Below are 72,089 nucleotides of genomic sequence, written 5' to 3' on the forward strand. Positions count from 1 at the left end.
CGCAGCCACTCTGGAGAAAGGAAGTCTCATGTCCACTGTTAAGGCATTAAAAGTTTAGTCCCCTGTATGCTGGACAGCTATATGAGATAGGTTGAAAAGTATATAGGCTAGTCAGTGCTGGCACTAATTCCTGAAAATGTCCTGGGATCCTTGAGCTGGATGGCCCACAGAGAATACGTTGCTTAACTTCCTATTCAATTTGGGAATCCTTAACACAGCATCCTTGAGATTCATTAAAGGTACAATGAGTACTCTCTGAAGGGGTGAGACCCTTGCTGGACAGCTCCAGTTGTTAGATGTCTGCAGCTATGAGCAGCTACATGTACCCCCTCAATCTGATCTGAAGTTTTATATTATTCCTACTCAGATACTGGGTTTATATGTTCCTGCCTTTTCAATTCTACAGTGTGAATTAATTCCTATTTACAGCGCTCAGTATTGTGATTTAACCTCTCCTAAAATGACTTCACTTAGTTAGATGCTTGATACTCATCCAAAATAGCAAAATCTGAAATTTGACACATGTTTTCATCATCTAAGATGGCATCTCATTATTGTACTTTGAACTTCAGTGGCACTTCTGGCTTTAAACGCCTATTGTTCTCTTAAGGACTCTGATGAACTTGGTCTCACTGTAGAATATGTGCCTTTTCCCTCCCATTTTTAGGTGTACCAATGAAGAGTTAAACAATATGCATCAGGCCACACGTACTGCTAGAGACCCAGCTGGGAAAATAGCTCAGGAAACTTGGCTCCCAGTCTGGTGTGCTTCTAACCACATGACTATCATTTCTGACAACTGTAAATTCATGTAGTACTCCTCCTGCTGAAACATGCAGGAGACAAGCACATCAGCAAACTGGACAAGTCAGCATATGTTAAGTCAGTTTCTAAGCTAAATGACATGTGTTTTCTAGGATTCCTGTTGCACTGACTGAACGGTCCACATTTTGTTAGTGATATCATGACACATGAAGGTTATAAGGGTCCGTTCATTACAGATTGTCCTTATACTCACAACCTTGGCTCTAGTCTGGCCAGACATGGCTGTTACTTCAATGCCATCTTTCTAAGAAGGCACTTCTGACTGTTAGCAGCTGGCTGTGCTGCTTCATGGCCTCTGTGCTCTGTCCTCCACCATGTTTCCTGAGAGTCTGAGCCACTCTCTGCTTAAAATTTCAACTATATGCTTCTAAACCTGAAACAGATGTTCCCTTGGCTGCTGTCATTTGTCATGAGTGTCTCTGTTTGCTTTAGAGACAAGGCAGGTAAAAGGCAGACAGTTTGCTGCCTCATTCTGCAGAGAAAGAAATAAGGGGAGGGAGGGTGAAATAAGAGAGAATAAATATATAAATTACAGGAATAAAGCCACATGGAGACACAGAGTACCACCACTTGAGCATCTATTATCCTAATGTAGTTTGGCTACTACTGATTTGCCTGGCATTCCTCTTGAATCACATTTGTGGCCACCCAGATTAATGATGTCAGCTGATCTGCTGTTTTAATATCAGCTTGTTCTTTTCAGCTCCCATGTCATTTACTGTCTTAAAAAAAAAAGTGTACTTGTTACTCAGCCTTCTGTTTTCAAGAACTCACAGTCCTTTTTTTTTTTTTTTCCTTTCTCCCTTTTGTATGGGAACCAGGAACTAGAAAGCATTAAATGAGGAAAATTAACCACTCACAGAAAAGGTGGAAGCCCAGAGAAAAAGGGGTTTGTCTTTTATGGTTTGTACTTTGCAAGCTGTGGGTGTGACTCAATTTCCTCACCACCCACATGAAAAGGTTGCCACCCAATCACTGGTTTTTCTATCCAAAACCCCTCCCCTTTGATTTTGGCTAGGAGAGACCCTAAGGAAGACTGCCCTTTCTGGACGTTACAGACTGTGACATATAAAAGCTGTTAGCTGCTGCTGTAGCCAGCAGCACTCAAACCTTGCAGAGTTTTGCTCTCTGAGAGTTTGTAATAAGACACAGTCCTCTTACAAGAGTTCATGCTACAACCTAGCAGAGAACTTTAAATTTTTGGAAGAATAATATATTCATATTGGCATTGTGCAGAGGTAAGCTATTTAGCTCAACAAGTTTATTTTGCATGCCTTGATTTTAAAGTAGCTCACATTTTCATTTACTATTTTTTTAGAAATGAGATTGGATGATGATAACTTCTTGGTATGTGTTCTGTCACTTGGTGTCCATATATGTCTGGGAGACATGATCAGCACGTGCTCTCTTGTTACCTGGGATGCATTTTTCCTCTTCACTCTCAAGATGAATTTCAATTCCTACAGATTTCCCTTTAGAAATATGCAGCAATGCACTATGTGGTTCAGGCATTTGGGGCAAATGGTTCCCATTCACTTTAGGGTTAGTAGTCATGCTGTTTATTTTCCTCTGGCTATAGGGGGTTTCTCTCAGGGGTGTGCCTCAGAGCACCAAGTAAAATGTATAGAGATGACAATAGGTTGTTTCCTCGGCCTGAGTTCAACATTTGCTTGGAATTTTTGGAGAAAATCTAATCAAGCAATGCTCCCAGATGATGACTTTGTAAATTCATACCCTCTGGCCCTATTGTTTTTCCTTTTATAGACCCTAACTCTCCTTTTCTGCTTCAAAGCAAAGTAAACTGGGTGGCCTCTCCTCCTCCAGCCCTCAGAATGATGGCAATCTCTGCAGCCAGCAGTGCCGTCCTGCTCTCCCTGCTCTGTGAAGCAAGTGCTGTCGTCTTACTCAATTCCACTGACTCATCCCCGCCAACCAATAATTTCACTGATATTGAAGCCGCTCTAAAAGCACAGCTCGAATCTGTGGATCTCCCCAAAGCCAGGCGGAAGCGCTACATTTCGCAGAATGATATGATCGCCATTCTTGATTATCATAATCAAGTTCGGGGTAAAGTCTTTCCACCCGCAGCAAACATGGAATATATGGTAAGAGGAATTTGTTTTCTTTGAGTACTGAGTGAGGACGCATTACTGAAATTGTATATTAGAAGATGTTAGAACCTAAGGAGTGTTTATATGTTAAGGAATGTGGGCTTTTTACACATTGTAACTTAGGAAAGGTTCTTATGTGCCTGGTTAGCTTAAGTACTGTATCACCATAGAATTCAAGTGTCGGGGGTGGGGGAGCACTAATTTTCTTCTGTGAGTTACATAACCACGGGTAAATAAGATCTTATATAAGAAACATAGGCAAAGAATGAAGTTTGTTGACTGATCACATTTGAAAGGTCCACTTTTTGAAAAAATTCACATGGAACTTTTCCTGTGTTTTGTTTATCTAGTAGTCCTATTTATCATTTCTTGAATGATATGTAAAACATTTCTTGAAAATATGTATTTTTTAATTACAGGTTTTGTGTGCATGATTTATTTTTTAGGTAGGTGTCCTTTCAATTCCTTGGATAAAGCTCTTCCTCGACATTAATCTATTTATATATCTCTGAGAACATGCTGACTTTTCCTCCTTGTGATTTAATGCTTTGTCGTTCAGATAACAGTGAAGCCAGCATACTTGCATACTGTCCCAACTTGCCATGAACACATTCTGTGCTCGTTCTTAAAAATAGGCTGTCTATGTTTAAACCATTTTACTTAGGAAGAAAAAGAAAACCCTTGAGTTGGTTTTCAAAGGATAGGCATCTTTTGAAATTTACTTTATTTTTGGTTTTGAATTTAAACAAGGTTATGGTTTAAAGTTCAGCACCTCCCCAACGCACAGCTTGGAGACTGTCTAAGGCAGTGAAGACCACCAATATGGCATTTCCAGACTGGAGTGGGGGGAGGGGAGGTACCACTAACAAGTACTTATAAGTGCTGACCTAAATTTTGGAATTTCTATCAAATTCTGAATTCACCTACTTTATTTAAATAAGCTTTTTAAGTTTGTCTAATTGCAGATGTCAGAGTCACAGGAATGATAAAGACTTGCTAAATACACACACACACACACACATCTATTATATATATATAGTTCATAGAGTACTATTTAGACACTATGTAAATGGATTTTATAGTGTTTTTTAAAGATGGAGGAAAAGAAGATGTAATCAGTCATGGTGTATGAGGGGCGATGTAGTGCCATGACTGATAAGATGGGTTCTAGAAACTAAATGCTTGGGTTCAAATCCAGATCCTGGAGTATAAATTCTGTGAATTCATTACCTCACCGTGTTTCATTCACATCATCTCTAATGTGCGGAAAAGGATAGTATCTGCCACATTGGGTTGTTATGAGGAACATATGAGTTGAGGGGTAGAACAATTAGATCAGAGCCTTCAGCAAAATAGATAGATGTTCAGTAAACACTAGCTTGTATGGGTTTCTGTGAATGTCTTGTGAGAAGTGCCCGGCAAAAACTCGTTTGAGATTGGAAGCAGTTACCCACACCTTTGATGTGCAGATGTAGAAAGAAGAGGAAAAAGTAAAATTTTTAAATTACTATAAATTATGAGAGAAATTCTCATGGAATTCTATGTGAGATCAGAAAGGTATACTCTCCAGGCTTCAGTTGTAGGGAACGCTTCCCACTGCTGATCACACAGCTGTGCAGACCGAGGGCAGGATCAAGACAACTGAATCGGCGTGGGAGGTGAGCTCGTTTGGGTTCAAATCCTGGCTCTGCTGCTTACTTTGTGGCCTTGTACAAGTTATTTAATGTGTGTAAGACCCTATTTCCTTATCCTTAAAATGGGAATAGTAATATACATAATAACCAATCAGTATACAATGCAATTCACTATTTTATTGGTATTGAGGGCAGAGAGGTCATCGTGAGTATAGGCAAAGGTGTAGTACAACACAGTAGAAATGTGCTGAAAAAGCTGAATTTTTTTAGTTATGTTTCTCCCACTGATCAAGAATTAATTTATTCCACATGGATTTATTTAATTTGTTCTATGTGCCAAGGACTTGGCTGATTGTTCCCATAGATTATCTCATTTGAGAGCTCACATTCTCCCTGTGAGGTAGAGATTGTGATGTTCATTTTGCCAGTGAAATTGCTGAGACCCAGAGAGGTTATCAAATAAGCCAAGGTGGTATGGATGATGAGTGCTATCACTGGAATAAGAATTTAGGGCTGTGCAATTTCAAAGCTCATGCCTATGTTAGGGAGCATCTTTTCACTTGCTAGACCTAACAAATGCTCCACTGGGGGAAACCCCAAGAGATATCAGGATATCTTGTTTCCTCCTTTAAAATGCTGGCTGAAATTCTGTAACATTCATATTCTATTCTATTCTTATTTGCATCTCAAATATAGGAGCTATTACATGTGATTTATTTTGTAAGAAGCAGATACAGTGCTGATCAGATAGCATATGCTTTTTAAATGCTCCTTAACTCAGTAAAGTTAATAAGAAACAATACTCAGAACAGTAAGTTCTGTAAAGTGTGACTATTTCAAGTTATCATGTAAACACTGCATATAGTTAATTTGCACATGTATTGATTCAGTTAGTATTTATTGAGCATTTACTCTATGTTAGGCACTCTTCTTAGCACTGGAGATACATTCATAAATAAAACATAATCCTTGGCCCCCCAGGTGAGGAGTCAGACAATAAATAAAATGAATAAATAAATTACATAGTAAGTTAGAAGGTGATGAGGGTATGGAGAAAAATAAAGCTGGTTGTAGTGAGGTTGTGAAATTGAATAAGGCTTCTAGGGAAGGCTCACTGAGTGTCCTGGAGGGAGGTGGGGGTGAGTCACTCTCTGGATGAAGGGAGACCATTGCAGAGGGAAAAGCAAGGACAGAGGCCCTGAGAAGGAAGGACAAAATTGATTAGTTTAGTTAGGAAAATGTGCTCAACTTAAGGAAATCCTATTAGAAGAACTCCTTGAATAAACTGACCAATTGCAATAATTCATCTCGATCCCTCATGAAGACTCAGACAAACTTTGGGGGAAGTACAACTGAATAAGTAGCTTGGCGGTTGAAGCAAGAACTGTGACTTTCTCCAGGCCAGGTGAAAAGTACAGATCTCAATTTAATGTTGTTTGCTTTATTTTAACTTGTTCAGCATTGATTTGGATTGTGAGCAATTTGAAAGTGAGCTTGGTTCCTAACCTCTACTATGTACCTCAGTAACAGACCATTAGCTCACTAGGGCCACCAACCCTGTGTTCAAAGTATCCTCATCGGTGGGTGATATCAGCCTCAGGAACCCTGTAGATGATCTTCAGCTCAGGGCTTTTTCTAATTGCACCAGCCTGATATGCAATCACTTTCATGCGCACCTTTTCTCTCTGAACCGGTTCCCATGCCATTTCCTCTCTTTCTAATGTGTCCTCTTTAACTTATTCCATTATTTACAATCCTACCCTTCACCTTTATATAAAAATGTTCTATCTTCCACTCATATTTCTTACATTCACAACCCCATTTGATTTCTCCTTCTTTTGAATATCTATAACCCTTTTTGTCTATCACACTGCTTTCATCAAAATTGAACTTGATTTACAGTTATTTGTATATTTCTTTCAAAAATTTTCTCAATTTTAAGCTTTCAGGGTGCTAAGTCTGTGTTTATTCAGCTTTGTATCTCTATTTTTGACAATTTCTTGCATATAGACAGTGATCAATTATTTGTTGAATTTTGTTGAATTACCTGTGAATTATTATATAAATAGCATTGATTTTGATATTATTATATATTTTAATATTTTCTCATCATTATAAATACTATTATCACATGAACCTAAAATTAAAAAAAGTTTTTCCTAAATTCTAAAAAGCCTTAAAATTAAATGATTTCATCTTCTTTAAATACTTGGTTATGTTAGTGTGTGCTTGGTTAAATAAAGTGGAAGCAATTTGAACTCCAGAGTGTTGATGTTCCTATTATAGTTGTATAATATTTTCTTTGGATATATTGTCCTTGATTTTAGTAAAAAAATTTTATTTGAATTATTTAATTTTCCAAACACAGTATCTTTTCAAAAAAAATAATAATATAGATAGGGCTTAAGATATGCAAGTCAAACTTGTTTTACTCTTGGCTTCTGTTCTACAATTAGTTTATTGACAAATTTCCAGAACTCCTTGGGCACCAGCTATTTTTCATTCTTCCTAAGGGTAGCTCAAACCATGACTTTAAACCACAAACCACACTAGTTTCTTAGAATAAGAATTATCCCCAAAAGAATCGAAGTGCAAGATTCACACATGGAGTAAAATTTGTAGGATATTCCCGAATTCAAGTCAATTGAATAAACTAATTTAAATTTCTTGAGGTCCCTCCATGAGAAGATGAGATCCACAGATAACTGAAATCTTTGTCCTTAAACTATAAATAAAATGGTAAAAAACAAAACAAATAGGGAAAAAAATACTAAACATATAATTCAGTATAATGCACTGCTTCATAAGATTGATGTAATAAAAGAGGTATGGATAAACACCATGGAGATGTCAAAGGAAGAAGTGATCATCTCTGTTGGCCAAATCATGAAAGGCTCCTTGGATAAGGGGCAAATGAAACAGATGCTCAGGAAGGGGCAGGTTTGGCTGTTGTAGTAGGTAAGGTGATGCATGAACAGAATGGCATAGTACATTAGCCATATTGTTGAGATGTTGGAGAAAAGATTATGCATCACTTAATACAAAAGCAACGAGTGAGAATGTAGAGGTTTTAAAGCAGGGTCAGAGGTGCCTTTTAGAAGATGGTCCTGGTGATTGATGGAATTTAGATTGGCAGTGAAGGTGATCAGAGAGTGGACAGCCACAGAGTCAGTGGTGCTGTTCCCTTAGGCAAAGGCAAGGAAATGCTGGACACCTACCCCTACACACAATGGCAGGTGTAATCGACTACCTGAAGTGTAATACATGAGACAGTAGTGTTCACAGAATAGAATGGTGTAAAGGCAGATGAGGGACAGCGTGAAGATAAAGATGGATAGGAAATGAATAACTTAAAATTTTTTTAAAAAAGTAATGTAATTTGAAGAATCCAAAATAGCTCTATTGATAATATGACCTGTTTCATTTGTTTCATACCTACAAATATTATTTGCAGAGCTAAGGGAACAAGGCTTCCTATACTTTTCTAGAAAGGAAAAAAACACTAGTTGCCAAGTGACAGAAGGTAGTAGTGTACAGAAAGCGTGACTCGAATGAGTGGAGAAGAGATTAATCCATCCTCAGAAACAGCCAATAAACCATATGCCTATAATAGTTTATGACCTGGGAATAATGAAAAATGCTGACTTCATTTATTTGAGCTATGTGTGGAGGATGTAAATAATATAAACTACTATTATCTTTATTCAATAGATGACTAAACACCTGTGATGTCTATCCTTATCATTTTTTTTTTTTAGTGAAAACTGTCCCAGATGGCACAGTTTCTCTAATTCAGGAAGGATAACTCAATTTTTTTGTTATAAACATGAGAAGTTTGATGTGTCTATCTTACATCTTAGCAATGAACACTTTTATGACCACTAGAAAGCCTCCAGAGACCCCTTGCCAGCCAGCAGTGAACTGAGCAAGATCGCTGCCAAGAAGGCATTTCTCCAGCACATTCAGGACTCCACATTCCTGCTCCCCTAGATGCAGAATGTGTTAAGAGTCTTGGCTGCAAATGGAGGCTGGGCACATTGTGCAGGAATTTTCTTCCAAGGTGTACGTTGCTTAGTGTTACTTAGTTTTATTTGTATATGAATTTTCAGCTCTCTATGTACAGAGTCAGCTAAAGGTTAAGAACATTTGTGATCATTTTGAATACAGGCTACAAGAAACACAAATGTAAAAATGTTAACACAAGATGACTCAGAATCTCACCATTAAGCGGTAAACAGACAAACTGTATCATACTCAGATCATATATATGGTGACTATATATCTTGGTTCTCACTACTGCTTCTTTGGTGGTAAATGATGCTTGATCACATACAATGGTAGAGATTAATACTTCTATTTTATTCCTATTGAGAATTTGGAAATCCTAGCATTATAGTTGCTACAAAGAGAACACTCAGTAAATATTCATGGAACAATTGAATGAATTTTTACCCAGTGTTTCTGGGCATCTGATGTAAAGAGTGTGTGGTTCTGGTATTCAGCTGGGTCATTTGGTATTCAATATTTTGTTCCACAACATTTATTCATGGGCCTACCACTGTGTTGGGAGATTCAATGGGGAGGGAAGGACCCTCTTTGGTAGGAAGTTCTGAGAATAGACAAGTATATGGCAAAGCAGTCAGTTGAGTGGAAAAGAAGAATAAATTCAGGGTGCTTTAGCATCACCTGGGGCATTCTTAGCCCAGATTTGGACTTGGGGTGGAGAGGCAGGGAAGGCTTCCAGAAGGAAATGATTTCAAACATTAAACATGAAAAATAAAGAAAAGTTATACGGGAGAGAGTTAAGGAGAGGGGGACTGGGTTGTAGGTGTGGGAGGATTCTAAGAAGGTCCATGGTATACTGAAGGCAAGGATAAAAACTCAATGTGGCTTGGATGTACCATATGAAGGAAAACGTGATATTCAATGAGCTGGGAACACATGCAGAATCTTGCCCAGGTTCATTCTCAGAACAAAGGGAGTTACTGGAGGTTTTCAGCAGGGAAACTGTATAATTCATTTGCATTTCCAAAAAGTCATTCTGGCTACAGGGTAAGGAGCGTTGGAGAGAGAAAGAAAGCAGGGTGCACTGTCCAGAGGCTGTTATAGCAGTCTGGGTGGGAGATAATTGAAGCCTCAATGAAGGTTAAGATTGTGGGGACATGACAAGGTGAATTTAGGGATGAAATCAGTAAGAGTAAGTGATTCATATAGTAAAGTGGAATGAGGATTTATATAAGGAAGTAGTCAAGGAGAATGCCTCCATTTTTGACCAGGACAACAGGATTTCTCCAAGCTGGAGAACACAAAATAGGGGTTTCAGGGTGTCATTAAGTGGCTGCACTTTTATCATCCATAGTGCATATTTATGGAAGTTGACAAAAGTACCTACTATGTGGGAGGAAACATTCATCTACTCTCAAGAATTTTGGATTATCAAATGGACCGCTTTGGGTAAATAGCTAGAGTAGTGTCATAAAGATAGCATGGTTGGATGATTTTATGCCTGGGAATCTACTCAAGAATTTTTGCAAGAATGTTTCATTATCTTTTTTTTATAATAAGTGCTGGGACTTAAATCAATGCAAATTCAAACTTTTTTCAGTGACCTAGGTAGCACCAGGCCCATCTAGTCCTTCAGACACACTCAGGATAAGGTTTCTTTGGGAAATGATTAAAGTACGTCAGAAAAATTCAAGTTGACTGATCTGGCTGGACTGGTGGCCTGAATTTACTATATCTGAAAAACTTTCAATAGTAGGTCAATGACCATTAAGTAGTTATGAACTTGAGAAGTTTCATTGTCTGTGATGACTTCTGAAGAATGGTGTGGGCAGTGGGCAGGGAAGATAAAGGCTAACAGCTTAAACTGATCACAAAAAATATTTGGCATTAAATACAATGTAGACTGAAGTTTGGAGGGATGGGACTCAGTGTTTCCAGTCTATGTTATCCATAGTGTCCAAAATCAGGTACCAAGCATATTTTTTTGACATGGATACGGGAGCATGCCCAACAAGTTGTGTTTTTAGACTAAACTTTTCATGACTCTTAAAATTTCACACCACATATTCATATTCCAAACTGAAATAGTTCAGAAATGTTGCTTAAGGACAATATTTTTTCTCCTAAAAAGTGAATCAAATTCATATTTCATAATTTCATTAAATAAGAACATTCTAGCAGAGCTGTCTCTGCATTCCAGAGAGATCATGTTTTTAGCAGGCACTAGGTAGGCGGAAAGGCATTTGAATTCCTCTGACCAAGTGGGCATTGGCAAGATTTGGGTTTTGCAAGATAGTTTAGCAATCAAGACACTAGCTTTTAGATTATTGTAACACTGAGCTGGTAAAAAGTTAACCACACATGAAAATGTCTTCCTGGCTCATAATTCCCATATTATTAAATAGGTGGTGGGTATTATATTTCCCTGGAAAGGAGAACTATTGCTAGAATCTATCAACAAATATAAAATTTAAAGATGAAACGTATGTCAAAGAGGGATTCACAGAGGGGAATTAGGAAGTTTTAAAACATCTAAAATAGTCTCTAATTTTTATTTTCCACTGTCTGATTTTATTTTCCCTTGAAACAAGCCCCTCATACAATTATGCTCCTGATTATTTAGTTGCTTTAGGGTTTATCTGTTTTCATTTTATCTGATTGCTTGCATAGTTGAGATTAAAATTTGGTGCATCTTAAGCTTTAGGCTACCAGATAATGTTGTCAAAAGTGCACCTCACACTACTTCCCATTTTAAGAGGCTTTTGAGTTCGCTGACACCAGTGCCGTTTCAGGGCCTGAATCCTTAACAATAATACCTATCATTAAATGCTCCCTGGTCCTGCTAGGACTGTGTTAAATACTCTTCAGTCACTATCTTGCCTAACTGACAACAAGCTTGAGAAATGGGAACAGTTGTCCTCAATTAGAGACAGAAAACCTGGAACTTGAAGACTATAAGTAACTTCCTCAAGGTCACAGAGCAAGTAAATAGAAATGATGAGGATTCAGTTCTATCTGACCACAAGCCCACGCTTTGAAAGTGCATACAATACACATTCCCCTTCAGGTGTTCATCTTCTGCTCCTGAGCCCATTGGCTAGGGAATTTCCCCATGTGCATTTTATCTGAAGATATCACTGCACATTAGAAAGTATTTCTTCAGATGGAATCAAGTCTTGCTCCCTATGTTCCTTCTACCCTTGCCAACCATATAGGAAAAGTATATGGTCTCATAGTGCTTCAAGTCCTCGAAGGCTGTGAGCAGCTATGTCTTAGACCCTTAGCTCCCAGTCACACAGTTCTTTCTAAGCCTTCAGCCTTTATTTTTTCTCAATAAATGTAGATTTATTTTTAATCAGTTTGGTACATAATACAGATTGGCTTTGAAGTTTTTCATGAACTGAAATATATATTTTTAAATACAGCAGTGTCTGTCTGTGCAAAAAGTATCTGTAAGGTAAAGTGTTTTGATGGAACTAAACCTGCATGAGCAACTCAGATGAAAAATCTGAAAACTTTTCTATAAACGATCTAATTAAAAAAAACAAATTATTAATTAAGCCTCTAGCCATTTGTGTTAAATACCTATATACACCACCTCTCGCATCCAGACTGTTACCCACAGAGCCAATCAGGGAATGTTGCACAAAGATATTTGTTTTCTGAAAATCCTAGGAAAGGTCAAAAGTTTTGCTATTAAAGAGATGGAAAATCAAGGTATTTTCCCTCATGCCTTACACCACACCTAGGCACATGAATGGTGCCATTTAGAATCATCCTGGAGCTGGAAGCAGTGTGGCTCTGAGCAAGGTAAGCCTCTCATTCAATTGCCATCCCTGGCTGGCTTCCAACAGGTGTGTGTTCTTCTGACAGCACAGTGCTTAGAATTTATGTGACCTGACTAGTGCCGAATAGCAATAACAAATTATTTTCCATTTTTTCTGTTCCTGTGGCTGCATCCTAAAGCTGGGCTGGCAGATTTGGTGGGCACATTCTCTTACTGATTCATATCATATTCTCATGAACTAAGTTGCTTATAGGCCAAAAATGTGTTTTAAATGCATGTTCAATATTATAAGGGCAAACAATTACCTTTTATAATTTTTTATCATTTTCTTCAAGATTTCAGATTTTCAGGAAGTTACAGCTATGTTTCTCCACCATGTTAGCTTGTGATATATTAGTTGATAAAACCACATAGAGTTCCCATGATTTCTAATAAGCACCATGACACCATCTGTGTTATCTCTGAATTCATATTTATGGAGCTGCAGGCTCCTGTTCCCTTCTATGGATATTGTCCTTCTCAGAATGAGTGATGTTAGCTTATTTGTACAGCAACATACAGGACAATTTCTCTACTTCTCTCACCAATAATTCTGTCTTTTATGAACACACATACCAAACACCCTCATAGAGTTTAGTACCCATGTCTGTGACAGTGGGTCATTTCCCAGATGAAATGCAATATTTTAATATTTATCAAAAGTTGGATCAATCATAGACCAGAGCTGAGAGGAAGCATACTGATGTAAGTGCATGTATGTGAAAATTACTAGATGTTAACTATCAAAAATGTCCCCTTCTTCCTAATCCTTCCATGTGGTGTGTGACTATATATGTGGGGATGAGGTAAACAGGAGTGGGACAGGAAAGGCACAATGCTCTCCGCAATCAGAAAGACACTCTGCCAAATAAGGCCTGAGACAATTATTTCTAATCAGAGAGAACAGAGCCACTTTCCAAACATACATTCAATGTTCCCCAACCTTGAAGTTTTGATTTCATAGGTCCAGGATTGGGCTAGGTATCTGTCTTCCCAAAAGATCCCCAGGAAATCCTGGAGTAATTTCCCAGAAGAAAACTCAAAAATGTGCTTTGAGAGCTGTCTTAGATCCTGGTTCAGGACACAAGACTGAGCTGAGGAAAATGTCACATGGCTCAAATATCCACTTATTTGTCAAGAGACTATATATCGAAAGAATTAATAGATTAAGCCAAATGAAGAATAACCCTAGGGATAACTTCTGTATTATCACAAAATTTCACTTAAATATTCATTCAACACCTGTTTCAGAAAACATCATGTGGGCATTATGGGTGAGCCACAGTTGTTTGCAATATGAAATGACACTTACTTGGGAATATATTTGATTGATGAAGGAAATTTCAAAAGAAGCAATCTTTCAAGTAGTAATCTTTCAGGTAGTAAGTATATATATATATATATATGTGTGTGTATATATATATATACATATATATATGTATAATATACAAAAATGTATCATATAATATATTATAATTTGCAATTATTTCCTAATTTCTTTGGTAGTGTTTTCATTACCTGTCTTTTCCCTGATCTGTAACCACATCATTCTTGCTAATTGTTGAATGAATTCACAGTACACAGTGCCTCCCAATAAATAGTCACTTACTGTCTGCCTAGATGAATTAATTACCTAAGGTCCTTATGGTTAATCCAGAAGTTTGCATTTCTTGCATTTTCCAATAGTGAGGACAAAGCAACAGTTCCTATTTATGAGTCTGTTGTAAGGAGGTTTGGAGAAAAGGTTGTTCCAGTGTTACTCTTTCTTATCCCCATCCAGGAATATTAAGAGGGAAGGTGATTCATCTATGTCAGAGTAATGATGATAATGATGCCTTACACCAGAGTTCATAAACTTAGGCCCATCAACCACTCTAATTCATAGGCACATTAATTTGTGCTGCATAGTATTGAACTGTAAAGAATTTTACATTTTTAAAAACTATTTGCCAACATGTAATAGTTGATATATTTCATGTATACATCAGGATTTCTAGATAATCCTGAAAAGTGGTAAGGTCTAGAGACATAGCTTTTTTGAGTGGGCAAATTTGCTCCTTTCTAAGTCTCTTTCTTTTTTTCCCCATATAACTGTCCAGAGGTCAAGCAGTAATAGCACTTTGTCACCTTACACCATATACTACTTTACTCATTTTCATCACCAGACCATCCCTCCAATGCAAGTATTAGAATGCAATTACACTTATATAGATCTTTGGCATTTAAGAAATACTGACTGAAGTATAGTTTCACTGTATAGATTTAGCCATGCATAGTTTTAAAACATTGGAAGTTTCTTTCCTTTATTAAATACTCTTACCTCAAATTTCAAATCTATTTCTTCTATCCATGCTTTCATTAATTTATACATTAAGGTTTTAGATGTATGAGAACTTCCTCAGGAGTCTCTTTCAATAATCCAGGTCACAGATGATGGTGGCTTGGACCAAGGTGGTGGCAATAGTGGTGTTGATTAGTGATTGTATTCTGGATATACAAGGTTTGGGAGGTAGGATGAATATTTGCTGATGGAGCTAATAAAGATTATGAAACAACAAAAGAGTAAAGATAACTACTACATTTTTGGCCCGAACAACTACAACAGCAGTCAGCAAACTTCTGTAAAGGATCAGATAGTAAATCTCTTCACCTTTGCAGGCTTTATCATCAATGTTGCAATGACCTAACTCTGCCTTTATAGCAGAGAAACAGACATAGATCCTCTGTATAAACAGGCCGTAAGACAGATTTGAAGATGAGCTATGCTATTCACTGATAGAAGGAAGATGCTATTCACCTGAACTAGAAGATGAGCAATGCTATTCACTGATAGAAGGAAGACTGCAGGAGTAGCCGGTTAGTGGGTAGGGAGTGGGGTAGGACTGTGAATATCTGGAGCTCAATTTTGGACATGTAAAGTAGAGGTTTAAAATAGGTGGTGGATAAACTAGTCTAGAATTCAACTGAAAGGTCTAGAAATATAATTTGGAATAATACCACCAGCATATAAATGGTATTTCAATTCATGAGACTAGATGAGATTACCTAGCAGTGAATGTAGATGTAGTGGGGAACTTGTTTGGGATGGGCTAAAGAGAGAATGGAAGAACACAGATTGGAAATTCTTAGATAAGACAACTCTCAAGGAAGGTCACTGTAAAAGGAAGAAGAATGGTACAGTATTTAGAAAATGGAAAGGGGTCAAGAGAGGGCTTTTTTAAACATTTATGCTGTTGGCAATGACCCTCCCAAAGAGAGTACTTCGCATCATCTCTTTATGGAAATTTAACTTTCCCATGTATATGCCAGGTGGTACTCACCTTATCTGAGGAAAATCTTTATTACTTTTTTTAAACATTTAAAAATACTTTGTATCTCACTTTTATATTTTATGATAGATGTGGTTCCATGTTTTATAGTTATTTTTGAGGCTTGAAGGAAATTTTTTAAAAATCAAGTTCCTTTAGCTCTCTACTTCCCTTATAAAGTAGACTCAGTTTAATATGATTCCTTCCCCCTTCTCAGGCCTCCCCGACGCCATCCCTCTCCAGTGCAACCAAAGCACATCCACGTTGACCAGCTCTCAGTTTCCTCTATTGGCCATTTCTACCTAATGGGAATAAAGCCACCAATTTCAAAACAGAACCACAATCATACCCATGAAATGTTTTAAAAGCTTTTGGCTGCCCTCAGAGGAAATAATTTTGTCATCACTTAATTTCACTTTAATGGCTCTTTTTCACTTTCATAATTTTTCCAATCTGACTAACCCAGAAAAATATCTAAGTCCTAGCTAAATTATTTTTTTTAAATCCACAATTTATCTATCTAAATTGACTTTACTTTTTATCTGAATATACAAGAAACGACCACATAATATTCAAGAAAATAAATGTCTATGGGACGTGCCATACTGTATCCAGTGCCATTGCAATCAAAGCATCTGTGATAATAATCTATTTAGAAATGTGTCTCCACAGTCTCAAAGTGTGATATTTTTGTTTTTAGCATTTTACATTTTTGAAGATGGTTTCCATGTGCAGAATAGATTTTTCAAGAGGTCACATTTTTTTTCAAAATTAATATCCTGGTTCTTCCTTAATTTAGCTTCAATTTATGAATTGTTTGATTTTTTCATAAATATAGCATTTTTGACAATCACATTTGTTTGATTTTTGTTACTCACAAATTTAATTGACTACATTTCCTAAACTGCACTTAGAGATTTAATATAGTTGTTTTGCAAAGTATTTCAGTTGATTTGTTGAAAGTAATAATTGCCATATATATAAATGTCTTAAAAGACTAAGAAATACAGTGAGACTTAATTTCTAAATATAGCCACTCTTAAAAATATAACAGGGTTTTCTTATAATTTTTGTCTTAAAATCACAAATAGAATAATTACTCATTGATATATTTATGTTGAAATTAGAAGGCTAACCTGTTGCTTTCATTATAAGGCCACATTCTCTTACCCATTACTAACCTTAATAATATCAAGTATGCACAGATTACTTAGTCATAAATATCTATCTTTTTCAACACCTTAAATATGATTCTTTCAAATACTTCTTCATTTAATTCCTATGTTTGGAATTAAAAGAAGGTACCCATTTCGGGGGCAAAAAGCAGTACATCATCTCGAATGTTGGGGATATAAACCCAAGTAATTTTTAGGGTTGCCTTCCAGTTTGACTTTATTTCTTGTGGTCCAGAGACATTGGCTAGGATTTAAAAAGGAAGCTTCAGATGTCAATGTGCTTCATGATTCTGGCTGCCATTATGTCATGGGCACCAAAGCTAACAGAAAAGGCTGATAAAACAATGTCAGACATAGGCTGGATTATATTATTCTCTAATTCTTCTATTTATGAAAGTCAGTGACCTTCTCCCATGCTGCAACGTTCTTTTACTGGATTTTGTATCTGTTTGGCTCCAGCTCGCAAGACCACTGACCTTGATGAGAATATGCTTTCTTTCCATATCCCTCCCAGTTCTTGGAGCCACAACTTATCTAGACATTTAAATGACAGCAGTTTGAATTCTGGATATCTCTCATAGCTTAGTCCAACCTATGAGGTTTCCACAAACAACGTGCTAACTTTACAAAGATAATAGCTCATGAGGAACATCTCAGTATATAGCTAAATTAATCAGTTCATAAGCTGATCAACTAAATGGCTCATAACAAAGAATGGAAGAAAACCATTTGGTGTAATAGACCACACCCACAAGCCTGTGCATGCTCTGGTACGATTTTAAGCTATCTTTATTTTGAGACGTATCTAATTTAATCATAATATCTAACTTTTGGTGTGTCCTATAAATATTTTTGGGTATCCATGCATAATATTCCCAATTTTTACCTCAGATTTTAAGCATTTACAACTAAATAATCTTTGGAAGTATCTTATCTGCTAAGAGGGGCAAGAACTAGAAATACAGAATATTGAAGTTGGTTAAATAAAGGTTAGTGTCAGTTGTGTATTATTTGCAACAAAAGATAGTATGTTGCATGTTTCCTAGGTATTTTACAGAATATTAAATAAGTGCACATGTTTGCTGTTCTTTTTTTCTTTTGCTTTATTTGTAGACCATGATATTAAAACCATTTCAAATAAATGCCACAGATATTCAGAGAAATTCAGCAGATTGCCCCAGTATCCAGAAATTTATATTTTTAGCTAGGTATTTAGGCAATTTGCATCTTCATTCCTTTAACTTTTATAAGTTGTTAAGATTCTTACACATGGTTACACTAACAACATTCATTGTAATTTAGAGTTTCTGGGTAGGAAAGAATAGATCATTTGGGGTCACTCCTTACAGCTCCCAATTTTTTGTTGAAATTTCCTTCTTTTAAATAAAGTAGTCATTACTTTCTATTTTCAAACCTCAAAGACCTCTCATCATATTAATAAACTTAACGAACCCTGGAGATTAAGGGGATAAGTACCCATCTTCTCCCGGGAGTTGTAACCAATGGAGAAAAAGACACAAATGTAGGTCTCAACTTTGCTAGTAGGTGTGATTGATGTAATTCTCAAATTTCAGAGCTCCCTACTCAAGCTGGATCTTCCTCTGTCTACAGAGTGGTTGTGAGTCCTGCCTGGGGACAAGAGGCAAGAAAGAGTACAAGACCTTTTGACTTTCCCTGCAGTAAGCATCAAAAGGACATCCAAGTACACATCAAGGTTGATCACGTCTCCCTTGCGGAGTCAAAATGACCAGTTCTCTGTGCGGACCTGGTCAGTGCCCATGAGGCCTTCCAGCGCCTTCCTTCAGGGACATACAGACAGGCAGAAATCTCTCCCATCGGTTTACAAAGAGTAAACATAGAGAAAGAAAAAAAGTGGTTATCCCTCCTCTCCCACAACTATCTTTTCCAAAATTTTAATTGTAATATTAGTAAATAGAAACCTAAAAATATAGGCATCTGTAATACTAAATACATCACCTTCCTATCAAAATCCCTTATCATAGTTAAGAAAGTAGACTCATATAAGATATTTTGAGGCAGAAACTTTTTGGTTTATGTTTGTGACATATACAGTATTTAGTTTTTAAATATTGAATGAACATAAAGATTGAATCCCATATGCTAAATTATTTTAAATTCTTAACGGCCTTAAATACCTTTTAAAGAATCAGTTTTAACTCTGTCATTGTATGGAGAGGCTAGAAATGAACAAGTCATAGGCCAGTAAAACATAGATCTTCCTGGCTCTGGTGCTGTGGTTGCTCAGGTGTATGAAGTCATGGGAAGTTGAAAATGAAAGGTACCCTAGAGATGACCCCTTCCAATCTTATTTTACAGCCAAGTTAACTGGGAAATAGCGAATAACAGACATGTCCTCAGTCACAGATGACCTGAGCAAGAGAATTAGGTTTAGAACCCAATATTTTTTATTTTCAGGTCAAAGTTATCTGCTACATACTGTGCTGATACTTTTAGACAAGGCTATAATTATTTTTAGCAGTTATGAGTACACACTGTAGGTCAATATGCAAATAATACTTAATATGTAATTTTTTCCCAGTGACTGTAATTAACTATGAATCCTTCAGGGGACTATAATTTGTTGATGCTGTTCTATCTGGAATTCCTTTGTCAATTAATTATTCTGTTTTGTATCTCAGTAAACTATAATCCATATTTTATAATCCATATTTCATTTAAAAACATTAGAAAAATAAATTCTAGATAAATCTATTAGCAGCCAAATGAAATGCTTTTAAAAGTTAATTTGAGTCCTAGGATATTATGATTTTTATTATAATTCATTTTGTATCATTGATATACTTTGTGCAGACTTTTACAGACAAAAGAGAAGTTTGAAGTAATAATTTATAATATTTGTCAAATGATTATTTCACTGAGTTAAGTAGGTAACTATGAAAAAAGTAGCACAAAATCTTCATAATTATAACAGATAAATAAATGATATCAGCTCAGAGAAAAAATAAAGAAAAAAATAGACACAAGCTCTTAAAATACTATAGAATGAGTGTTTTCCATTTTTGGTACCATATGTAACATTGATTACCTACTTATTAAAATGGTATTATGTGATGTTTTGCCACATTTAATTTAACTCACAAAATGGGCAGATTATATTCTGGATAACTAAAGAAAGTGTGTCCATGTGTTCTATTCACATGGACAAAGGGGATGTGGCCATTGTCACCATAGAATTTCTCTGAATCCTTTCTAAATATGATTTTGTATAGAGTTTGTGAGAGAGATAATGGTAATGTGATTCTAGATCAATTTATGTACAATGACTTTGTTTTTCTAATTTAACACTTCTGAGTAACTAACAAATCTCTTTGGAGGGTGGCTACCATTTTCTCCTACGTGAAAATATCTCTTGAAGAATTCATCTACTACTTTGATTTTTTCTTATTTTATTTCAATGTCACTAAGTTAATTTCCTTTCACTTAATGACATTGCTATATTATATAAATCTATGTATCCCATAATCCTTGGGGAAATAAAGCCTTTTCAGTGTTCTGGTCAAGCAGTCCCATAAGTTTGTCTGAAAGCTTATAACTTATACTGAACACATGGCTATTAACCCCAATGTAAGTGAGTCTTTCTTAGCTACAGACAACTTGGTGGAGGGAAAAGTACCAAAAGAATGATAAAATGGGGGAGACTATGAAAAGAAGGGAATCAAAGACAAGTAGAAGGACATCTACTCACCTTCATATATGGAGTTCAATGTGAATTTGAGTTATTAAAAAATTATGATTTCTTTCTTCATGAAAGGTTTACCTTCTAAATATGCTAAGCACTGTCTACTCAAAATTTTCTCAGATAGGATAATACATAAATTATTCCAATGTAATTTAACAAATAATTGCATGATATTGAACTATATAATCCAATTAAAATCATTCTTTACAGCAGATAAATATTTCACTAAATTATTTTCACTAGGGACAAATTTTGAAAACTTTTTTCTATATTTACATAAATACAAGAGTCATAAATATTCTCTTTTTGTGTTTTTGTACCTTGCAATTTGCTAGAAAATAGATTACCATTTTAGAGATGGTTTATGACTGGCAGGCACACAAATGCTTGGCTTGATTTCCTATACAGTTTTGGATATGTTTATATTTATATTTATTTATATATATAAATATATATATAATCTAAGGCTCATTCAAATTTTATTCCAAAATGTTTTTCAAATAAAGTTATTATGCATCAGTAACACCTTTATCAAATTTAAATACCTTCCTTTTTCAAGTACAATTACCATTTTTCTTGATTTATTTAATTGAACCAGAATGTACTATATTTTTGTAGTAGCGCTGTGTAGCATAGTCAGGTCTTTTTTTATCATAGTTTGTTTTTAGTTCATACCAACTAAAATTTGATTCTCATATTATCATTATTACTGCTAAAGATTCAAATGACATAAAATAGGAAGACTCCATTTATAATTATCAATTATACTACAATATAGTTTGGTCTTTAAAAGTTGCAATATAATATGAGACATTATTAACTATGGTAAATTGATTTGAATAAAATCAATCATATTCATTTTTAAGATCCATTAGTAACATGGTTCTTTGTTGCTGTGAAGACAACCTCTAGAGAAGTCAACTGACTTTGGTGGATTCAAATTGCAGTGGTCAGTGTGTGGTGTTCCCAAGCTACATCTAGATATGATAAGCTTGTTATCCATGCTTCTGATGTCTGGGCTTTGGATCTAGACAGTATCATAAAAACAAAGTTTTTTGTGGTGTAATCATGTTGCATGATAGAACTTTGAACATCAGTGGTCTGAATTTGCTTTCTTTTTGTTAAAATAGTCTCAGGAACCAGAATAGAAAGAACTTTAGGACATAGTAGCGAACCACTTCTTTCCTCTTACTTTTAGTTTGTTGCTAGCAAACCTACTAAAGCTGATGATTTTTTTCCTCTTAACAGGTCTGGGATGAAAATCTTGCAAAATCTGCAGAGGCTTGGGCAGCTGCTTGCATTTGGGATCATGGACCTTCTTACTTACTGAGATTTCTGGGCCAAAATCTATCTGTACGAACTGGAAGGTAGGAAGCAGTTTCACTGATCTTATTGATTCACAAAACTTTATTATTTATGGACTCCAAGGGAGAGTGACACCAATCGCAAGTAATATCAGCAAACATTTATTGAGTTTGCCTTGACTGGCTTAGATGTCTTCAAGGATTATTTAATTGGTTAAAAGGGCCTAGGAAGACCAGTTTCCCTTTCACCCTTGGCACACCCTCCCTTAGACTGTAACCTTCACTTTCCTCACAGAACCTTGGAAAGCATCAGGCATGTGCCATATCTTGCATTCTGTCTCTTCCACTCGGAGAATACCCCTGGACTTGGCAGAAGCCATCCTTAAAGAATGCAGCTTTCCCACAGTGTGTGTCTGTGTGTCATACAAATTATATATATTTACATATATCTGCATACATACATACACACAAGTATGTGCAACTATGGAAAAAGCTGTTTCTAGTGATAGGGTAGTTTTTCTACCACTGTGTAATGTCATTTTCCAACATTGCAAAGACCCATTCTCTTCTACACAGGGGAGGAAAATCAGGTGTGCTATATTAAAACTAAAGTGATTCAAGTTTAAGGAAAAAAAACACACTGAATTCTAGTATCATAATTATTTTTATATATCTAATTCTGAATTGTCTATAGGATACTGAGAGAAGAAATTTTGACATTGATAAAACAAGATAAAGATGTATTCCTGAAATATTTGCCTATCTCTTTTTGAACTGACCAGACACATACTTTAAACAAATGTAGGATGACTCGCTTCAGTCTTGGGCGTGTTCATGCTTGGCCTTACTTGATGGAGTAGAGGATTCTACTACATGGTAATGGTAATTGAGAGGGGTGGGTAAGCTCTTGATTCATCATGAATGATCTCCAAAGAGAAAAATTAACTTACAATTTAACACTGGTCCTCAAAATACTACTACTGCTGTACTCTAAGTTCTCATTGTGTTTTTTTGATGTCTAGATACCGCTCTATTCTCCAGCTGGTCAAGCCATGGTATGATGAAGTGAAAGATTATGCTTTTCCATATCCCCAGGATTGCAACCCCAGATGTCCTATGAGATGCTTTGGGCCCATGTGCACACATTATACGCAGGTTATTGCAACTGTCTTGTTAGTTTTTATGCATACCTTTAAAAATGCTCTCACTATTTTGGGGCATGCATGCCATTTTCTTAGCTCTGACTTCAACAATGGTGTATTGGTTTGTTTTCACAGATGGTTTGGGCCACCTCCAATCGCATAGGATGTGCAATTCATACTTGCCAAAACATGAATGTGTGGGGAGCTGTATGGCGACGTGCAGTTTACTTGGTTTGCAACTATGCTCCAAAGTAAGCACCAACCTGAATTCTGCTTCGTGGGGTGTTTGATGGCGTTAAACATCTCCAATCTGATAGGTATTTTAGTATACTGAGCAAGACTTAACTACAATGGCTTCTGATCCTCAAATCTCCCCTCACTCCCATAAACCTGCAAAATGATGACCTGAAGGATTTCTTTGCACAAGGACAAGGTTTCTAGGCTAAGATTTTATGCAAAATAATTTGTGAGACGGAGAGTCACTAAATTCTCCTCACGATTTTTATGATAGTTGTACAATATACACTCTCCTTCCAGGCATTTGATAGCTATATTAAAGGCAGTAGAAAAGAATCTTCTAGAGAATTTATTAATACCAAAATATTCCTGTCTATCAGCAGTAGAATGTCAGCTTGTTTTTTGCACTAGAAAAGCAAAACAAGCCTGTCTTCCTTCTTTCTTTTAAGAGTAGCATTAAAAATCATAGTTCATTAATTCTATTTGTGGTTAAGGAGGCATTCATTATCAGAAGGGAAGATTTAAATGCTATAATTTATTTTTAAATTAAAGATTTGCCATGATTTACATTTCAGCATTAAAAAGTATGAAGTAATTTTGTGTTATGACATTATGTAAAAGTACATTGTGAAAATTAATCAAATATTATAAAATAGAGACATATTTATGAACATCCTTTATAATATGAGGATAAATAAGGATTTGATAACATTTGATGAAAAATGTTCTTGATAATAATAATTCTTCTGATGATAAAATATTCCAGTATTAATACATGAGTCTGTTTCCATTTGGAGTAAATACCAAAATGTGCAAAGGATTTATGACACTTTTGGTGCCTTCCAAAGTAAGTCCCAAACAAAGATTTTCTCCAGCTTTGCCAATATGGGAAGGGAAGAATAAAATGTTTCATAAACAATTGCATTACTCATTTATCTGGCAGCATGCCAATGACAGTGTTTTTGCAAAGTTAGAATAGTGATTTTCCCCATGGTTCCCTCTTCACAATGATTAAAATAGTAAGGTTTGGAAAGTAAAATGTGTCTGCATTATGAAAAGCATTAAAATTGTGAATTTGTTTGATACTTTCAGTTTCACACATTAAATATACCTATTCAACCTTTACTCTTCTTCCTGACATAAGTAGGCCAAGTAGTACCGAAGCGGTGAAAGAGATTTTTTCATTTAACTATTCTGTTTTTGACCAATGATTAGAATTTTCTGATATTATTGATGAGATACCTGATTGTTTTATGGGTCCAAGAGATTAAGGTAGTGTGTTGATGTGCTATATTTCTTGTAATAAAGAGCTATTATTTTGAAACCTAGGCAATGAAGAAAATTTTTAAATCCTTTCTAATACTTGAATATGATTCTTCCGATGCCAATATGAAGATCACTCAAGCCTAACTGTTTTTAAGGGGGAGAAAAGGAAAGAGAGAGGGGGGTTGGGGGAAGACAGGGAGTCAGGCAGGGATAATTTAATTGGAATGGAATAGAATAAGAGTAAAAAATAAAAGAATGAATAAGTTTATCAATTGATTGACTTACTTTGAATATAATTACCCTCTATGCAATAAAAAATTTATGATTTAATGTGTTTATAATATAATATATAATAATGTTTAAATATAATAAAATTGTATTTCTAAGTTTGTTACCAAAAATATGTGCTATATAATTTCAAGGAGTTGTATATGACAACTAGAAAAATATGGTATTAGAATAGCATAGGTTGGGTCCATATACCTTTAAAGCTTTGGGTAAAGATATCAAAGGAAATAAGATTATGACTATAGAATGGAAAAGATTAGGATAAAGGAGTGAGCTACATTCACAAGATAATGGGCCTCCTTGAATGTTTGTGAGCAAGCTTATGTGACATTATCAAAATTATGCTTGGGGAAACTTATCTGGAGGGCAGAGTATAGAATAAATTAGAGAGAGGTGAACAGTCTTGGAATCTCATCTCATTTGTAATCTGAGTATTTAATCAGCATGTTTTCCATGTTTACAAATAGGTTTTTCTTTATAGATATGTTACAGAGAAGTCTGAATTATCGAGAAGTCTGAATTTTTAACTGACTGATTTAAGCAGATATTTTCATATCCTGTGGGTATACTCAATGAGTCACTGCTTGACCTAATTTAGGTCTTAAAGAAGAGAACCACCTGTTTTATATTTTATCTTCTTAAATACTGTTGTCTTATCTTCAACCCTGACTTTTTACTATTGTCAACAAATTTTTCTCCTTGCCATTTCATTTCTTTCATACACTGGCTATAATGCTATTTGTTAATACTGTAGTTACTAATCATCATGTCTCTAAAAATACATTTATTATCTTCTTCATAATTAAAGGAGCTAGATAATAGTAAGACATTGTGGCTATTTTTAATTATCCTAAATGGTGAGTTAAGTGTATTATTATGATCATGACCATCAGCACAAATAAAGAAAAATATAACACTAAGTAATTCATTTAAATGTGTTCAGCATTATAAAAAATGAATAGCATTACTAAAAAAATAGCTATGAATTTACATATGGGAAGGGGTTTAAGATCACTGTTACTTTCTTTGATGAGCTTTATTCTCTTACCATGGAGTTTTACATATCTTCATTTTACAAATACTGAGAACCTGAAATATTTTACAACTTTAGATACAAATCTTGTGAGCATTTGCAACCTATTTTTTTGTGTTTATGACAATTTCTTGCTCATTTCATCATTTCTAAGCTTCCCAGAATATGTAAGATATGTATTTTCTACTATCCTTAGAGTATCATTAGCATAAGTTTTAAATAAGTGAGTAGGGCCTGGCTGTGTGCTCTGGAAGGCAACTATATGAAGGAGACGGATGTCACGGGAATGAGCATCAAGCCTGGTGTCAGAGAACTAGTGATGTCACCATTCACTGTAGTGTCTCACTTCTTATCTGTAAATTAAGATAGTATAACCTTACTTGGAGAGAAAATATTTTGAAAGTAAGATGTAAGTTACTGTAGAAATAATAAATGGATTTAATTTTCAGTGTCATTCTAAAATGACAAACTTCTCAAAAAGATATCACATGTCAATACATGTGATCCTGTGCTTAAGGACAGTCAAAATGTTTTAATGGTCAGGTAGCACTAATGTAATCTTTTTTTGCTTCTTTCTAGGGGCAATTGGATTGGAGAAGCACCATACAAAGTAGGGGTACCATGTTCAGCTTGTCCTCCAAGTTATGGGGGATCTTGTACTGACAATCTTTGTTTTCCAGGAGTGACGTCAAACTACCTATACTGGTTTAAATAAGCTGATCTTTACCTCCAGGAAATAGAATGGTTTCTGGGAATCATAGGCATATATATATATTGAGTTTTTCACATGTTATACATATTTTATGATAATCTTGTTTTCCTTTTATTACTCATTGTATAAATCAGTGTTTGTCTAGTATGTTTGTTTAATCTTTTGGTAACCAAAATATCCATTTCTATTTTCTGACCTCTAAGCCTAAATTAAAATATTGAATACATAGTATTGACATAGTTGATGCATCCAGTTCCACAATTTGCTTTCCAAAGAAATAATGTCATGTTACTGAGGAATAAAATAGACATTTGACCTGTAATACATGCATCTGTTTGTGTATGTGTGTGTATACACACACACATACACACACACATACACAAACATATGCTAGATGATGTAACACATAGACAATAATATGATTCAGTAGTTAATTTAAAGGAAATGAAAAAAAAATCGTATTCTAAAATACATGCGAGGTGGTGGGACATCTTCAGCTCCCATTTTTATAGTGCCCACAAAGTGATTTTTTTGCAACACAACATTCAGTGAATATTTGGATATAATAATTTGGTTAAGCAAACACAGATTTCATTCTGGAGATTTTTTATCTCATTTGGTTTCAGCAAAAGATATGCTCAACTTATGGAAGTTTGAAATCATGCCTTTTGTTTAATCTTTTATTGAGTCACTAGTCATGTGCTGAGTGCTTACTATATGCAAGGCACTCGTTAGTTATGTTCTGATAATGCAAAGATAATGAGATATGATTCCTGCCTTCAAGAAGCTCACAGAGATATTCAGGGAATAATGCAATCTAATGATTTTGTTGTAAAATTATATTTTGAACAAAATTATTTTCATGCAGCTTTGAGAAAGTGAAGGCAGCAATGTTCATCTCTAGGTGGAATATGTGATAAACCATGCTGCATAACATGTGAGGCTTCTGATTAGCCTGAAAATGTTGCTACAGTATTTGGAACTAAAAGGGTCAGGGAAGAATTAATATCTGCCCAGGAATTACTGGGTTAGAGTAAATAGTTGTGACTTTGGAAGGTAGAAAGCAGGAAAACTGATGAGGTCCAAGAGAAGTAAAACTTAGAAGACAGGTATGAAAAGTCATGGAAAAGGGTTACTGCATGAAAAAAACAGGTGGAGAATTTCAGAAGGGCATGTCCTGAGGTTCTAGGACATCTGGAGGCTCTGTCAGAAGGAGGTGAAGGATCCCAGAAAGAAATGTGAGGTGCAAAGGATACCTCCATCTCTTCACTGTTTTGCCTGTCATTATTTGGTGAGAATTCATTGAATCATCTGCGGTCTTTGAGCACCATATTAAACATCCTGTGTATGTACCATAAGCATTTATAATTTTGTTAATGTAGCCCCTTTCAAATGATTTTCTAAGGCTTAATTGCCAAATATTATTTCTATATCTATGTAGAAGAATAACTCTCAGTTTCCCATTAGGTTTGATTTGGAAATCAAATCAAAGTCATCACTGAAATTCATATAATTTTGGAAATGTAATGTTTCTTATTCAGGAAATCACCTTCAGAGAATTCAGTATCTGAGTCAAAATACAAGACATTTCCAATGTATATGTGTGTGTGTGTGAGAGAGATTGATTGATTGATTCAGGTTATGTGACTACCATAGAATCACAAAATAAGGGAATATGGTTAGTTCCAGAATGTAAATAACAGAAGGAAGCTACTTGTTTAAAATTCCCTATACATTTGCAGTTTCTTAGGGTGGATACATTGAAAGATTACAGTAAGTCCTTTCAATAAGGGGAAAAGCCACCATCTGGAGTTTAGGTTTACATGATGACAAACAATTGGCCCGACTCCTTTTACAAACTGAATGTGGTGATCCAATATTTTGATATCATACTACTATGCTTTTGTGAGTATGTATATATAGACTTTATTAAAATAAACATTTTTGGAGACTAAAATGGAGATCAGAAATAACTATAAGATTCAGGCCCCAACCCAACTTTTATCTAATGTATGTAGACAACTGGAGAGAAAGCCCATTAGTGGGATATTCACTTGAATCATCTAGAAAATATTTCCATCTTTGACTTTGCTATATTAGTTCTACAGACCTAGCAAAAGTACTATTGAACCAAAGATGACTATTTTCAGTTCCAGGTCTGTTGCTGGTTTACTTATGCGGCTTGGTTTCTCAGTTCTGAAAAAGAATAATGCTATTTGCTGCATATTTCACAGAGGTGCCTGTGAAGGTAAATTTCACTTATTAGGAGATGTTTATGAATAGTAAAACTGTCATTAATGTGAAACTTTTACTTGAGATAAAATTAAGTTTCAGAGCTCCTCTTTGGCAGAAATTCTATCTAATTCTTTGTATTTATCCCAATATTTTACATAGTGGCTGTACTGTAAAAGTGTTTATATAAATGGATTTTTAGAATTAACTAAGAAGTCTAAAACTGCAACTATTTAAAGTAATCCCACCTTCCCATGTTTTATCAAGACACACATGTCATAAATACAAATCTTTGAATGCATCAAAAATCCAGATAAGTCATCAAACATATCAGATTAAGGCTAGGGACTACACACTTATAATTTACACTTATACACCAGTCCTTTTCAAATCACATCTAGAACTATAATTTTATTTATAATTTAACAACTCAGCAGAAAATATAACGGGTATATTTGTTATTCTATCTGTGCTTTTTAAAGTTAGAAATATAAAGTGGTATGTGAAATGTTTTATTTTCCAGGCTAAAGCAAATGAAAATTTGCTAATAACATACCATATTTTTCACAGCATGTGACAATGGTGCTAGGATAGCTATTTCTCACTGTAATTCCCAGAGGCAGAAAGGGTCTGGGCATAAGCTATTTCATAAGAGCAGCTTTAAATAATCAGTACTGAGGTTTTCATTTTAAAAGGTTTCATTCAAAATAAATAGTAATTGGCATACATATTCTGCAGCACTGATCCTCTCCATTGTATAGATTTTTCACATTACATTTTATTCTGCATAAAAATAAAAAGAAATTCTGTCACAATATAGATTTCCTTTTGTTTCCATGTCATCAAAAGACAGGAAAATTATAATTTTAACTGTTAAACTGATGGATTTTTTTTATAGAATTGTATTTAAGTTGAGCAGACATACTCTTAATGTTTCTGGTTATGACAAGTAAGCTTGCTTTTAAAATATGGCAGAAACAATTTTTATTACCATCATTTTTGCTTCTCTTCAGTAGTCTAAGCATCATCACCTCTGTGGTCCATCAGAGCCTCCCTCCTGACTTCAGTTGGCAGTCAGTGCTGTAATGTCCTTGTGAAACCTTCATGGAAACATTCATTTGAAAGTCCATGCAGCTTTAGCACCAAGTTGACCCAACACTTGGGCAAGTTCAACCACTACAATTTACTCAGAATATTTGAATTGAAACAATGTATATTTTTCTCATTAGCACATAGTTGTGTTAAATCTATTTACAACATCTACACAAGCAAATCTAATACACACGTAGGCCAGTTTAAGTGTTCTGTGTTCATACCCTGCTTACTAAATGAATATGTAAGCTAAACAGATTATTTGAATGTGTCCAGAAAGGAAAAGTAATGCTTCACCTGTCTTCTGTCTTCTCCCCATGGTTTAACAACATTCCCCATGTTCCACAGTGTCATTTGGTGCAAATCTTGACACGGATGGAAGCCTGCCTGTACTTACCAAAGTGTTTAGGGAGAGTAGAGTTAGATTTCTATCAATATCTAACATTATCTTTGCCTTCATATATATATTTTTTGTATTGTCATTATGTGTGTGGAGAAAGCCATAGTTAAACACATGTAAAATGATTTCTAACAATTATGCCATGGTCTCGCTTTGATTTAAGAGAGGTCAATCAGAAACTTCTAATTCTCTGCTTAATGGTGCTGAAAATGAGTTACAACCACCATGTCCTGACTACAATTTTGGGTTTCCTTTGAAATTAACATTTTTATTAAGTGTGAACTATCAATATCTATTCTGGTGCTCAATATATGGTGCTAAATGAATTGTTAGTGTTAATAGCTTTAGCAATGTTCTTTTTATTCATTGTTAAAAGTATTATCCATTCAGTTCCTGATTCAGAGATGTCAATAAAATCCTGTTAAATTAATCTTAACTAAAAATGGGCCAGTGAACTCTATTTTTTATCTAACAGTCTGGCATTATGTAGTTGTCACAGAACTTCTTTAGAAGTTATCAGTTTTCTTTTCAAGGCATTTTTTAGTTTGGTGATATACAAATTCAAATATCTAGAGTAGGTTATACCTCCACCAACCTTACTGCGGGCACTGGCCCCCTCTGGTGGTTGTGAAAACAAATTCTTGATGGCTACCTGGCCAGCTACAAAAGCTGTTTCTTCAATAAAAATTTAAGTTGCACAATATTAGAATTCTTGGATATTCTCTAAACCTGACAGCATTTTAAAATGCTTGACTCTATGGATACTATTTTATAGGAAGATGAGACATTATGTATCTTGGCAACTACTTTCCTGTGTAATAATGTTCTTCATATTCCAGTTTGGAGGTGCTTATTAAAGTGTTCTTTTTAACTAAGTATTACTAAAATAGATTTTTTTCATTTGGTGTATATCATAGATACAATCAAAAATAAAATTAGCAAACAGAATTATCTGTGTCTCACTTTCAGAAGTGAACATTTATTTTTACTAAGCATATTACATAAATAAAAAGGAGATACGTTACAATGTTTAATTCCATATGTAAAAAGATTATCTCCCCACCTTTACTTGTTAATCTATAATTTGACAATGTTCTTTGGTCATACTATTGACTAATGATAAAATTTTATCATTCCAAAGTCCTTCTAGCCTACCAAATGTACATAAAAAATTAAATTACATCCTCTGTAACTAATGAAGGCAATGTTCTTAGATACACTTTCAGTTGAGGCATGTAATTGACTCAGTGGAATGATCTGTTTGACAGAGATGTGTCTTTGAAGCAATTTCCCAAATTAGTATTTCCAAACATATTTTAAACTAATAGGACCCTATCTATTATGTCAGTCATATATAAAGGTCTAACATATAATTCACATCAGATGGACCTACTTACACCCCAAGGTTTGCTAGTGCCTGGAAACTTTTCTCCTGAGAGACCTGGGGTTCCATCAGTTAGAAAAACATAAATCATCCAGGCCCCATTCCCATTTTCTCTAACATAATTGGTTAATTAAAACAAAAAAAATTGAGGCCCCAAATTATTTTAATGGTTCTTTTAAATACCCACTTCACTTTGCATTTTATGAGCCTCTCAGTTTGATGGAGAATTAAATGCTGACTTTAACTGGTGCTTGGTTATAGAGTATGGTGCTGTGTGTTTTGTTATTTGACAAACAGAATTTCAGTACCATAATAATTTGAGAATTAGAGATAATTGTGGATACACACATTAAAATAATGTGTTTTTTTAAATACCTAAATGTTTTGAATATGTACATAATCATAAGGCATATTGTATCATTTAGATTTCTCTAAAGATTAATTTGGATAAGTTTTATTCATTATCTAACACTGTGGCAAAGGAAGGTGCCTTTGATGTTATGATATAATGTCATCAATGTGTACACATGAACCTGTGTAAACCTCTGCCTTTATAAAACATAACAAGTGTAGCTTTTTGAGCTCTGCTATATTTTTCCTCAATAAAAGATTATAATTAATTCTGTTTTTAAAGTAAATCTGATTGTTTTCTTGTTCTCAGTAGTTTTAAAAGACCAGAATTAGATGCCATGCTAATTTTGATAAGAATTGAACCACCTTTCTAAAGCAAAAATGATTATAATCATTAATGCATCACTAAAATGCACCAAATCCTTTATTTCCCTTTTTCTGCCTTTCTCTTCCTCCTTCCTTTCTTCCCTTCTTTTTCCACTTAATTCGAAAAAATATTTTGAATAGAAAAGGCATTTCCATGGAGGAAAAGAACAAGATATCAAGAAGTTCTGGCTGAAGGAAATTGCATCAGTTGAACATAAATATTTTTTCCCCTGCACAGAGGGCCTGAAGAGAAACCATAGGCATTCCTGGCAGAGGCAGAGGCCAGGCCACTTGCTGGCCAGTGGCTGGTGATTCCCAGGGTGGCTCGGTCTCACAGAAGGATAACTCCTTTCTCTCTGAAGAGATGGGAGATGCCACAGGCCAGTTCACAGAGAAGGACGCACATCTTGGAATTTATGTAAATTTCTCCATACCATAGGTGATATTGTGATTTATTACAAGAGATCGGTATTTAGTCTTTGTCCATGTTTCTGGCTCACAGCTTCCAAAACCTTTGGAATTTAAATGCAGGTGTCTTCTGTTATGTGAATGAGGTGACTTTGAGAAAGCACTTAAGGGTGGGGCCTGGTTGTCAATCAGAAAGTTGGGCTTTTCAGTCCCACCTCCCTAACCTCCAAGGAGGAAAGCGGGCTGGATGTCAAATCAACTGCCAGTGGTCAATGATTTAATCAAGCGTGGCTGTGTACTTAAGCCTCCATAAAGCCCCGTAAGGATGGGATGCAGAGACCTTCCAGGTTGGAGAACGTGTTGGAGGTTGGGTGCTCTAGGTGGGTGCGTGGAAGCTCCGGGCCCTTTCTCCATACCTTGTCCTATGTGTCTCTTTCATCTGGCGGTTCCTGAGTTATATCTTTTATAGTAAGCCTGTAATCTATTAAGTAAACTGTTTTCCTGAGTCATGTGAGCTGCTCTCACAAATCGATGAGGGGGTGATAGGAACCTGTGATTTACAGCCAGTGACTGCCGCTTGAAGTAGGAGGGGGCAGGCTTGAGGGACTGAGCCCTTAAACTGTGGGGTCTGACTATCTCAGGGTAGATATTGCCTGAATTGGGTAGAATTCTTTGATTCCTGGCTGTTGTCCCAGCATTGCCTGGTTTTGTGTGGGAAGCCTCCCGCCACATGTTGGACTGGTTACCTCAGAAGAGAAAGCCTCACTAATTTAAGGCTTTCCAAATGGTTCTCCCATAGCTCTCAGGTTTGTTCTCTTGCTTGTCCTCCCTTTTCACTTCACATTCATCCTTTTTAAGCCTCTACTTTCCCATTCACATGCTTGGAAAGTTGCATCCATCTCCACAGGAGGTGGCACTCCATTAATTGATCTGTGTGTATGTGTGTGGTGCATATTCTAGCCCCTCAGATTAGGCCTAATGGGTGCTAAGGAAGCCTCATCCTCCTGGTCTTGCACACTTGTGATGGGGATGAAGTGGGGGACTTGATGGGGGCCTGATCCCATTTAACCCTTCCCACCAATGAGCCTTGTGGCTGATGAATTCATGAGAAGCCAGCACACCCTGACAAGGCAATCTACTTTTCCAGAAGCAGCAGCTCTGCTCTTGGGAACACCTATTCCCCCTGTTAGTGACTCTGACATGGTACCCTCTGTGAAGGTAACTCAGGCACTGTGGTGCTGAGCCAACACTACAGGAGCGCTGGGCCCTGTCAGCCAAGAGAGGTGGCAACAAATGTAGTTAAATCTCTCTGGACCATTTCCTCCCTCGATATGAGAGAAGCGAGGTCCTGGCATGTTACCTTTTGATAGCCTATTAACAAAAGGGAACATGCCAGCTTATCCAGAGACACATGAATTTTACTTAAATGCAGACTGGCATTTGTTTTGTGAGTTTCCACATAATAAATTGAACAATGTCCTTAATTATCATTTCAAAAATGACTTTTTCTAAAAACAAAATGCAAGATAATGCAAAAACCCTACCTCATTCTAAAATTAAAAGGCATGTGAAAATTCTACAAGGCCTAGAATCTGTCAATTTATCTTTAAAAAATTACATATGCATCAACTCTTTGACATCACAATTCCTCTTCCACAAATCCATTCTAGAGATATACTGGCAATACGTGACTGTAACTCAGGGGTGATATATATTCCCAGCCCAGGGAAAATTACCTTTGAAGCTGAAATCAGTCAAAGGGAGGAATAAAGTGGGAGAAACCCATTTACCCCTTACAAGCAGTCATCCACTTCTGCTCGCTCATGTCTCTCGGGACCAGACTGCAAAAAGGGACCCCACCCAACCTCTCCAAGTCCAGATATGCCCTTGCTCCCCTTTGTAATCACTTATTGATATAGAGATGGACTGCTTCTCTCCAGCCCTTGGAAACACCTATTGATATGGGGATGCACTAAGGCCAGGCAAGAGATTCTGGAAATATGGCAATTTAACCCACAATGACATGGTATGTGTGCAACATTAATCATTATAGCATTGTTTGTACTAGTAAAAGGCCGGAAACTAAAGTCCATCAGAAGCAGATTGGCTCACTGGTATATCCACAAAAGGGACCACTATTCAGTTGAAAAGTACAATGAGAAAAATCTCTGTAAATTGGTAGAGGGGTCTCTGAGGACATGACACCTGGTACAAAAGCATGGTACACAATTGTACACCTAGAACACTACCTTATAAGAAATATTGGGAGGAATAATACACATATACACACATGTATTTATAATACATGTTTGTTTTTCTTTGCAAAAAGAAAAGTAGAATCATAAATTTAAAAGAATAAAAATGATTACTATTAGGAGTAAGAAGGGAACAGGATGGACAGGACAAAAATATTTCAAATGACTTTGAAACACAGTATTTGAGTGTCCAGCTTAGTGAAATATATTATAAAGACAGAGCTGCAAAGGAACCTTTAACTTTATTCAGTAGTCTATCATTAGTGGGGGATGGAGGAGTGAGAATAATGCAACTAAGTCATTAGACTACTCTCTTTTTTTAGGAACAGAAGTTTCCAACCTAAGAAAAAGCAAGTACAATTTCCAAAAACATAACACTGAAATATTAAATGTGAATTTGAAAAATCATTATTAACTCAAGATACCATCTTTTTGAAAATTAATATTTTTAGCTGTGAAGAACAAAATGCCCAAGGTGCTATGCAATCTAATAGAAACATACACATTCATTGCATGGGCTGTCGCCTCTAACACCATCACCACTAAAAATAATGCTTAGCATCCCCTCAGCTAACGTCAGCTTAATCCAGGCCCCCACTGTTTCTCACATAGATTAATGTGCCAAAATGCCCAACATAGAGTCTGTGCTCCCAGAGAGCGCGCACGAAGAACCATTGAGAGAAGTACTTAAGTAACACAAGAACTCCTATCTAGATTCAATTTTATCTAGAGGAAAAAAAAGAAATTGAGATTTTCTAGAGGATAGTAGATTGACAGTAATTGCCCTCCTAGGTTTATGCTTGGAAGGGCCACATATTCCCTGAGGAGGGGGACATCTCCTGAAGGAATGGTGAGCCATCCAAGGCAGCAGCATGAGCCTGCTCTCCACATGGGCTGTTTGCATTTAGGACTTTTCCACGTAGTGCATTTTAGTGAGTCAGATAAGAGAATTAATTAACTTTGAAACCCAGTTTTCCTGAACACTGGAAAATATTCTCAGAAAATCCTGCAGAACCAAGATTTAATAATCTAAAATGAAAACACAAGCTCACCCTAAGGAAATTTAATAGTAGATATAGTAGATAATTACCTTGCTTATGATAATAAGGCTTTCTGTTAGCTACAGGATGAGGTAAAAATAAAAATAATGATGATCCAACCAAGTACGATAGACTAATCAAAGAATGAAAAAATGTTCAAGACTATTTGGAAAGGTAAATATGCTATTAATCATTCATTAAAAATGAACACTTGGCTTGCTTATTAACCAGTGACAGTTAAGCTATTATGCTTGGCAAACATTTTTAAATGAGCGTAAATGTAACACGATGCTTGAAGTTATGTACTATAAGTAAAACTTATCAAAATCATTGAGCATGTTTTGTCATATTGCTCTGACAAAAATTTTAAATACTAATACATTTAAAAATAATAATAGAAATATAATAACATTTTGGTGAAGGCAGAATGTTTTTACAACATTGATCAAGTAATAAAAGGTTTTTAAAAATTGCATTCTAGATACTTTATTTTTATTTTATAATGGACAGAATATATTAGTATAATATAATACCTAGCATGTGGTATAATTTATATTTTGTACAATGGGTGGTGCAAGATCTAAAACGTTTTGTGAATAAAGGTGCACACCCAAAATGTTTGGAGGTAAAAATAGTGATGATCCAATCACGTATGATAGCCTAGTCAAAGACTGAAAAATGTTCAAGACTATCTGATTGCTGGCAGCTTCCTAGCATATCTTTCTGTTTCTGCCTTTGCTCTGACAGTCCTGGATTGGCCTTTTGGCAAGTACATCCATCCAATGACTTTCCTGAAAAAACTCTTCCAGGACTGTTCTAATGCACTCAGTAAAATCCAGTGCTGTATCACTGCTTACGAAGCTCCTGCCTCATTCTCCAACACCCTCCACTCATTCTGCCCCAAGTGACTTTGCTGTCTTTCTGCCAAGGGCATCCCACCCTCAGGCCTTTTCACATGTTCTTCCCTCTGACTGGCAATTACTCCCAGATAGTCAAATGGATGACTTTTTTCTCTCTCACCTCAGTGTGCCCCCTCCAACTGACACTTCTCTCACTTCCATATCTGAGGTAGTCCTCTCTCACCTCCATAACTCTCTCACTTTGCATTGCACTACAACTGTAATAATGAAGCTAAATCTATGTATGTGCCGGCATGCTGTTAAACTGCATTATATATATTGGCCTATGTGTGGCTCTCCCACTGGAAAGCAAGCTTCATGGCCGCAGGGACTGTACCTTGTTTACAGCTATATTTCCAAGGCCTAGAAATGTACTTAGCACTTTGTAGGTCTTCCATAATATTTGCTAGGTAGACCAATGAATGAATTAAGTTGTATAGATTAAATGAGGTAATGCATGTACAGCATTATATGCACACAGATCCTGGTGAGGAATAAACAAAAATCATTATTTTTAATCACCACAATTATTTTTTCATACTGTTCTGAAAAATAACTATGGATCTATGGGATCTATATCCTTAGAGAGTATGTGCTAACAGAATTAATTTACCACAGAAGCAATAAATAACCAAGCTTATTTTTCCAAAAACCAGTATCTTTCATCTTAGTTGCTTTCTTTTAAATCTGCAGCTAAAATCAGAATTACATCAACATCCTCTTAGGAAAAGGTCCATGTAGCCTGAATCGTCAACTTACAATACAGACTGCCTAGAGAGCATTTTTATGTTGGGCCCTGATTTTACCCTTATATGGGAAAAAATGGGGCAAGAATGCAAGTTCTTACAGAACAGCACCAAGTTCCTCAGCTCTGTCCTGCACTACCCAGCTTTAAAAATGAGAGTAGGCTCACACAGAAAGGGAAAGAAGAAATAAGTAAAAAGAAATATTTCAAGGGCTGCATTAGCTCAACTCTTCCATGTGAATCCAACAGGCAATCTGGAAATGACAGAATTAATTGTCATGTTTGAAATCTGGGGGTCTTTTCCCCTCAGCCCTTAATGAGTTTTCATACACAGAACACTAAGAAAGAGAATTCTATTTCAGTTGGGTTTATGAACTTAAGTCATTAGACCATTTGAAGAAGAAATGTATTCATATAGAAAAAAAGTTTAATAACAGGAAATACCTTTTTGGAGATAGAAAATAAAATTAATAAAATGGTAAATCATAACTATATAATGAGACAACTCTACAAAACTATAATTATATTAATACACTTTCAGATAAATTATAAATTCCCCCTGAAATAAAATATAACATCCATGTATTTTTAATATTTTTCCTTTTTATTAATGGTTAGTCTTAGTACAGTAATAGCTAGCCCTTTTGTGTTATCTCTATAGATAAGGAAAGAGGACTTTTTAGTAGTGTTCGTCAATAGGGATGATGTTAAAATTTGGGGAAATATTGTGAGGGATTGTCCTATGCCTTGAAAGGCCATTTATCTTCTCTAGCTCCTCAGAATTCTAAATGTCTATAGAATGTACTCAAGGTTCTACAGAATGGTGACAACCAAAATTACCTGTGTACATTTCTTTTTAGGTATCATTAATGTACAATTACTAGTACAATTATGGTTACTAGACTTCTCCTATTATCAAGTCCCCCCCACATACCCCATTACAGTCACTGTCCATCAGCATAGTAAGATGCTATAGAATCATTACTTGTCTTCTCTGTACATTTTTAAATGCCCTCTTGGAAGGGGCAGGGGGCAGTGACACTCCTGATTGAGAATTGTTAATATAGATATTCATGAGTAGACAATCAAACAAAATTAGTATGATTAATGCATTATACTCCTGTATGAGCCAATCACTCCTATATTTCATTAAAATTTTGCACATAGTCACCCATTTTTTTTTTTAATTTTGACTTCCAACTCTGTGTCAGACTCTCTTCTTGGTTTGCCAGCTAGACAGTGAACAAAACAGGTAAAAAATCCATTCATCCATTCCTTCATGGACCTTATGTTCTAGAGGTGGGGAGATAGAAAATAAACAAAGTAAGACATTGAATATATGTCAAGAAAGTAACAAATGCTATAAAGAAAATATAAGGTAGGGTGAGGCATGGGATATGGTGAGGGAGGGTGCTCAATTTTACATAAGGAGTCAGGAAAGGTATAACTAAGGTAGCATTTCAGCAAAGATCTGAAAGATTTGAGGGAGACAGCCATGTAGATTCTAAATATCTAGGTACATGCCATGTGGATATCTGGGGAGGAAGTTTCCAAACAGAGGAAAAAGGGAGGGCCAAGGCATTGGGCCAGACCGGGCCAGCTGTGTCCAAAGACGTACAGCAGAGCCAGGGAAAAAATAGCGTTGGAATGAGGTCAGGGGGGTCACAGAAGACCAGGTTGTGTGAGGCAGACTGTTGTAAGGGCTTCGTCTTTTATTCTGAATGAACTGGAAAGTCATTGAGAGTTTTGAGCATAAAAGGGCCATGATCTGACCTATTTCAGAAGGATCTCTCTGGTTACCATGTTCAACTAGAATGTAGTGAGTCAGAGAGACCACCTCCATTAAGACCTTGTTCTGTCAATCATTCTTTCTTTCTCTGGTGTTTTCACTCTTCTTCCAGGCTCAGAATAGCACAAAGCCGTCACTGTCTTGTCTGCTTTTTAACCCTTCATTACTCAGCTTCATGAGTGTGCTTTCTCTATTTACTGACTTCGGATCCTAGCTATCCCCCTAATCCTTGGTGTTTTTCAATTCACTTATTTATTCCACAAATATTTATTGAGTACATTTTCCATGTCAGCTTGAATAGTACCTGAATAGTACATGTCAGGTACTATTCAAGATAAAAATTAACGTACCTGCCTACCACAAGCTTCCATTGCAGTGGCAGGAGAAGAAATATAGAAACCATCAAATACATCATAAAATTCCCCAGTGGAGATAATTGTTATGAAGAAAATTAAAGCCAGGAAAGGAGGTCGAGGATGAAGAATACTTTAGATGGTGATAGTTAAGAAGGGTTTCACTGGGGAGGTGAAATAATAATCAAATGCCTGAATGATGTTTATTCTTCATCAAAAGAAACTGCCTGGAAAGATTTTGGTGATCTATTTATTGAAAATAGCTAGCACTTCCCACTTTCTTTAATCTTTCTGTTGCATTCAAAGTAGTATTCATTCCATTTTTTTTTTGTTTTAATTCTTCTTAAGTTCTATACTCTTTTTGACCTCTCATCTCTGGGACTTTTCAGTGGTTCAAGGGATAAATAAGTAAGTTCCTGAATATGACTATAAACTGAATTTATGGCATAAACTATTGCTACGTCTGTCTTTCTAGGACCAACCTTGACATGTAATCCCCCTGTTCAAATTCTTTCCTTTGGTTCTTTCCCCGAGAATAAATGCAAACAACCTTTCCTTACATTTAACCTACCCTCTCCTGTAGTGAGAATTATAGTTTTCTTCTGCTGTGCTTCACATATCTTTTCTACAGATGAACTGAACCACCTGATAGCACTCATACCCAAACCTGAACTTCCCAACATGTCTGTCTAGTCTCTTGTGGTTCACATTGTCTGCATGTATGTATGTGTGCAACATACACATGCATATGTTTGCATGTGTCCTCCATGATACAATTCTTTCCTTCATGGTTTTAACTTTATCTCCTCTGGCTATCATTGGTTTCCCCATTTTCGAGTTGAGCACCAGTAGCACTTGAACCATATCTGTGTTATTGCACTTAACTCCTTGCTTTCCATATTGCATATTTATAGACATTTCAAAAATATTTTTTATTATACTGCAAGGTCTCTGCTAAGGTCACCTTTGTATCGAAAGGCATCAGCACAAAATAGCTATTCACTACTGAAATAATTAATGCTTTTTGTGTAAGACTGATCAAGCTGCCCTATTATTTCTGCTATATTCACGTCTGTAGGTACATGAGTGATCAACAGATGCCCCTCTTGCAACTATAGTATCTGTAGTAGCATGTTTCTGCTGAAAACTTAGAGGAACTTAGAAGATTTTTGTCATAGGAAATTTTAATACTTCTTGTGCATTACCTATATTAAATATAAAAGCAACAGTTAATAAAAATCTATGCAGAGAATATGTAAATTATTTTGTTTCCCAATCTTTGATAATGTAATTCATTCTTTGGGTGGACAGGCAAGTGGGCGATGATTTTCTTGAAAATCTCTGAAAATGAAGTTAAAGAAAAGTAATGACTAATTAAGAGTTTGAATAATACAGTGTTGTAAATATTGAAAAATTGTTCAGCACTCTATGCTTAAATAAAAGTATTTTTGAAGGCAAATCTACTGTATGTAATTTCTACTTAATAATTAACTTTAGGAACCAATTCCAATGTAAGAGTTGAACCCCTTGTTAAGTAAATTCAATGATTTTGGGGAAGCTGTAACTATATAATTTAAATAATTACTTCTTAATTGGTTCAGTAAGTAAATACTATTCAGTACATCTTAAAGCACCTACTCAATTTTCTAGTTTTTAATTTTTAAACAAGTAAAATACAAAATAAAAAACTGATCAAATAAAAATATATGATGGCATAATAAAACTTTATTAATATGATTAGCATGATAAAAATCATTTTTATATGTTTTGTTCACATACACATTTGTACATATAAAAAGAAAAGGATCTGTATTATTTGCATTCTGCTTATTTCACTCATGAAAAAGAGAGAGTAACAGTGTAGTATGAAATGTGCTGTAATACAATGTCCTAAGAGAAGACACCTAAGGGAACCTGGGGTTTGTGAGTGGGTGTAGGTTCTTATTAAATGCAGTTATTTTATACTTTATAATTCTAATATCTCAATGTCTTGTTAGTTTGTTTTTGTTGTGACTTTTGACATGAAGCATCTCTCTTCTCCACCCACCTCACACACACACAGCCAGGAACATTATCAGTAGATTATCTGAGGCCTGGGTTAATGCCGAGTTCCTCTACGAAGAGTTTCTTTTCTCTTTAGTTAGTCCCATAAGGACTATCAATCTGGAATTACTTTAAATTAAGTTCCTTGATTCAGATTTTTCAGACCTCAAAGACACAGTGGACTTGGACTGGAAACATTTGTCATGTAAGGTCTTTCTTGTGTTTATGCATTCTCAGGGACAATTTTATTTTCTTACCCCCTAGTGCTGAGATCAAGTTAGGCAGGTTTTCTGGCTGTCCCTTCCTGTGGGCTGGGTTTATTTCTCATCATCTCTTATGCTGATAGGGTACAGCTTTTTGTGAAGTCCCCAGTGAAACCATCCACCTGCTTCCTTTTTTATTATAATGTTCTTTGCATTCCTTCCTTTGTGTCAGCTCAGTGATGCATTAAAAAGCAAAGCAAAATTCTGTACAGAATTTTAATAATTTCCAGTATGAGAGTTATTCAAGGTTTTTAGTTTACCACCCTGCTAGAAACAGACTGTATTTTTGCACCAACTGAATTAAATCTGAATAGGGTTTGAGTGAATAGTTGTATAACATCAACAAAGGGGATCTTTAACTAATTAAGTGGCAGAGACAAGATTCAAACCCAACAAATTAATTCCAGACTGTCTTCTTAAAAACTACTCAGTTTTTTATGTACATTTCTTGACATGGTACCTAGTGTGGGGAAATTTGATAAATATTTTTTCAATGGTGGTGCCCCTAGTTGAAGACTGAATAAGTGGTTGTAAATAATAAAAAGAATAAATATTGCTTATTATAGGTAATAACACTCAAGAGATTGTAGAAGTGAAAGTAGTTGCAGTAAAAAAACAAACATGGATACATGTCTTAATTGGATTTTCCATATGTTGCTATAATCACCCATAATTACATCAAGGGAAACTTTTGGATTCACCATCTGACACTAAATTATTGATACTTTTGCAATAATATTTTTGATCCTTCCCCAAAGTGCGGAGGATAATTTAGTTTCTGATTTATTCATATCATTTGTAGAATAAAACATTTCTTTTACATTTTTATTTTTCTCCTCCTAAATCAAAATAAATCTTTCTATTTTGTAATTTCAATTTCATAAAACATGTATGAAACTACCAGAGTTTGCCCACATTCTCCATTGAGATATTGGTAAATAATTATCCTACTTAAAGTTTTCCCTTTTAGAGCTTTCATCAGATTTCTAATAATCTTGTCAGAGCTTTCCCCCACAAGTTGAAAAGAGTGTATGTAATATGAGCATTCATGGAGAGATGATTGAGAAAAATTTTATTATATATTTTAATAATGATAGTGAAAGTGCATTCACATTTATGTACAGTTAAAAAACCTTCAGCACTCAACTAAAACTAGATTATAGTTGTTTTTTTTTTCTTCTTTGAACTTTTTTTAAAATTATTTTTTATTGAAGGGTAGTTGACACACAGTATTACATTAGTTTCAGGTGTACAACACAGTGATTCAACATTTATATACATGATAATTCTAGCTACCAGCTATCACCATACAAAGTAGTTACAATATTTTGAGTATATCATTACATCCCGGTTACTTATTTATTTTACAATTGGAAGTCCGTACTTTTTTTTTTTTTTTGAAAGGGCATCTCTCATATTTATTGATCAAATGGTTGTTAACAACAATAAAATTCTGTATAGGGGAGTCAACGCTCAATGCACAATCATTAATCCACTCCAAGCCTAATTTTCATCAGTCTCCAATCTTCTAAAGCATAGCGAACAAGTTCTTACATGGAGAATAAATTCTTACACAGTGAATAAGTTACATGGTAAACAGTACAAGGGCAGTCATCACAGAAACTTTCGGTTTTGCTCATGCATTATGAACTATAAACAATCAGGTCAAATATGAATATTCGTTTGATTTTTGTACTTGATTTATATGTGGATACCACATTTCCCTCTTTATTATTATTTTTTTTAATAAAATGCTGAAGTGGTAGGTAGATGCAAGATAAAGATAGAAAACATAGTTTAGTGTTGTAAGAGAGCAAATGTAGATGATCAGGTGTGTGCCTGTAGACTATGTGTTAATCCAAGCTAGACAAGGGCAATAAAACGTCCATGGATGCAGAAGATTTCTCTCAGAACAGGGGGGTGAGGTTCTAAGCCTCACCTCTGTTGATCCCCAATTTCTCACCTGATGGCCCCCTGTGACTGTGCCTGTCTTAGGTTGTTCCTCCCTTGAAGAATCTTACCTGTCTCTGGCTAACCAGTCATCTTCTGGGGCCATACAGGGAAATGTAAAGTTGGTAAGTGAGAGAGAAGCCTTATTGTTTGAAAAGGTTAGCTTTTTACTTCTTTGCAGATTTATGCCCTGTGGCTTCTATGCCCAGCATTTGTCTTGAGGTATCTTTACCACTTGGAGGAATTATGATACTTGTAAATTCGATATGAGGCATGAATTCTATTTAAGGGTTGTAATTAGGAAGGAAGAAGAAAAACTATAGAAGTAGCAGGTGGAAGAAAACATGGGAAGATTGATTATTTCTTTGACACATCTTCTTGTAGAGTAACTTAAGCATGTATAGGTTTTAAACTACTAATTAAATTGCACACAAACATTAACATAATAGGAATACAGTTACATAACCAAAGCAGATCTATAATTACCAGCCATCTCCAGTGAAACCAAGAAAACCAGTTAGGCATCCTAGGCATTTGTGAAAATTTGTCTATGATATGATGGATATTGTCCAACTGTACTTGAACAGTCTGAGAGAAATCAGACAAATTAAAACAACCCATTTCTGGGAACTGTTCACATCCCATATGTTCTTTTAACAGTAGATAGTCTGTAGTTGTAAGATTTTGGAGCACTACAACTTGCAATTATCCTAATTCTTGGTTGAGTTCCAACAGTATAGATCCAGTCAAATTTGTTGTTTTACTGTATGCACAGGCCAGCTTAGATATCTCCTTCTTCATTCCCATGGCAAATCCAGGAACCAGTGGGATGAGTGCATCTACAGCTGTAGCAGCATGTGGATCTTTGTTGGGGTTTTTTGATGATCATCTTCTGGTATGACTCTTCCAGAGAGTGCTGATGTTGGAATTTCTTTTTCATATCGTATCTTAGTTCATTTTCTGGGTAGCCAAATTAGGCTTTGATCCTCTGTATAAACACAAACAGACCCTTTGCCTACACTTTTATAGGCCTTTATACCATTGTGTAGAACTCATTGGAGGTCACCACACAGGAACTGCTTTTTTTTTTATCATTAATCTACACTTATATGATGAATATTATGTTTACTAGGCTCTCCCCTATACCAGGTCCCCCCTATAAACCCCTTTACAGTCACTGTCCGTCAGCATAGCAAAATGTTGTAGAATCACTACTTGTCTTCTCTGTGTTGTACAGCCCTCCCCTTTCTCCCAACACCCCCATGCATGCTAATCTTAATACCCCCCTTCTTCTCCCCCCTCCCCCTTATCCTTCCATCCTACCCAGTCCCTTTCCCTTTGGTACCTGTTAGTCCATTCTTGAGTTCTGTGATTCTGCTGCTGTTTTGTTCCTTCAGTTTTTCCTTTATTCTTATACTCCAGAGATGAGTGAAATCATTTGGTATTTCTCTTTCTCCACTTGGCTTATTTCACTGAGCATAATACCCTCCAGCTCCATCCATGTTGCTGAAAATGGTAGGATTTGCCCTTTTCTTATGGCTGAGTAGTATTCCATTGTGTATATGTACCACATCTTCTTTATCCATTCATCTACTGATGGACATTTAGGTTGCTTCCAATTCTTGGCTATTGTAAATAGTGTAAATAGCGATAATCATAGGGGTGCATCTGTCTTTCTCAAACTTGATTGCTGCGCTCTTAGGGTAAATTCCTAGGAGTGGAATTCCTGGGTCAAATTGTAAGTCTGTTTTGAGCATTTTGATGTACCTCCATTCTGCTTTCCACAATGGTTGAACTAATTTACATTCCCACCAGCAGTGTAGGAGGGTTGCCCTTTCTCCACAGCCTCGCCAACATTTGTTGTTGTTTGTCTTTTGGATGGCAGCCATCCTTACTGGTGTGAGGTGATACCTCATTGTAGTTTTAATTTGTATTTCTCTGATAATTAGCGATGTGGAGCATCTTTTCATGTGTCTGTTGGCCATCTATATTTCTTTTTTGGAGAACTGTCTGTTCAGTTCCTCTGCCCATTTTTTAATTGGGTTATTTGTTTTTTGTTTGTTGAGGTGTGTGAGCTCTTTATATATTCTGGACGTCAAGCCTTTATCAGATCTGTAATTTTCAAATATATTCTCAATATATTCTACAATATATTGTAGGATTCCTTTTTGTTCTATTGATGGTGTCTTTTGCTGTACAGAAGCTTTTCAGCTTAATATAGTCCCACTTGTTCATTTTTGTTGTTGTTTTCCTTGCCTGGGGAGATATGTTCAAGAAGAGGTCACTCATGTTTATGTCTAAGAGGTTTTTGCCTATGTTTTTTACCAAGAGTTTAATGGTTTCATGACTTACATTCTGGTCTTTGATCCATTTTGAGTTTACTTTTGTATATGGGGTTAGGCAATGGTCCAGTTTCATTCTCCTACATGTAGCTGTCCAGTTTTACTAGCACCATCTGTTGAAGAGACTGTCATTTCACCATTGTATGTCCATGGCTCCTTTATCAAATATTAATTGACCATATACGTCTGGGTTAATGTCTGGATTCTCTAGTCTGTTTCATTGGTCTCTGGCTCTGTTCTTGTGCTACCAAATTGTCTTGATTACTATGGCTTTGTAGTATAGCTTGAAGTTGTGGAGTGAGATCCCCCCTACTTTATTCTTCTTTCTCAGGATTGCTTTAGCTATTCGAGGTCTTTGGTGTTTCCATATGAATTTTTGAATTATTTGTTCCAGTTCATTGAAGAATGTTGCTGGTAGTTTCATGGGGATTTCATCAAATCTGCATATTGCTTTGGGCAGGATGGCCATTTTGACGATATTAATTCTTCCTAGCCACTAGCATGGGATGAGTCTCCATCTGTTAGTGTCCCCTTTAATTTCTCTTAAGAGTGACTTGTAGTTTTCAGAGTATAAGTCTTTCACTTCTTTGGTTAGGTTTATTCCTACGTATTTTATTTTTTTTTGATGCAATTGTGAATGGAATTGTTTTCCTGATTTCTCTTTCTGTTGGTTCATTGTTAGTGTATAGGAAAGCCACAGATTTCTGTGCGTTAATTTTGTATCCTGCAACTTTGTTGTATTCCGATATCAGTTCTAGTAGTTTTGGGGTGGAGTCTTTAGGGTTTTTATGTACAGTATCATGTCATCTGCAAATAGTGACAGTTTAACTTCTTCTTTACCAATCTGGATTCCTTGTATTTTTTTGCTTTGTCTGATTGCTGTGGCTAGGACCTCCAGTATTATGTTAAATAACAGTGGGGAGAGTGTGCATCCCTGTCTAGTTCCCGATCTCAGAGGAAAAGCTTTCAGCTTCTCGCTGTTCAATATAATTTTGGCTGTGGGTTTATCATAAAGGGCAATTATTATGTTGAGGTACTTGCCCTCTATTCCCATTTTGCTGAGAGTTTTTATCATGAATGGATGTTGAACTTTGTCAAATGCTTTTTCAGCATCTATGGAGATGATCATGTGATTTTTGTCCTTCTTTTTGTTGATGTGGTGGATGATGTTGATGAACTTTCGAATGTTGTACCATCCTTGCATCCCTGGAATGAATCCCACTTGGTCATGGTGTACAATCCTTTTGATGTATTTTTGAATTTGGTTTGCTAATATTTTGTTGAGTATTTTTGCATTTACATTCATCAGGGATATTGGTCTGTAGTTTTCTTTTTTGGTGAGGTCTTTGCCTGGTTTTGGTATTAGGGTGATGTTAGCTTCATAGAATGAGTTTGGGAGTATTCCCTCCTCTTCTATTTTTTGGAAAACTTTAAGGAGAATGGGTATTATGTCTTCCCTGTATGTCTGATAATATTCCGAGGTGAATCCATCTGGCCCGGGGGTTTTGTTCTTTGGTAGTTTTTTGATTACTGCTTCAATTTCGTTGCTGGTAATTGGTCTGTTTAGATTTTCTGTTTCTTTTCGGTCAGTCTTGGAAGGTTGTATTTTTCTAGGAAGTTGTCCATTTCTCCTAGGTTTCCCAGCTTGTTAGCATATAGGTTTTCAGAGTACTCTCTAATAATTCTTTGTATTTCTGTGGTGTCTGTTGTGGTTTTTCCTTTCTCATTTCTGATACTGTTGATTTTTGTTGACTCTCTTTTCCTCTTAATAAGTCTGGCTAGAGGCTTATCTATTTTGTTTATTTTCTCAAAGAACCAGGTCTTGGTTTCATTGATTTTTGCTATTGTTCTATTCCTCTCAATTTTATTTATTTCTTCTCTCATCTTTATTATGTCCCTCCTTCTGCTGACCTTAGGTCTCATTTGTTCTTCTTTTTCCAATTTTGATAGTTGTGACATTAGACCATTCATTTGGGATTGTTCTTCCTTTTTTAAATATGCCTGAATTGCTATATACTTTCCTCTTAAGACCGCTTTTGCTGTGTCCCACAGTAGTTGGGGCTTTGTGTTGTTGTTGTCGTTTGTTTCCATATATTGCTGGGTCTCCATTTTGATTTGGTCATTGATCCATTGATTATTTAGGAGCATGTTGTTAAGCCTCCATGTGTTTATGAGCCTTTTTGCTTTCTTTGTACAGTTTATTTCTAGTTTTATGCCTTTGTGGTCTGAAAAGTTGGTTGGTAGGATTTCAATATTTTGGAATTTACTGAGGCTCTTTTTGTGGCCTAGTATGTGGTCTATTCTGCAGAATGTTCCATGTGCACTTGAGAAGAATGTGTATCCTGTTGCTTTTGGATGTAGAATTCTGTAGATGTCTATTAGGTCCATCTATTCTAGTGTGTTGTTCAGTGCCTCAGTGTCCTTACTTATTTTCTGTCTGGTGGATCTGTCCTTTGGAGTGAGTGGTGTGTTGAAGTCTCCTAGAATGAATGCATTGCATTCTATTTCCTCCTTTAGTTCTGTTAGTATTTGTTTCAGGTATGTTGGTGCTCCTGTATTGGGTGCATATATATTTATAATGGTTATATCCTCTTGTTGGACTGAGCCCTTTATCATTATGTAATGTCCTTTTTTGTCTTTTGTTACTTTCTTTATTTTGAAGTCTGTTTTGTCTGATACCAGAATTGCAACACCTGCTTTCTTCTCTCTGTTGTTTGCATGAAATATCTTTTTCCATCCCTTGACTTTAAGTCTGTGCATGTCTTTGGGTTTGAGGTGAGTCTCTTGTAAGCAGCTTATGGATGGATCTTGCTTTTTTATCCATTCTATTACTCTGTGTCTTTTGATTGGTGCATTCAGTCCATTTACATTTAGGGTGATTATTGAAAGGTATGTACTTATTGCCATGGCAGGCTTTAAGTTTGTGGTTACCAAAGGTTCAGGGTTAGCTTCTTTACTATCTTACTGTCTAACTTAACTCACTTGTTGAGCTATTATAAATGCGGTCTGATGATTCTTTATTTCTCTCCCTTCTTATTCCTCTTCATCCCTTCTTCATATGCTGGGTGTTTTGTTCTGTGCTCTTTTTAGGAGTGCTACCTCTAGAGCAGTCCCTGTAGGATGCCCTGTAGAGGTGGTTTGTGGGAGCCAAATTCCCTCAATTTTGCTTGTCTGGGAATTGTTTAATCCCTCCTTCATATTTAAATGCTATTCGTGCTGGATATAGTAGTCTTGGATTGAGGCCCTTCTGTTTCATTGCATTAAGTATATCATGCCATTCTCTTCTAGCCTGTAGGGTTTCTGTTGAAAAGTCTGATGATAGCCTGATGGGTTTTCCTTTGTAGGTAACCTTTTTTTTCTCTCTTGCTGCCTTTAATACTTTGTCCTTGTCTTTGATCTTTGCCATTTTAATTATTATGTGTCTTGGTGTTGCCCTCCTTGGATCCCTTGTCATGGGAGTTCTGTGTACCTCTGTGGTCTGAGAGGCCATTTCTTCCCCTAGTTTGGGGAAGTTTTCAGCAATTATTTCTTCAAAGACACTTTCTATCCCTTTTTCTCTCTTTTCTTCTTCTGGTACCCCTATAATGTGGATATTGTTCCATTTTGATTAGTCACTCAGCTCTCTTAGAATTCTTTCATTCCTGGAGATCCTTTTATCTCTCTCTGCATCAGCTTTTCTGTGTTCCTGTTCTCTGTTTTCTAGTCCATTAATGGTCTCTTGCATCTCATCCATTCTGTTTTGAAGTCCTTCCAGAGCTTGCTTTATTTCTGTATTCTCCTTCCTTAGTTCTTGCATATTTTTCTGCAAGTCCATCAGGATGGTTATGACTTTTGTTTTGAATTCTTTTTCAGGAAGACTGGTTAAATCTATCTCCCCAGGTTCCTTCTCAGGGGAAGATGTAGCAGATGCCGAAGCTGTCTGGGTTAGTCTTGTCTGGATCATATTTTTTTGCCTTTTCATGTTGACAGGTGCTATTGACTGTCATCTGGGAGTGCCAAACTTTTCACTTGCTACTGGCCTTTCTTTACTGGGACAACTGCGATCCCTAGTGGCTTGTGTTGGGTAATTGCGTGTAGACTAGGTCTTTGCATCTTGCCTGGCAGATATGGAGGAATCTCCCTTTCTGGGGGCGTGATCTGCCTTAGGTTGCTTCTCTGCTTTCGCAGTGCCTGGAGGGGTGATGGACCGGTGGGGGGGGGGGCGCTGTTTGGCTGTTTACCTCCGTGAGGGTTCTCAGAGCTGTTGCCCATGGTTTAGTGTGCCCAGTTTTCCCTGTAATTTCCAACCATTGGTCTGTGACCTGTGTTCTTTCCATCCATCCAGCTGTTACGTCCCTGTCCCTTTAAGACTTTCAAAAAGCACTCGCTTTTCTTTGTCACAGGGCCATCAGCTTTGGAACCCACTCAGAGGTCTTGCTGCCCTGATTCCCTAGTTTCCAGCCCTCCATGCATGCACTGTGTCTGTGGTCTGGTGAGGGTGGCTGGGGCTGGGTGTTTAGCAGTCCTGGGCTCCCTCTCCCTCCTGCCGGGAGCTGGGGGGAGGCGTGCTCGGGTCCCGCTGGGCCAGGGGTTGTATCTTACCCCTTTCACCAGGCACTGGGCTCTCGCACATGTGGATGTAGTCTGGCTGTTGTCCTGTGTCTTCTGGTCTCTCTTTTAGGATTAGTTGTATTTGTTGTATTTTCAAAAATATATATGTTTTTGGGAGGAGATTCCCACTGTCCTACTCATGCTGCCATGTTGGCTCCGCCCTCTATAGTTGTTTTTGAGTGTCTTTTTTGATCTTAAAATTTTTAGAGTAGGAGATTGTGGACTAACCAATCCACAACTCTAGATGCTGAAACTAACCAGATTCTAATACGAAAATAAAAACAGAAGTAATATGTAATTTGAGTACAATACAATAAAATTTAGGCAGCTTTAGATTTTTGGCCAAAAGGCTATATTGTTATTCTAAAAGACTTGATTGCATGTCTGGTATTGGGCAAAGGGGAGACTGAGAGTTTGTCAAAGAACATGCAAGGTAACATTTTTATAACAAACAGAAACTAACGTTAACGCCTGCTCTGCCAAATAGGTTAACATTTTCTCTAGAATATTTTTTGTTTGGTTTCATCATGAAATAGAAATTTTCTACTGGTTATTTCAGGTTCACAGATATTTAAAAAGCTAAATTGAAGGCCTGCCTAAAAGGGCCTATGTTCTATATGAATGAATAATTCGAACACTTTGACAGATCAAATGATGCGAGAAACAATGTGAGAAACGAAGCACAACATATGTTTATTACCATCATTTCATGTTATAAAACATGAACTCATAAAAGAAGTGGATACAATTTTCACTCCAGCTTCCACTTAAGGTTTTCATGTGCACAAAATAAATAAATAAATAAATTCCAAGAGATTTCCATGGAGAATTGAGGAGAGTTCAGAGAAAAATTTAAATTCCTGCTAAAAAATGTGTAATCAAGATTGTACCCATTGGGTGGGGAGAAGAGGGGAGAAAAGGAGCTGATTAAACTATAAACATACTAAACACCTTGCTCAGTATAGGCAATAAGTAGAAAAGCTATTTTTCCAGTTCTGATTTGTGGCCTATGTTCCTTCTCCACCTGCATTTGCCCAGTGGGGAACTACATGTATTGCCAGAAGTGGACAATGAATGGACAAATATCTGCACTGATAATCCCCCTAAAATGTAAGCCAACCTATTCATAGGAAGATCACACCTATATTCGGAAGAGATCTTTTTGAGCCAAGCCCAGCTGCTAAGCTTAGAAACTAGCCATGCCTACATATAGTTCTCTTTCTTATTTTATAACATGATCATTCTTCCACTGAAAGCCCAAAAAAAGCCCAGTATTAGTTGATGAGCTTTAACTTGAAAGAGCTCTCTTTAAAGTAATGTCCCCAACTAATTGTTTTGTTGCTATCAGTTAACCTGAGGTTAAGAGAAGAAATCACTCCATTAAGCAACTGCCGATCAAGCACAATTATCCACTGCCATGGCAGCCATTCTAGACCATAAAAGAATTTTCAGTGTTTGGAATCAAAATATAAAGGCATGAAGATTATTTTCCATTCAGTCATTATTTTCTTCCTTGGATTAAAAGTTTCAATTTCACCAGATTCCTCAGATCTGTTTCTTTTTAGTATTTTGTTCAAAAATGGCCTTTTTTCTCTCCCACTAGTTTTGCTTCCCAGAACAAACAAGTATTTCCACTAACCACTGAGGCAGTTTGGCTACTTCTGAAGCAATGATCTCCATGCCTGCTTGTACACAATGATTTTTCAAAAGGTAGAAAACCAGCTTCTGGCTTAGAGGAAACTTGGAAAAGAAAAGTTTACACTCTCTTTGACTTCCATATAACACATCTCTACATTCTGGATATTTGTCCCTTAAAATTCTTTGAGGACTTAAAAAGCAAGGGACCCTCCCTTATCTGGGGTCAGGAACATCTCTGGGGTCACCTAATTTTAATATACTAGCGTCCACTTTATGCACTTCCTCTACCACATTGAATGGAAACCTGGACAGCCTCTACTCTCTTAAGTTCTATTAGCTCTTAATATTCTTTACAGACCCATTTATTTTATTGAAGCAATGATTGGAAAAGTGTTTCAGTGCCTAAATGATTTTCTCTGTCTCTAAGTTTAAACATGATGCAGAGGCCTTGCTTAGGCACAGAGTGGAGGATTGTTTAATTACCCCGTTCTCCCTTTCTCATTTGGTATTGTCAGTACTGACACACTGTTTCCAAGGAGTACAGGAGATTTTCAAGCACTACAGATAATATCCTCATCCTTATATTCTGTCTTTTTGCAGATCCAGGTGCCTTGCACACATTTTGTGGAGATTTCTGTATTCTCAGCTCATTGCAGCACATAGAATAGCTTCTGTGGGATGCTGTGGATAAAGAAGACAGGAGGGGTCTGCCAGTGGGACTGGCCACACTTACTTTTCCCCAATAATAGGTAGGAAATTTATCTTGAATACTTTCCCCTTCCTCCACGTAGATTTAACACCTATTGCAGGACAAGGTGATGTCAGTGGAGTGGGGAATTCTGCAAATGAGTTAAAGATATCATGAGACACCATAATGCCCGTTTGTCTTGGCAATCTTTAATGTTCTCATGCTGGTTGATTCCTTTATTATTCCATACTCTCAAAATTTTGGCTGAGATCCATTCAGGAGTGTCTAATTGGCAGAAGTACATGTTGTGTGCAACGATGGTTTTAATCACAGTATGTACTGCAACTGCTTCTCCTATTTGACAAACATTGAAAGTCTGGCACCTTCTACCTAAGCAAGAAGAAAATAAAGGAATTTAGGTCAGTCATAGGTTAATTCCTGTAATATGATGCTCAGTCTCAGACACTGGTATTCCAGTTTTCTAGAATTTGAGCTCCTCTTTTCTCCTGGATCTCCTTGGGTTCCTAATTTGTTCTAATTCTCCCACTGAATAAAGTTCCACGTCTGAACTCTAATCATCTTGTGACTATGTAGCAGCTATTATCAGTTGGAAAAATCTTGTGAAACCACACATTTAAACTTAAAACCTCACAGTTGGTTGTTTGCTTTTTTGGCTTTAGCCATCCATGCTAAATAGGTAACTTCTGGACACCAGCATATGAAATGCCTTACTAACATTTTCTGTACACATATGTCTTTTCCTTTTCTAATTGGTGTCCTGGCTTTAGATCTCCTTTCAGATTTATATCCCCTGGACTAATGGACTAACCCAGGTGCTCCAGTTCTTTTTACCATCAGTCTGGAGGGGGACAAGGAGGAGAAGGAAGGGTGTGGGAGAGAGAGCTCTTAATCAACTTTCAGTTCTAAGTAACTGAAGTATTTCGATTTAATTGCTATCTTTCTTAATGATTACCTTTCAAAGGAATGGCTCTGAGATTGTCTTAATCACCTAATGATAGATCTCCTGGTTACTTCCAAGTTTTGGCAATTTTAAGTAAAGCTGATATAAACGTGCTTGTGAAGGTTTTCGTGTGAACCTAAGTTTTCTCTCCTAATATCTAGGACTGTGATTACTGTGTCATAAGGTAAAAGTAAATTCACTTTTGTAAGAAACTGCTGAAATGTCTTCTCAAGTGCCTCCTTCACTTTATGATGGCCACTTATTATTTAAATGCCTTCTTAAATATCTTTTAATGTAGTAATTAAAAAATGCTCATTTTTATGTCTTGTTCTTTCTTTGCGGCTTGCACAGTTTGTGTGTGTGTGTGTGTGTGTGTGTGTGTGTGTGTGCAATAGTGTGTGTCAACGGTGAAGCATGAGCAGCCCCTCTCCTCTCTCATCCTCTCTTTTGCCTCCCCAGTCCCTTCCCTGAAACACAGCAGGAAAATGAACATGTGCCTTAAATTCACTTACAACTCGGGAGAGAAAGTATACAAATGGAACTCTGTTCATAGCTGATAACTTCTCATTTTAATAGCTGCTTGACTTGATTTATGGTTCCAGAATATATTATAATTATTAAACGATCAATATTTTGTATGTTGAGCCTGACAGAGTGATTGCGCTTATTCAACATTTATTCAGCAGCTACTCATTGATTTCCTAAAATACATCAAACATTGTATATTTATTCACCCTTTAATCAATGAGGTAAAATGATAGATTTTTGTAGGACTCTGTTAGTCCCCTACAAAACAAAAATTATAATCATCATAAATGGAGATACAAGCTACTTCACCAGTTCAAAATGTTGTGTTTTATATCTGCCTGTAAGCACAGATACATTGTCATCTCATTTAACTTAAGAAAAAAAGAACTTGTTTGGGTTATAGTCACTGCTCACATAGTATACCAGGTGTTTTCCTCAGTGGCATTAAAACATGTGGAAGGGTGCGTGTTTCCTTTAGAAACTCCCACCTGGCTTGCTCTGTTGTGTCCTGTCCTGTGGCCACTCATCTGCGACCTTCCTTGGCCTTTCTTCCTCTGCCTGCTTTTTTCACATTATGTTTCTCACCTTTGCTCTTTTAGTGCTTCTATTCTCTCAAGATGATCTTATCCACTCCTCCAAAATCATCTACACAAAAGAATCCCTAATTTTTTTTCAATTCTAATTTCTCCCTCTTTCTCTAGACTGGAATTCCATCTGCTTACTGATAATTTATCCCTGGAGATCCTGCAAACGGCACATATTTAACTGGTCTAAAACTTAACTCATTACCTTCTTTCAATGGTTACTTCTTCTTTCCTCCCTCCCTCCCTCGCTCCCTTCCTTCCTTCCTTCTTTTCTTCCCTCCCTCCTTCCTTCCTTGTTTAGATAGATAATTCACATACCTGTTATAAACAAAATACAATAAATACAAAGTAATTCCTCAAAGGCAATTGTTCTTGCCAGTTACTTGTATTTCATCCTATAGATATTCAGTGCAAATAGAAGGATTATATATGCATGTGTTGTCCATTTTTGGAGTACATGACAATATGTGCACATGGTTCTACATCTTGCTTTTGAAGTCAGTCCATATCAATAAACACAGACCTGACTCACTACTTTTAATGACTATAAATTAGTTCACATTTATATAGACTAAACATACTTTAACATATTGATGGACTTTTCAGTTGTTTCCTATTTTTATTATTATAAATGTACTAAAATGAGTGTTGGAATGCATGCTATGGGTACATTTGTCTATGGGTTGAATGTATGTAAGTAAAATTATTAAATTAAAAGGGAAGTACATTTAAAATTTTAATGGTATTGCTTACTATATCTCTAACCCACATCCACACTCTGGTCAAAATATTATTTTTATCAATAATTTTCAGTTTTGCATATTTGATTAGAGAAAAAGGATATCCCATTATAGATTAAATTTTATTTCTCATATTAGGGGTGATTTTAGCATTAATTAAAAATAATTTTGAATGTTTACCTGTTTTCCTATTTAGTCATTGAATTATTTTCTTGTACATTTGAATAACTTCTTTGATTTTTAAATATATCAACTTTGTCTGGAATATCTATTTAAAGACACTTTTTTGCAGTTTTTCAGTTATCTTTTGTAATTCTTTTTAGTACTGTTTCTATGCAAAACTTGCTAAATTTTTATGAAATATTTTATTTTCAATAGCTACATTTTAATAGCTTTTGGTCCCCATGTGGCAAGACTATGGACATTGGCAGCAGATGCAATAGGAGTTGAGATCACTGTGCAAGATGTGGGGGGGAAAGCTGAGGCCTGCAAGGACTTACGATGATCACAGCATGGACAGTTTACTCAGTGCTGAAGCAATTCACAGGTCACCCCGCCTACCTCTTTGCTTCCTCATTAGGAATCCTGAGCCAAGAACCTAGATCACTCCCTTCTCTTGATAAGAAGGGAAGGAGAAGAAGCTGGAGAGTCCAAATTATTACCCAAAGGTAACTGAGATCTAACTGGGTCTGATTAGTTACATTAAAATAACAAGGTTACATTTTCTATTATGAATGGAGGTGGAGTCTTATGAACAAAGGTAACTTCAGTTGTGGAGAAATGAAGAAAATCTCTTTTAGCACATCTGACTTTCTGACTGTAAAGTATATGCCCATGTCAACCCTCTGGTTGTACCACCTACTTGGAAGAAACATTTGTTCTATTGATTCTTTCAGATTTCTACAGCAACAGAGTTATCTCTTCCATTTCTCCTAGCCTCAGTTATATGGGTCACCAGCCTCTCGATTTCCCTTGTTAGAAAGGTTAGAGTTATCCTAGAATATGTCTCCCATGCTCTACATCCAATGTTTCATGAAGTGTTACTGATTTTATCTCAGAAATATTTCCTGAATTGGATCTTTCTCTACTTCCACTGCCTCTGTGACTCATCATGTCTCAGAACCATTGCAACAGCTATTTATTATGCTCCATTCCAAAATTCTTTCTCTCTTATGGTTTGGTGCCATGTATCTTTGCAAAAAATAAACTTTATTTTCTATCTTTTCTTTTTACAACCCTCACTAGCTTCTCACTGACCACAGAGTAAAGTCCTGACAACTGAGCATGATATGCAAAGACCGTCACCATCAGCTCTATTGCGAGTTTTCCCATCAACACCTCTGATTCTGCCACAGGGAAATTCTCATTGTTCATTATCTAAAAAATCTATTTTTATGCCACCTGGCCTCTATATCCTCTGAGTTCTAAGTGATTATTTGTCTGAACTGTCTGTTCCATTTATTTAAATTTAGCTACACTGATTGTATGTTGAAATTTTATAGAATTTTTAAAACAAATTATTTTATCAAATTTATTTTTATCAAAATTTTAATTATATCAGATACAGGTATTTGAAATGACAAACATTATTAAAAGGCTTATATTAAAACAAAAAAAAATTCCAGTATCCATGGAAATTCTGCCCTGCAGAGGAAACCTCTTTTAACTTGGTTTTCTATTATTACTGCTGTTTACCTCCAGTTTTATATAACACTATGTATTGTTACTTTCTATTGTTACTTCCTTTTCCTGCATTATTGCAAAATAATTATATCACATTTTTTGTTGTTGTTAACAATGAAGATCAAATACATTGCTGTTTTAATGGGAATATTAAAATGAACACCAGAAAATATATCATTACATTTTATTTCTTATAAAACCACTTTTTTATTTTATTGGTTCAGTTTTTGTTACACCTAAATATTCCAAGAGCTCTGTCAAATGCTCAGCGGTACATTTTTCAAAGAGTCATATCCACTTGATCTGTTCTTTGTCCTCCTCCTCCTCCTCCTGTTCTTCTGAGTCCTTCCCTCACCCAGGCATCCATACTTCTGCTCCATCTGGACTGGCCGCACTCTGGAACTAGCTCACTGGTCAGGTCTAAATTGTCTTAACCGTTTGCTAGCGAATCCCTACATTCTATGTTCCATAATTTCCTCACTCTTGTTTTATTAGCACAATTGTTGCTTACCCCAAAGCTTCTTATGAGAGTGCAATAGAAGGAATACTTCTTTGAGCTCCTGTGTATTTTTTTCTGCATTTCCTGCATTGCCTCCAGTAACATCACGAGCTTCAGAAAGTCGAAAGATGACCTACCCAAGTTAGCATCCATATACATTGCACTGAACCCAATCTACTCAAAACAGGAAAGACAGGAACAGTTTCCAAACTGTCCCTGGCTCACAAAGGACAGCTAAGCTAAAATAATGTAGTAGTGTCTTGGTCTCATGATTCAAACAATATTAACAAAGTTACAGAATAGGTATTCAGATTGCCTAGGTACAGAGAAATTCTCCAAGAAGGAGCCTTTGTGGGCTGAGACAGGTTAGGGTTTTTATCTCTCTTTCCTTTGAAGAAGTGACCACCTCTTACTATTTGAGACAATAAAGAAAATATATTCGATTAGCTTGAATGAAGTTTTAATTAGTCATGGCCAGAGAACATGGCTCTGATTGATTAAAACAAACTTTTCCATCAAGATTTGATCATAGAGAAAGAGTTCCTACTGTTTATTCAGTTACTGGATGGCAGGCATCATGTTTCACACTTAACACACATTATTTCATTTAATCTTCAGAATCCTGGAATGCAAGATTTTAAAAGAGAGCAACTTTATTAAGGTCTCTATGTTTTTATTGTTGCATTTTTAAATTATTTAGTTGTCCAACTTGAAGATTAACATTGTACAACAGTATTATTCTAGACAGGACCAAATAGAAAATCCAGGAAGCAGAGCCAGTGAGAGCTTGAGCAGTTAGGGTGCTTACAACCCAGAGATCTGTCATCAGCACAAGACTATAAAACTGCAGGCCTTTGGGGGTCTGGGGAACTTAGCAGGAATTCTTAGAGGGAAAAAGAGTCTTAGAAGAGAGAAATACTGAGTCTTCTAATAGTCTTATAAAATAATTAGATCAATTCAAGGTCCTTAAACAATTGTGCCCAGTCCTATTTTCCTCCACCCCTCCTCCCCATCCTCTCACCAATGATGTGGCTACAATTAGAAGCTGGCAAATGAAGCTGAGATACTGTGAGTACAGACCGAAAGGCTTTACTTTGCTCATGGGTAGAATTGATGTTCCATAATATCCACCCAGACCATCATTTGTAAAAGTGTTCTCCACTGAGAAACAAAAGTGTGCCACAACCGAATGATTCTGGGAAATGCTTCACATTTTATCCCCTCCTTGGATATAAACATTGAACACTTAAAACCTGAGAAACTCAGCAGTTTAATTTTGATTAACTCAGTTTCTCCAAACTTATTTCACCCTGGAATCTTTCATGGAAACATTTTTTTTTTACATTCTAATAATTTGGGGAACACTGGCTTTTTTCAACCAAGACAAACAGGGCAGCAAGACATGTAGCAGAAGAGAGGGCCCAGGGAATAGGGAAAACTGGGTGACAGCAGAGTGCCTACAACTTCAGTGAAGAGTGACCTTAAATTTAGGGGAGGAAGCTGGGGACCAGGAATGGAAACAGCTGCCATCTCCAGGGAGCTGAGGAAGCTGAATGGAGACAAATACTCAGGTCTGAACCTACGTCCAAGCAATGTGTTCATCCGCATAAAGTAATCCCAGAGGTAGCTTCGGAGCCGGTCTGTGTCTCTCAGCGGCTCTGTGGCTATTTAAGTTTGGGAGTTTCAGTGTCCTTGGGTTTCAGCCAAGTCAAGTCAGTTAATGAAAGTAACTGGACTAGAGTGTTGTCCCCTGTCAGCCAGGAAGCCTGAGGTGACATTTAAATTATCTTAGCCTAGCAAGTCTTTGCTCTGCAATCCAGTGTTTTTGTTTTTTAATATTTTCTTTATGTCAATTTGTTTCCTTCATTGATTTTATCAATAAATTTGATAACTGCTAGTCTACCTGGTAGTAAAAGATGCTATATTTTTAATAAACTGACTCTCGAAATACTATAAAGTGTGTGGTGGTGTTAGCAGTAGACTTACTAATTTGATTTCTCCCCAAACTGGTAGAACTGTGGGATATTACTGGGTAAATCCTTTAGATCTAAGTTACTGGGAAGAAGTCCCTGCTTTCCTTCCACAGACGCTGGTTCCCTTGATGTTTCTCCCTGGTTGCCTGGCAAAGTGCACACTTATATCCTCAGGTAGACAGCCTTGAAATACTACTTCACACACACTGTGTCACTGAAAGCTTCTTACTGCACTCCTACATGTTATATCCTAAAGATAACATTTCTTAACATGGAATGCGTATTTTTAGTGCTAATCACACCTTTATGTACCACATGTATTTAAATAAGCCTAAAATAGGGGAACATATTTATTTCTCTGTCAATAGACGTCACTGAGTTTTAAAAAAAATTGCTCATACTTCTGGGGGAAAGAACGAATAATGGAACTCCTTTTTAAGCATAATAGGACTCTCAGGAAAATGTTCCAATATAAGAAGAAATTTAAAAAAACCCCACACAACCTCCAATTTAAAATATACTAGTTTGATTTCCAATATAGAATTTGTGTTCATATCTTTATTTAGCAGCATTATGGTTGTTTTTCCATCTGCTGTCCTCATAATTTGGTAGTTAACCACCTTGTTTTTAAAAAAGTTCTGCCAAAATATGCTGAGCAAGTTGTTTGTCTCTAAACCCTGAGAAATCAAAAGTAGCAAGCAAACTTTATTATTATGACATTTTAATTATGAGTGCATTTATGTATTTTTTCTTTTGATTCCCCAAATCACTTTATGACTCTGGAATTTAAGTTTGTGAATTTGGGGGATCATAATAATTTAAAGAGTAATGCTAACCCATGTTTATATATAAATAGAGTGATATAAATAAATATATCCCTCTACTTTTCAAAATAATACTAACACTTTACATTTATGTTGTGTCAGAGCTTTCACATATATAATTTTACCTGATTACCAAATAGCTTGTGATCCTACCAGGTCAAATATTGCTCTCCCCCAGGCTGCTTATCCCCTTTGGTTTGTTTGTTTGTCTTCTATAAATAAGGAAACTGAAGCTTACAGATGGAAAGTGATCTCTCCTGAGCCATACAAATACAAGATCTGATGTTAAAAAACTCCTCCCTCTGCCCATGACACTAGGCTCTCGCTCAGTATATAAACAGTGTAACTCAGAGTGGAGAAGAGTGAAATGAAAAATGTCATTGGTCTTTCCTAAGCTGGTTATTAATCAAAAGAAACCTTTTGAAGAGGTGACAGAAAGGAAATGAACAGCCCTGTATCAGAGGATGAGAGCCGTGAGATGGAATCACAGAACTCTGGTGTCATTTCTTTCTCAACAAATCATTTTCATATAATCCTATTGAGTGACCAATATGAACCTGACGGTGTGCCACATACTCAGGTTAGAAAAATACTAAGACATGAATCCTGGGCTCAGGAAGGTCATATTCTGTATACATCCAATCCATATACAGATAAGTATTTATGATAAAATCTGGTAAGTTCTTTGAGCACTGTGAAGTTCTAGGGGACAATAGAAGGACAGATCTGGTTTTGTGAGTTACTATGGTCTGAATGTTTGTGTTCCCTGAAAATTGTATTGAAATCCAGTGTGATAGTGTTAGGAGGTAGTGTTTGGGGAGGCAGTTATGCTATTGATAGCTGCCAGTCTACCTGGTAATAAAGGATGAGGATGGAGCTCTCATGAATGGGATTTATTGCCCTTATAAAAAAGATGCCGCAGAGTTTTCTCTCCTTCTTGTGAGAATATAACCAGGAAGAGGGCCCTTGCCAGGACCCAAACTGGCCAGCACCTTGATCTTGGGCTTCCCAGTCTCCACAAACTGCAAGAAATAAATGTGTGCTGTGTAGGCCAGCCAGTCCAGGGTGTCTTTGTTATAGCAGTCTGCACCCACTAAGACACAGGGTCTGAAGCTTACACACTTCGACATGTGTACGGGAGTTGGGGGGAGGAGAGTAAGGAAAAGCCAACAAAACAATACATATAAAATTAGTTTCAATGTCTTGGCAGGGGCTTGTGTAAGAGAGAGTCCCTGAAGTGTAAGCTTCTGTAGGGTCACAGTCACCTTGCTAACAGAAGAGGGACGAGGCTGGAGGAGACTTTGAGCAGGGCTGTCACAGAGGAGAGGAACTGACCAAGTGGAAAGGCCTGGGAGCAACAACAGTTCAGAGGCTATGGGTATAGCGCTGAGAATCCCAGGCAAGGGAAAGGAAACAAACCCGTCCCTTGCACAGAAAGCCTCAGTGACACTGAATCCCTAGTGTGCTTCCTGCCATAGAAATTATTCTATAATATTTTAAAATAAAATGGATAAACTTGAGCAACTACAACCATTTTCACAGTTTAAAAAAATGACTTTTGTCACCATGTATAAAACATTTTTAAAAAGTGATATCCTCATATTATTCAGCCATAAAAAGAAAACAAATCCTACCATTTGCAACAACATGGATGGAGCTAGAGGGTATTATGCTCATGAAATAAGCCAGAGAAGGAAAGACAAGTACCAAATGATTTCACTCATCTGTGGAACATAAGAACAAAGCAAAAACTGAAGGAACAAAATAGCAGCAGACTCACAGAACCCAAGAATGGACTAACAGTTACCAAAAGGAAAGGGACTGTGGAGGGTGGGTGGGAAGGGAGGGAGAAGGGGAATAAAAGGCATTACGATTAGCACACATAACATGGGAGGGGGCACAGGGAAGGCAATGAACACAGAGAAGACAAATAGTGACTTTATAGCATTTTACTATGCTGATGGACAGTGACTGTAATGGGATATGTGGTGGGGACTTGATAATGGGGGGAATCTAGTAGCCATAGTGTTGCTAATGTGATTGTATATTAATGATACCAAATTTTAAAAAGTGATATCCTCCAAAAGACTTTATCTTTAAAATGTGAATTTCAAATAAGTGTGGATAGATATGATGAAAATGCCATTGTGCATAACAAAGCCTCGTTTCAAAAACATGACAAACTACATCACAAACAGGCCAAGGGTGTAACACCAGGTGAACAAGCAACTATGGACCTAAGGCATTAACTAAAAAATAGGCTGAGAGCAAAGGCTGTGTATGGCATTTCCTAATGTTATTCCTGGTTAAGGATTCACTAGTCCATTTACTGTTCAACAAATTGTCATGGAATGTTTAATAGGTGACAGTGCTAGAGAAACAACATTGAAGATAACAAAATAGTAAAATGTCTTGAAGCTTTTGTTTTGGAGAGAAAACCATAAAAAAACACAAATTAGTAAACCATATGTTACATTGGATAGTGATAAACGTTTTGGAGGAATATTAATAAATGAATTGATAAGCAAGAATGAGGGTGAGTGCATGTTGGGAGCGTTCCTGTTGCCATATCAAAGAGGACAATTTGGAAAGGCCTCACATATAGGCCCAGATTTCAGCAGTGGGAGTAAGAGGAGTCATTCCAGGGAGCAGCTAGTGCCCACAGCTGCACAGTGTTATAAATTCCGTGGTGAGAAAGTACTAAAAACTGAATTTCAATACATTTAATTTGTGGCTTAATAGTTACATTTGTATATAGGTATAGACATAATACTGAATATAACTGAATAATGAGCTGTTATAATTGAAATATATTTTCTTTTGTTACTATTTTATTCAGGTATAATTGACCAAATTGTAAGATTTTTAAAGTGTACTATGTGACTATTTGATATATGTACTCATTAAGAAAGGATTCCCTTCACTTAGTTAATGAATACATTCATCAAATGATGAGAAATGAGTCAAGTCCAAACAAGTGAATTTCTTTCAGTCAAATTCTTTTTTATCTGACATTTTTCAGCAATCTGAGAAAGTAATTCTGTAAACTCTCTGAGCCTATCTCAAATTTTGTTTTACGGTGTGATGAAAAAGCTCTCTTCTAGGTATTTTAAAATTTTAAGGAATGGATTTCAGCTGGGGTCACTGTCCTTTGAAATGTACAGTTAAACTCTCTCTCCCATATTCCCTTGGGTGCTTGATCTCCCCAGATTTTAGGTAGCTGGTGCTCTTTCTCAAGGTCAGTTCTTTCTCCAACCTCCTGTCTCCCCCAGGATTCCATTCTTAGTTGTGCTTCATTGCATCCCATTAGCTGTACTCTTTCCTTTCACCATGTGGCCAGATGTGGTTCCCAATTGTCCCTGTTGTTTGATTTCCCCAGACAATATTCACAGTAGGAATTTTCACGTGCAAGAGAATTAAGCTTCAGGGCAGTAAATTACCTCACATCACTTCAGTCTTTTAGAAATACTCATGACTGAAATTGCTTGATCCTAGTGTTTTCCCATAGATCTCCTCCTAACAACTGTGTTCTTGGTCCATCTGCCTTGCCCCATGCTCAGCTACTTTCTTTTGTGCTTCCCTTCACTTCAAAATGTCATTTTTTCTTTGTGCAGAGAAGGTCAGCTTTCTCTTTGTTTTCCATTCTGCAAATCATCCCTTGAGTTTTTCATATCTTTAAATCTATAGGCATGGATAAAGTCATCTGAAAAGAAATTATGCACTTCCTTTTTCTCTCTCAGTTTTGAATTTTAAAAATTATTTTTCTCCCTGTATTTAAATGCAACTCTTCAAAACAATAAATTTTTTTTGTTTGCTTGACGGAGGAGAAATCTAAAGCTTAAAAAGTATTTTGCCCAAGATCACACAGTGGCTTCTAAGTTTATCCATTCCCAGACTCTCTGCGCCATGTGAACTCAATGGCACCAGGTAACAAAGCCATGGCCCAGCACAATAGGCAGTCTCCTTAGACAGGATGATGGGGAGAGAATATGCAATCTTACTGTTGTGCCTCTGGAATATTTTGAGCAGGTCATGGATGGCATAAAAGACTGGACTTATTGTAAGGAAGTATAGTTAATACAATAAAGTAGATGAAGGGTCCTTATGCATGTGGTAACAAGCTTTGAAAAAATAGGAGGTCTTAAAGAGCAAAAGTTACAGCAGTTCAGTGACACGATCCAGGACTGTAAGATCAGAAATCCTGTGAGTAGTGTGGACATCGGTTTTTCTAAATTTGACAACTGTATACTAAAGTTAGGGTATGGAAGCTGAGAGACTGTGAGTAAGGCTTGACATCATGGCATGCAACTGACTCTCTCAAAAACCATTCCCAGAATGCAGTTGCTGATCTGGTCTGTAATTTCTTGTACTTTTATATGTTATAGTCAGTTGACAAGTATCCTTTTTTCACAAATAAAATTCCATGGGTATTTCAATATTGAAGAAACCTTCTGTGAATGGCTAACAAAGGAAGCAGGTTTTAATGCATTTTATATAACACCTGCTGGTGCTGACAAGAGGTAATTATTATGGAGTTCATTCAGACATGAGAATGAACAGTGATTTCTAGTATCTGGTTATTTACCAAAGTATCCTTCGAGTGTGAAATTGTTGTGGGTTGTCCTGTGTGGACAGTTCAGCCAAGGCATCCTTTGCAGTAAATGATAAATCTCAGGCCTGAAGGTATTTTCTCTAAGTCAGAGACAGTGTTAGGTATCTACTGATACATGACAAATTACCACAAACTTAGGGGCTTAAACAACACACAGTTGGTGTTTTACACACTAATGTACCATAAAAATAGCAAAATATAGCTGGGCATATTATAGATGTTCAGTTAAGGTTGGTTGGTTGATTGTCTTTATATGTTGTAATTCTGAGATTTTAGAGGTTATCAGGTAGGCCTGGTCTAAAGCCATTTCCTTCCTTTTATTCTGTTTCTTTATCTTTTTGCTTTTGTTGTTGGTTTTGCTATTGTACTGTTAGAACTCATCTTGCAACCTTGATGATCTTGCTGTGTCTTATTTTCCTAGTCCACATCATTATTATTTTAAAAAAGCCTCACAGGAATATTAAAAATGAGGATGAGATAACATATGAGAAATTATGTATGTTACACTCAAAAAAGTGAGACACTATATAAATACAAAGATCTCCTAGAATATCATAACTTGTACAATAAAAGTAATACATACTTGAAATCATTTTAAAAGCATGATGACGGTGAACTTCAAATGCACACTTAGTCTCTATTCTGATGTTGCTTACCTATGTATATTTTAGTAAACACAAGAGTGACCTTTAAAAATTATACTTGAGAGGAGAAAATACAAATTAACGACTGTGTGGCCATCAGAAGGCTGCAGCCAGGAGCTTACACCCACACACGCACACCTCTGCGGGTGCAAACAGGGCTTGGAGCTCTTTGTGTTCTGCCTTTGGTCACCTTGGGGACAAGTTCTATTAACAGCTCTGCCTTCAGCGTGATGTTGGGTTGCAAGTACTGAATGCCGACTTGTCCCTCATAAGGAGTTTTACTATGTCAACATTCTAATTGGCATCTGCATGGAAGATGCCTGTTATTGTTGGCTTAGTTGCCTCTGTAATCCTGACAAACTGTTCGATTGAAGAGTGCTGTTGAGGTAGTGTGCAGCAGCCTGTGGCATTCTTTGAAAGGGCTTATTAAAGCTGAATCCAGATTACAAATGTTTAACCTGGCAAATAGCACTATGACCTCTAAAACAAACATTGTGACATTAATATAGCAGTGTCCACAGATGGGATTGGCAACCTACAACATGCTGTCTGTAAACATTTTCAAATTACATTTGAAGTCCTTAATTAACCCCATTAGGCTTACAGATTGAAACAAACCACCTAGTCAGCATAAAAAGAACAATCGAATATAGTTATGGTTTTATGTATATGTATATAAAAGTATATGTATATATAAAATGTTATGAATTCTCTAGAGTCTGTGGTTTGAATTGGATTTAATGTTATTGGAAATTTTTCTTCTTTCCCTCTAAGAAGTCAAAATTTTGACAGTCTGAACAAAATGGGATTAAGAATGATTCTACCCTTCACTAACTCACAGACCAAGTTTAGAGTTGGGCCTTACCTTCGAGTTCCTCTATGCCAACCTTCTCAACTTACAGATGCGAACACTGAGATCCAAAGTGGCTGAGTGGTCCAGATACAAGTTGAAATGAAGAATTATAATTGTACTGTTATGCTTAATAAATCATCTACATATATATTAAATTTTTTCATCATGGACTTTAAAGTCATTGGGTTAGGATTTTCTTTTTAGCAATGAATATAAGCTAATGGTTGGTAGTTTAACCTTGGTGTTGTCTAAAAATTTACCTAAGGACTAAGTTACTAGTATAAGAACTAGGGTTGGTGTTAAAGTTTGAACCACCTATAGACAAAAATAATATGTTTGTTTTATATTGCTCTTTGCTTCTGAGATTGGCACTCTGAATTTGATCATGATCTCCCCACTGTTAAGAAGTGTTTTCCTCACTGTAGTGAACATGTTTGAGAAAGTCCTCTGGTCTCTGGTAGTACTTATTCACTTGCATAACCTGGCATCATTTCCTGCTCTGACTTTTTATCTCCTAGACTATCCAGACTTGGCTCACTCTGTGCTGGGTTAGTTGGTCTCCAGCTATGGTTTCCTGGCTGACTTCTCCTATGGCCCAGGATGTGAAAATGTGCCTCAGTCTTTGTTTAAACAGTGCTTTTCTTGGACTGCCCTTTCTCCTTCTGCTTGATGATCCACTTCATTCACAATACAGCAGCTACCTGAATGTCTCCTGCCATGCATTATTCATAAATGTCTATGTCAACGAATATTATTGTGATGGATCGCTTCAGCGATGTGTAATTAATCAGTTTAAATTACCCTCACCATTCATTCATTCACTTTTCATTCATCCATTTTAAAAAGGAAATGTTCATGAGGACCTGAACATTCTTATCAAGGCATTAAAAACATCAGATAAACTTTTCTTTAAGAAATTTGGCTTATCACTCTTTTAAAAATTTCTTCCCCACACTTCTAAAGCAAACTTTGCATTCAAGTGTGCATGTGTAGTGTAACAGTGTGTCAAGTTTTCTGTCTCTCCTTCCAAATGGGCAATATCCTTGCAGTTACACACTACACTTTATTTTTGTTGTTTTGCATTCTGGGTTTTTGGTTTTTTTTTTTGGTTTTTGGTTTGGCTGTTTTTCTATCCCCAGATACTGAGAAGCAGACAAAGAGAGAGAATGGGGGAAGCAGAGGAATATGCTCTTTGCCCATGTGAAGATACATTTCTTACTGCCCTAGACACAAAGATGATGCTAATCTAGCAACTCTAACAAATCTAACAATCCTTTGCAAAATAAGACAAGAGCAAGTGTAGCTTTGCTCAGAACTTTCCTGTAGGTATCCTAATTATGAAGCCTGGCATCTCTTGGAGATAAAAGTCACCTCCAAATATCAGTTTGTGATTTCTTGGTTAGTGTATCCCTGTATCAATATGGAAGCTATTGATCTGACTTCAACTTTATCAAGACAACAAAAGATATTAGGTCATCTCCATAGAATACTCAGGGCTTGCCATTCCCGCTGCCCTTTTTGAAGGAAAGTCTTCCTCTGAAATCATAATTCTGCACTGTTTCCATTTAACTATTTCAATTTTTATTCCATATTCTTTTCCATTGGATTATTAATATTGAGAGGGAGAACTGAGTTGTGTTCTTGTTCTATATAGTGAACTGCAGTAAATGTATTTCCATAGATCACAATGGTAAACCAACTTCATTAAATTTTTTATTACGTTCTTTTTTTTAAAAATTTTTTATTAAGGACTGATTGATATACACTCTTATGAAGTTTCACATGAAAAAACAATGTGGTTACTACATTTACCCATATTATCAAGTCCCCACCCATACCCAAATGCAGTCACTGTCCATCAGGGCAGCAAGTTGCCACAGATCCACTATGTCCCTTCTCTGTCATACACTGTTCTCCCTGTGATCCCCCACTCAGTTTTAATGGTCTATTTTTGGAATGAAAGAAAATACTTTTAAAAGATCACAACAGTCAAAAAAGGATTTTAGAGAAAGAGAACCATATTTTATTCTTGCTTAAGATATTCTATTCTTTCCAGGCCCTCATGTAATGAATGTGTGTGCCCACTGAGAACTTACCCACTGTCATACTTCTTAGCATGAATATTCATGTCAAGAATATCTCCACCACCACCTGAAGCAAACGAAGCTTAAAACTAGGCAGAAACAGCAGGGAAATGAGAAAATTGGGACATTTTATATTCTTTTGATGCTATGTTTAATAATGTACAGAGAAGATTGTACATTAGTAGAAAAATCAAGGCTGAGAATACAGAAGTAACTTTTTCATAGGAGTAAATGCATTTGTCCTTTTCCATAGCTCACCCTCCATTTTGAGAGTTCTTGATAAATTTTCCAGAATCTTATTTCAGAATTTGTTCTAATATGATCACATTTTACCTCAGATCTAATTGTTCACATCCAACTTTTTGTGTTCCAAATGAGTTCTTCATTAGCTTTAGGGTAAAATCTCATTTCCCATATATGCTACTTTCAGAATCAAAATAGAAGACATATGAATGCCAGAAATGCTGTAGTTTAAAACTATGAGAGTCCATCTGATTAAGGGTTTACAATAAAACCAAAGGAATAGGGGAAGACAGGGGATACTTTTCATGCGCTTCACCTGAAATGTGGACTAATGTTATATAAAACACTCGTAAATTCCGCCAGAATGTGTCTAATATCCATGGCTGTAACAAAGGGATTGTATTGAAGAGAACTTAGAAATGAGCTTGGATATCATGAGCTATGACTAGAGACATAGTAATGTTCTTTTGCATCACATTATCAGATTTTGAGATACATTCTTAAAAATTGCAAAAATGTATAAAACATGAGTCTCCCAATTTTGTCTGGGGAAGACATTCACAGGATTTCTGATTATTTCAGTTTGAGCTCTGCATGGGTGCTCGCTCTGTGGGAAACAAACCCGACCCTGGGCAAAGAGGTTAAGGTCACACTCACCACTGCAGAACATCCTAGATATTCACTTATTTACATGTTATTTTTTGGTTTCACACTCCAAAATGTACACATTGTGACGAGGATTTTATGTATCTTGTTTACTGCTGGAGACAATCTCCCTGCCTCATAGTTATCTCTTAAAACAATAAATACATTGATTTTCCACTTGGTGTCTAAAGCTCTTTGCTTCTCTACCTCCTTTCTGATGTCAAGGTCTATTTTTATTTTCATTGGCAAGTTCCTTCCCTTCTGCATTGTAAGTGCAAATTGGAAGCAGTAAATAGCTGCTTCACAGAGTGGATGAACTAATTGGATCCCTCTCTAGCATATTTTTTAGGTCATGAGAAATACTCATTCTTCTCCTAGAGAAGCTTCTAACGGGTATGAGGACCATGCCATTCCCTTGCTTGTATAGGAAGGAGAACGCAGCTTCTCTACCAAGGTATATTCTCAGTGCCCATCACCGGCTTTGCATAATTGTGGCTGTCACTATGATCTGCTGTGAGCCTTGTTCTGTGGGTCCTGCCAAGCCTTAGAATTTTCCTGCTGATCTCCTAACCCACAACAAAACGTATTCCCTCCAGTTCCCTGCATTCAAATTCTACTACTTTAAGTATTATGAAACTACTTATTTCAAGAAGTCTTTTCTGATAGTCCCAGTGTAGATCATTCTCCCATGATTTTATATGCCCCACAGAACTTCATTTGTACCTCCCGAATGTATTTTCTCCTTTCAATGAGGTTATTTATGCATATTTCTCATATTTGACTAGAATCTCTGAGGGAAAAATGATGTCTGCTTACGGTTAGTGGACAACATCTACATCCTCATGGAGCTTAGATTCTAGTGGAGGATTTATAGTTAAGTAGAAATAAGCTTAAAAGTAAGAAATAAAACAGGTATTGAGAAGGGCTCCACAGAGAATGAAAATAAGGTAGCATGATAGTGCTTGTAAGTGATCAGGGACGTGGCATATGGGCCCAGATCTGAATGATAACAGCAAGCCCGCTCTCTGCAGACCCAGCAGGGAAGCCGTCCACGTTCAGGGAACACTTACCAGACCTTCTACGGGGGCACACTCGGTGAGGGAGGAACTAAAAAATGGCTGTGTGGCTGGAGCACGCACCTTGGGGGAGGAGGGTGAAACTGTGTGAGGTGTGAGTGTAACAGGGTCCAGATTGTGCAGGGCTGTGTAAGCCAAGATACGGAGCTGGGATTGTATTCTAAGAGTGAAGGGAAGTGGCCATAGGGTCCTGCACGGGGGAATATGTAGTAAGATTTGTTGCTCATTTTCTCCTTGCTTCCATCCATCTGTCCCACCTTTCTGCCTTCCTCCCTTTGTCCCCTCCCCCATCCTTCCTTCCTTTGCCCTCTCACTCTTCTACACAGTCTCCCTCCTACACTGCCTTCCTCCTTTTTTCCCTTTGTCTGTCTGCTTATACTGTAATCATTCTGACTGCTCTACGGAGAATGGACAGAAGAAGGGGCCAGAGGCAGACTGGGCAGAAGGCCTTCGCCGGTGCCTTCATTGCGCCTCCACTGGTTCCTGCACATGGTAGTGCTCGGAGCAGTTGACAAATCAGAGAAATCTTGACACAGAGCTCTAAGAACTAAAGGGGTTTGTTGAGCCTTTACAGATGCAGCCAGATAAAGGACTGAGTCCTGGGACAGGAAGTTTCTGCTTCACCAGCAGCAAAGCCAGTCAACAGAAACAACTTGTCTGCCAGACTCAAGAAACAGGGCACATTTATGAAAGAAAGTTCTTTACATTCACACTGGCTACAGATT

The 72,089-nt window shown here is 36.5% G+C and overlaps 1 protein-coding gene across 3 annotated transcripts; it reads left to right on the plus strand.

The window, feature by feature from the left end:
* The first annotated feature begins 1,909 nt into the window (after positions 1 to 1,909).
* Positions 1,910 to 32,315, plus strand: PI15 (peptidase inhibitor 15). Of its 3 annotated transcripts, none has more exons than XM_017656060.3 (6): positions 1,910 to 2,063; positions 2,618 to 2,930; positions 21,854 to 21,972; positions 22,932 to 23,064; positions 23,187 to 23,302; positions 26,455 to 32,315. In XM_017656060.3, the coding sequence occupies exons 2-6, from the start codon at positions 2,658 to 2,660 to the stop codon at positions 26,588 to 26,590; spliced, it is 777 nt and encodes a 258-aa protein (XP_017511549.1). In that variant the 5' UTR covers positions 1,910 to 2,063; positions 2,618 to 2,657; the 3' UTR covers positions 26,591 to 32,315. The 3 variants fall into 3 exon arrangements, with proteins under 3 accessions (XP_017511549.1, XP_017511543.1, XP_017511536.1); XM_017656054.3 differs by having other exon boundaries at positions 2,650 to 2,930; XM_017656047.3 differs by having other exon boundaries at positions 1,912 to 2,063; positions 2,590 to 2,930.
* The last annotated feature ends 39,774 nt before the right edge of the window (positions 32,316 to 72,089 follow it).

This window comes from Manis javanica, chromosome 2 (assembly GCF_040802235.1).
Source record: "Manis javanica isolate MJ-LG chromosome 2, MJ_LKY, whole genome shotgun sequence".
NCBI classification, from domain to species: domain Eukaryota; kingdom Metazoa; phylum Chordata; class Mammalia; order Pholidota; family Manidae; genus Manis; species Manis javanica.

Coding starts and splice junctions, on each gene's coding strand:
- PI15 (XM_017656060.3), top strand. CDS start 2,658: ATGATGGCAATCTCTGCAGCCAGCAGTGCCGTCCTGCTCTCCCTGCTC. Junction 21,973..22,931: donor CTATCTGTACGAACTGGAAG/GTAGGAAGCAGT, acceptor TTTGATGTCTAG/ATACCGCTCTATTCTCCAGC. Junction 23,065..23,186: donor TGTGCACACATTATACGCAG/GTTATTGCAACT, acceptor TTGTTTTCACAG/ATGGTTTGGGCCACCTCCAA.